Genomic DNA, 69,011 nt, shown 5'->3' with positions numbered 1-69,011 from the left:
ATGGAAAATCTTTTTCTTGGTTTCTTCTATCTACAGCATATTTATTGCCACACTATATTTAGTTGGTTATTGGTTTTATAATTAAGTTGGCTAATGTTTTCAACACAGTATTTAAAAAAAACTATTCCACAACTGTGATATTCTGGACATGTTGAATTTTCAAATTGTTTGATCTTGGTGCTTTCAATAACTCTTAATCAGTTTTGCTAAAGCTTGGTTTTTGGACCCTTACTTTCTCTTTTCCCCTTAAATTGTTTTCATGCTTTTTTATTGATTTTGCAGATTCTACATAAGTGCATCAGTGTTTTATTACTGGCCTGGTGATTCTTCTGAAGTTTAAGGAGCTGATGCAATTGGCGTGTTTATAATGAAACTTTACTTAGCACTATGATCAGAATATTTAAATTATCTAACAGTGTTCTGTTTTCGCCACCTACTCTTCACCTTTTATTCCATTTCAAAACGTTGTATTATTTTAACTTTAGTTTGTCTTCTAAAAACTTATTGAACTGTTTTTGTACCTTAAATTATAGTTTTATTGGTACTATGAGGAGTTCGGGATGCTTATCAAATTATATTTTGAAATTTATGTTTATGTGGACCATTTGGGCTTTCAACTTGGTCTAAGAGGTGCTTGATAGTCTTTTATATGGGTATTTTAAATTTTTACCAACTTTTTTTATTATTTTATTTATCGCTTTCGTACTTAACTTTTCCTTCGTTTTTGGACACGGAATGATTGTGTTATGAAATATCCATAATATGCTTAATGCTGTTTGTCATCAACACTCCCCCTTGGAAAAATTGGTTATCAACCAATTTTTGTGTAGTTCTTTCATGGCTTTACTTCTTCTAGAAGTTTGTGAACCTAATTTTGTGCAGTTATTTTGCAGGTTTGATAGCCATACTTATATAAACATTTGCCAATAATAAAATCAGTTTAATTAAAATAAACAAAACTAGTGCTTTTGTCCTGCTTGTAAAATTCACATTTTGGGAAATATTTGTGAGGTAGTGTTCCTCAATGAGGACTGTGATGCAGTTATTATTTACTCCGTCCTTACAACAAGAAAGTCCAGAAGAGGGCACTCTTTTTCTTGGTGTGCCATTTCCGTTTTAGCACGAATTTTAAACCTTCTTTCACCATATTATTGCCTATTTCAAAATGACATTGAAGTATTGAAACTTGGGAGAACTTTTCTTGGCCAGTGTGATATTATTTTTTCTGCTTTGAATCATATCTGTCTACTGCACCTTCTCTGTTTGTGTATTAAGCTGAACGTTTTATTTTTGTTCCTTTACCATCTCTTACCTCAATGGATAGATTATCCACATTTAAAACAAAATATCTTGCAATAGGGTGTATGAGTCTATTATTATCACTTTCAACTTTGTTTGTTCATTTCTATTATTGCTGAAGCTGTTTTAAACCAGTTTAGTTTCAAAATATTTGCGAAGACACCATGGGTCTCTTGAAGTCCTTTTAGATGGTTTAGATTTTTTCCAAATTCGCACACAGCTTCACATTTGTCCTTCACGAGACGAAATTTTGCCATTATAGTTGTGTTTATTGGGTGTTTAATTTTCAATACAAAGTCTGCTTCTCTGAGGTATACGATGAAGTTAGCTCGGCCATAGTAAATATGGACTTGTTTGTAGCTGATTACTATCCTCACGTAAATAAGTGGTGTTCATGGTTTGGGAGGTAAGTTACAGTATATTCTGTCTGATTTTTGTCTTAATTTTGTAGTGTTAGTTGAAAAATAGTGTTTGATGGGCTTTTTAGGTTTTTCGGGGGTTGAACAATTTTCATTTAGGACAACATTTTTCATTTAGGATTTAAAAGGTGTTGTTCCTTATTATTTCTCAATCTTAGCTTCTTTGGGAGATAGTCATCACTTTCTTGCATCTCCCCTTGTTCTGACCTATTGATGAAATAATAGCTAATGAATTAGAGTAGCTTGTTTTATCGATGTAGTTACCCTCATTTAATAGAAAATGATTTGGATGTTATTTGTGTTGTGCTTGTTAATATATATGTATTAAAATCCTAAAGCACCATGGAACATGATAGATTGAGGTGGAAATCTCTTGTATTGATACAGAGGTTTCTTATGACAACTCTTGCTATTTATCTCCTGTGTCTTGAAATTCAAATTCAGTGCAGCATGGGAATATTGAGAAATGTGAAGTGATTGGATAAGAGGTAGAAAGTGATTTAGACGAATATAACTTTTGCTTTATGGCGTTACATCTCATACTGTTCGAATCCAATGCCCTTTTGCATTTTCGTGCTGATGTCTATTTCATGCTTATAACCAACATATTGGGCACCTATGAGCCACCATGAGTGTGTTGTATTTGGTAATGATTTACATTGTATGACGGTGGAGTAGAATCCCTGGCCTTTCTATAATCCAACTGACTCGGTGGCTAAATTTGGATATGTCAGTGCAGTGCCAAGATGCCATATCGCTAATCGGTCAGACTAGTAATATTGTATTTTTACTTTAATTAAATTAAACTTTTATTTTGACCCTAATGCCCTTTTCTCTTCCTTCTCCAATCACCTTTCTCCTACTCCACTGACACCTCGTTCCTCAAGTTGGTGAGACTAGAAGCAAAATCTCCATTGCTTGATAGGAGGAACTTGTCCCTTTCAATCCTATTTGTTAGAGAGCCTTCAAAGCTAGGTGAGGCCTTGCCAACGTTTTGAGCACCATAGGAATAGGGTTAAGTTTGCCCAGACTAGGGGTGTTCATGGTTTGGTTCTTAACCAAACCAAGCCATATCCACTTTAAAACCATTTATATGGTTTGGTTTGGTTTATTATCAAAACTGGTTTTAAAAATATGGATATGGTTAAAAACCGGTTTTAAAATATGGATATAATTAAAAACTGTTTTAAAACCGTTTTTTTTAAATCATTTTAAAACAAGATTTGGTTTAAATAAAAGTGGACTTCGTTCTATAAAATTTAAGTTGAATCAAATCAATATTTTATTTTCAACTACAATCCAAAATTGAAAACAAGATAAGTAAAAAATTGAATTGAAACTAAACAGTATAAACTCAAAACAGAAACGTGATAAATCCAATGAAACAGAGTGAGAAATGGAAGGTGAGAGAGAGGCGTAGGAGAGAGAGACCAAGAGAGTGAGAAACTTTGAGGGAGAGAAAAACGCAGAAGAGAGAGAAACGTTGGAGGGAGAGTGAAACGTAGAGAGAGAAACGCAGATAGGGAAGGAGAGAGAGGAATGCATGGGGGAGAGAGAAAGAAAATGAGAAAGAAAAGCAAAGAGACAGAGGAGAGGGATAAACAAGAAAGGGGATTCAATATAACTAAACAAGTTTTAAAATATGGGTATGGATATCCAGAATTTATATTCGGTTTCTAACTTTGGATAACCAAACTGATTTTTAAATATAAAAGTGGATCAATTCATAATCGGTTTTAGGAAATTTGGATTTTTTAAATTTGGATTCGGATTGGTTATGGACTGGACCAATACAATCGGATATTTTGAACAGGCCTAGCCCAGACAGAGGATGCACGATCTGACCTGAAAGAAAGACCAATGTTTTCCTATGCCCCTACACCCTGAAGAGTGAACTTGAGGTTGCCCAAGGTTCTGCCCCTGACTTGTTTAGAAACATTGTCATTTTCTTTAATGGAAACCACATCATATCAAAAGGCATGGATATTGTCAACCTAAGATTTTGATTTAGACAATAATAGAAGCCGCTATGGCACGCAAGGGAAGAGAGGGCTCGGGTTCTTTGATTCTGAGGCATATTGCTCGCACATGCCTGCCACCCCGTGATTGTATTCCCCTCATCTTAACCCTCGAGCATAATCATCCTTGAAGATGCAGTTGCTGATCGGTGAAATTTGGGAGGATTTCAAACAACAAGGGATTTTGAGTTTAAAGTGTAGAAACCCAGTGCGAAGTTTCTATAGAAACAGGAAAAAAGGTTTATTTTGTGTGTTGGTTTTGAGCTAGCCATAGAAGAGTGATTACTACAATGGGGTGAGAGCAAATGAGAGATTACAAGGCTAGAGAGGAGGTTAATGTTGTAATATTACCATTCTGATTTCTTTTTCAGCAGGTAAACATGACCTGTTATAACAAGTACTTTTTTATTATGTATGGTGCAAGACTTAATCTGCAGAAACATCCTATAGGCCACTATTATTGTAGTGACATCCCTTTTATTTTATAAAATGCGTTTACTTGTCTTATTTTTGTCCTTCAAACATTAATTAGAGTAATAAGTAGGTGTGTGTATTTTTTAGAAAGCAGAAAAAAGTATTAATTAGCATGAGAGGATGCCTCTCAGAGAAAAGCTAAAAGCGGGTGATCTGCTACAAGAAAACAATTCGAACATCCCAGGCAACCCACCTTGTATAACAATAGAGCTCAAGATGAAAGCAAAAACTACCAAAAGCAAGATTTAACCAAGAACTAATGACCCAAGACAAAGAACCTATCACACTAAGATAACCTCGGATGGTTTGCTATCAGTTGATTAGCGTAGCTTTGAATGACTTTTTCATCTTTCCCATCAAAAGCAATATAATGATAATTTTGGGGGAGTTCAGTACCTTAATAATAAACATCATACCCTAATAATAAACATCATGCAGGTTAGTACAATATCCTCCATATGAAAAAGAGTTGTTTATCTTTGATTAAATACATAGGGTAGGTCGATCCAATAAGGATTACCCTAGATGTGAATGTAATTTTTCCTGCTAACAATTTTTATTTGAACCAAATTCATAATTTGATCATATATTTTGTTATTTAATTTTGTTCGACTCTAACTAAAAAACTTAGACGATTCTTAAATAATTCATATCTTCACATAACTCATACTAATAATAAATTTTACATAGAATTAATGACTAGAAAATGTATAATCCTAGAGGCCAAAGTCAACGTGATTTGGAAGAAAACAAATAGAAATAGGCATATTTAAAAATAGGACAAATCCTTAAGGGTTAAATGTGTTCACCGTCCCTGAACTTTGAGCGAGATCTGGTTTCCGTCCCTCGCCGGAAAATCTTCCTAACCCCATCCTCAGACTCAAGTGTTTGTACGGAAACCGTCCTTGCCGCCGGTATAGCTCCGGCAGCCGTGCACGTGGCCGTGTCACGTCATTTAATGAAATGACATGGCATTTAAATAAAAAAAAATTCTTTTAAAAATTATAATTAAGCCCTCTGATTTAACCCTAACTAAACTAAATAATCCTAAAACTAATTAACCCTAAAACCTAATTAAACTTTACTCCTTCAAAATCCCCAAATCCAAATTAGGGTTCACCATCTTCTTTCCCTTTCCCTCTTCCCTTCTCCATTGAACTGAGGCTGCACCTGCACCATCGATTTCTTCCCTTCTTCATCTTCTCTGTCGATTTCTTCCTATCTTTCCTTCTTGTCCATCGAATCCTCTTCTCCTTTCACACGATTTCCTGTCTTCTCCGTCGAATCCTCTTCTTCTTTCACGCGATTTCCTGGGTTTTCTGGTTCGTGTCCTTCAACCATGAGAAGACCGTGTTCATCTGGTTCTTGTGCATCCTCGAGCACTTACTCCATGCCTCCAAGCGGAATCTGTGCTTGTGGGGAACTAATTGTGTACCTGACATCTCACACTCCTGAAAATCCAGGAAGACATTTCTGGAGATGCAGGAATTTCAAGGTAAATTATCGCCTCTTTTTCCTTTAATCTGTCAATTTGAACTGCTATGTTAATCTGTCTCATTTTCATTGTAATTAAAGACCCCCAGGGACTGTGGTTTCTTCCTGTGGGATGAGGATGCAGGAGTCCAAAGTTCAGGAACACAACGTGTTGTTGATATGTTGAGGACAGAGTTGGAAGATTCAAAGGACAAATTGGATGAATTGAAGAAGAAATTGGAGGATACAAAGATGAAATTTGAGGACACAAAGATGAAATTGGAGGAAAGCAAGAACAAAATTAGCAAGCTTCAAAGGAAGCTTGACTGTGAGCTGCTGAATAAGAAAATGGCCTTTGCAGCCATACTGATTGTTGTGTTAGCTTGGGTTGTTAGCTTTTGCTTCCTTTATGGAAGAAAAATGTAATCTGAGAAGGGAATGGAGGTTATGTTGATGTTTTGAAAGTTATTTGGGTAGGTTGGTTGAGTTTAAGTAGAATCATGTAATGGAGTTTTTATTGTAACAAGTTCCTGAATTCAGAAGAAATGGCAATGGAATTGTTTCTTTTTTCAACATTGTTTTGATGTATATAATGTCTCATTTGTAATTGAAAGGTAAAAAGAACTAGAAGACACATAAAGTAAAGTGAAAGAGAGAATCTTTGACTAATGTAATGCCAACAACATCAAGCTTCATAATTCAATGTCAAGTGGTCCACACATCCACACATTCAGAATACAAAATGGTTCTAAACAAAGCTTAAGTGGTCCAAATTACATAAAAAACAACAGCAAACACTTCAACCCATGTGCTTCCTAAACGATATCAAAATGTGCACCCATGTGGTGTCAAAAGTAATGCCAACAAACCACAAAATATTCCCACTTGGTCTGTTCACATTAAATATCTTTCAGCCCTCCATTATTGCTCCACAACCGAGCCCTTACTAACCACAACAACCTTCAACCCTCTCATTTAGTAACTTGAGATTGGAGTGCCTGCACAACTTGAGATGGCTCCTCTTGAACAGCAGCAGATCCACCAGCAGATCCACTTCCACCACCAACATTAGATGGCCCTGCTCCATGAACATAGTGCAATCTTGCCATGTCTTGATCCCATTGTTCCCTTAGCATGGCAGGTATTTCATCAAACTGGATCTGATGTTGAACAATATGAATATTAATCATTATTTTTTATGAGAAACTTGTAGATCTGTTTAAAATAAGACCACATGTTATAAGTTTACTTACATTTGCATCTTGTGTGGCATTGATGACCTGAGATGCATCCTCTTGTGTTTCAACTGGCTGAGATCCTTGTCCTGCTGCAACTGGATCTTGTCCTGGTTCAGACCCTTGTCCTGCTTCTGGTTCTTGACTCTCCACTGGATTTGGGCATCTCCTTGAATTATGGCCATGCTGACCACACCTACTGCATTTGTGTTTAGCAACAGTCCTGCTGAGTCTTGTGCTACCTAAATCTTCAAAGGGGTCCCTTCTTCTCAGCTTCTTAGGCCTTCCAGGCCCTCTCTTCTTTATGGGAGGAAGTATCTCAGGGTCATTTGTAGGCTGCCATAACTCTTGGCCATTGATAGGAGTGATCTCATGCCCATATGTAGCTTCATATGCAGCTCTCTTATAGTATGGATGCACAAAATCTTCTGGTTTCATCCTTTTACATGCTATGGCAGCCACTGCATGCCTGCATGGTATGCCAACCAAATCAAACAGATTGCATGTGCATGAACTTTTGCTCAAGTCCACCACAAATCCCTCACCTGTTTGCAACATATTGCAGGATTAGGACAACCATTATCCATGAAAGTAAACAATGTGTATAAATTCTTATTGGAAACCATACCTGATACAATGTGCTTCACTTCAAACCTCCATTCTGAGGACATTGTTGGAAACCAATGAGAAGCCTTATCAGTCTCCCATGCTAACCTCCTCAAAGGCTTAGGCATTACCTCCCCTCTATACTTGTGAAACTTCTCCCTCAAGGTTGCAAACCTTCCCATCAAGTATGTTCTGATCCAGTCCATCATGGTCAGAATTGGCTTGTCCCTTGCCAATAGAATTGTGGAGTTGAATGACTCTGACAAGTTGTTCATGAGCACATCACACTTGGGGTAGAAGGTGAAGTCATGCTTGCACCAAGTCCTGGTAGGTATTCCCATCATCCACTCCCATGCTGCATTATTTTGTTCCCTCAGCTCCAACATTTTTGCTTCCCACTGCTGGCGATAAGTAGCCTTTGCTGCTGCCATCATAATGTTTCTAATTACAACCCCACCTCCAAACCTCTTTTTGAAGTTTGCATAAAGATGCCTCAAACAAAACCTGTGTTCAAATCCCTCCAAACAGCTCAGTAGCCCCTATTAGCATGTACGCAAGCAGAAATTCATAATCATGTAGTATAATGAAATAAGGATGAACATGATAACAAAGAAAGATAAATTACTTTACCTTCTGTTGGTCAGATATGAAGATCCACCTTCTATCTGGACCAATATCAAGCAGTAGCAGATCAAGGAACCACTGCCAGCTTTCCTTGCACTCTGACTCCACTACAGCAAAAGCCAAGGGAAAGTTTTGGTCATTAGGATCCCTTGCTACAGCACATAAGAGAATACCTCCATACATTGTCTTTAGATGACAACCATCTAATCCAATAAAGGGTCTACAACCCTGAAGAAATCCCCTCTTACAACCTTCTAGACACATATAGAATCTGCCAAACCTAGGTTGTATGCTTCCAGCAGGATTCTCCAACTGCATTTTGCATGTATTTCCTGCACAAACCCTCCTCAGTTCAGCACTGAATTTATATAGCAATGTGTATTGTTTGCTTGCATCTCCCTCAACTATCTGCAAAGCAAGCTGTCTTCCCTTCCAAGCTCTATACCTTGTGATGCCAGTGGAAAAACCCAACCTCATCTCATCAACAACATCATTGAGCCTCATTGTCCTTGAACCCCTCAGTTTCTCCACCAATTTCTTAGCAACAAATTTGGAAGTAGCATTCTTATTGTTGAATACTCTGGCACAAGTATGAGGGCCACTCAATGTCTTAATTGCAAAAGTTTGTCTCCCACCCACTTTGCTACACAACATAACCCATTTACAATCCTTCTTGCAAGCAGCCCTAACCCTGGTTGTGTCATTTTTGGGGAAATAAATCTCCCTTCCCGTGAGGACAGCATGGTCCTTAGCAGCAACCTTAAACTCTTCCAATGAAATAAATTCCATACCTACTCTAAAGTTAAATTCTGCCCTCATATCCTCATCATGAAACCTCATACTCCTGTTCCTCACAATAACATCATCATCATCACCTTCAGACATACTATGTAACTCTTCATCTTCCCAAGTAGCCTCCATTTCATGGTCACCATCAAAAGCATCATCATATTGAGGAAGCACATTTTATGCCCCACCACCATGTACTTCATAGGTACCTTCTTCCATTTGCCTTATCTGCTCATTTAACAAAGCTTCAGCAACACCAACTGGTATGCCTTCAAATCCGTCATCATTAACCTTTGCAGCTCTTTCCTCTTCACTATCACTGAAATGTACAGAAGCTGTGGAATCCTCAGTGTCACTTGATGGATTGAAAGAATCATCATCTTCATATACATCATCAAATGTAGGATGTTTTCCATTCTTCTTTCCAGTAACAACCACATGCACATTGCCAACAGTTGGATCATTGGCAGCAACTCCATCAGCAATGGGATCATTGGCAGCAACTTCATTTACATCTCCATTTGCAATGGCATCATTGTCACCACTAGCATCTACATTTGCAGCAGCATCTACATTACCATTATCAACAACGGTCTCCCTTTCATCATCACTATCTAGAAGCAACAATACAGGTAACCTCTTATTGGACTTTGACTTGACAACATTGCTTCTTATCCTATCAGACTTCCTCACTGGCAACTTGAATTTGGCAGGCCTCTTTGTTGGAGAAAATTTTTCAACACAAAAATTATCAAGACCAGGTAACTTCAGTGGTGCATCCACTTGCTTCTTGGATGGAGGTTTAAATGGCTGGTTTTTCTTCTTTGGAGGCTCCACAGCCACTTGCTTCCCCTTGTTCTTTGGTTCTTTTGCTTCTCCTTTCTTCTTTGTAGCCTCCACAGCCACTTGCTTCCCTCTCTTCTTTGAACCATCCAACTGCTTGTCCTTATTCTTTGGATCACCTGATTGAACTTTCTTGGCTTTCTTCTTTGAACCATCAAGTACCCTGAGGAGATCAATTGGAGTAGTTGGCAGTTCATCAGGAGCATGCTTAACAAAGAGATGTACTTCCCCCCTCTTTACAGCATATTTACCCAACTCTATTGCCTCTTTATCAGTGGACAAAGGCCTGAAATTGTGAATTGCAAAATCCTCGTCTTTCATCCAAAACACCTGGAACTTTCCTTTTGTATACCCCAGCTCAGCAACTACATCAAGACTCTCAAAATAACTCCACCTATCACTATCAGCATCCACAGTGTTTTCTTTGACATCTACGTAGTGCAACCTTGGCTCCTCAACAAATTGTCCAGAGTGATGAATAATGGCTTTGAAAGCCATCCTGATAGAAATGCAGATTAATTACATGCAACATCATGATAGAAATAGAAATGACAAAGGAACATAATGCTAACATTGGAGTCTACAAATTGATGAACAACAACCCAATGCAAGAATGCATGACCCGACACAACCAAAGCCATACACCCTACCAAAATCGTAAGAACAGAGAGATAGGCAGAAATAGAAACCAAGGTAGAAATAGAAACCATGTTGAGCTACAAAAGAGATAGGCAGAGCAGAGGACACACTAACCTTCGTCTTCGTCAATTCCAGTCGCCTTCCTCGCCGTCGCCGCTGTCAAAGTTCGTCGTCGCCGCCGTCAAAGTTCTTCGCTCTTCGCCTGGGATAGAAAGCTAGGTTTCAACTGAGAGAGATTGAAGGGTGGGTCGAGAGATGGGTGAATAGTAAGGGGTAAATGTCAAGTTTAGATTAGGTTTTAGGGTTAATTAGTTTTAGGATTATTTAGTTTAGCTAGGGTTAAATCAGAGGGCTTAATTATAATTTTTAAAAGAATTTTTTATTTATTTAAATGCCATGTCATTTCATTAAATGACGTGGCACGACCACGTGCACGGCTGCCGGAGCTATACCGGCGGCAAGGACGGTTTCCGTACAAACACTTGAGTCTGAGGATGGGGTTAGGAAGATTTTCCGGCGAGGGACGGAAACCAGATCTCGCTCAAAGTTCAGGGACGGTGAACACATTTAACCCCAAAATTATCAATGAAAAGGAATATTTTTTATTTTTGGTAATTAAAAGGAAAAACTATTTTTCCTATAATGACAGTATAATTACCAAAAAGGAAAAATAGTTTTTCTTTTTAATTACCAAAAAGAAAAAATATTCATTTTCATTGATAATTTTGTCCGATTCTAAAAACTTACACGATTCTTAAATAATTCATATCTTCACATAAGTACATAACTCATACTAATATTTCTCGTTAACCCTCAATTTGAAATGTTGTGAAGTGTGTTCAAAATTTCGTGAAGATCTCGGATGGATGCATCTGTATGGTGTAGCAGGACAAGTTCGACTGAAAGATGAAATCTGAATGATTTCTTTGGATGAAATAAAAAATGAACGTATGAATTGCATGAGTTATAAGAAATTGCAAGACAAAAAGCTATTATCGGTATTCAACCAGTCTTTTACGTTAAAAAGGTATTTTTACTAATGCATTTTAAAAGTGATTGCTCTTGGCACGCAAAAAAAGTGATTGTTCTTTCTATAATTAATTTTCTGATGTGTTAAAGAAGCAAGTGTTTGTCTTGCTCTAATTTGGTTTAATTATTTCTGGTGACCGGAATCATGCTGCAGTGTTTCATAGTTAATAGCTAGAAATTCTTTTCATTATAAAATACAATTTTCATTATTCAGATGAATCAAACTTAAATGTTGAAATATACGGAAGAATTCTTTGATTGAAGTGATGAGAGGGTTAATTAGTAATTACAAATGTAGTTCTATTTTCTAAGGAGTGTTGCACTTTATACCTTTCTCAGCCTAATGAAGTTGAAAGTGCTACAATTTCTTAAGACCGTGCAGAATATTGGTTAAGAAATCAATAAATATAGAAATCATTTACTAAAAAGTAAAATATTGAATATATGGGAATTATTGATTTGACTTCACTTTGCTCAAGATTAAAGATAAGGTTTGGGCGGGTAGAAAAATAGTATTTCTATTTTAAGATTAGGCTTGTGTAGAAAGATTATGTTTGGCCTTCATTCGTATGCGTTCAGTTGGAATCCTTGTGTAGCTGTAGTAAATATTTTAAGGGCCCGTTTGGTGGTCAGGATAGGATATGATATGTGAACAGGATAGCAACAAGATATGATAAGAGCAGAATAGACTCTTATCATATCCTGTGTTTGAGGTGCACATGATAAAGACATGATATGATAAGGAAAAATGTATCAGATTTATATTTGAATAAAAAATACATTTAAAATTGATATTTCTATTAAATTTAATTTATTTATTTTTTCATGAATGAGTCTATATTTTAAAATAACTAAAATTAATTTAAATTATATTAATTAGCCTATTTTATTGTTTTGAAGATAGCTTATATTTTAAATAAAATTATGCAGTTAACCAATTGATTTTCACTTATTTGTGACACGTGATAATTAACAATAAAGTTAACTAAATTAAAAATATTATTATTTCAAAAATATTTTATAATTAAATTATTATATAAGTAGATAAATAATTTTTGAAATATTTTAGTCTATTATTAATAATAAATCAATATTTGTAAGTGAGTAGTCTGTTTTACTATTTATGAATAATAATTTTATTTATTTTTTATTTTATTTAAATTAATATTTTATATTTATTAATTAATATGATTATAAATTATATAATATTAAAATCAATTGATTTGGAGTTAGAATGCTGAAAGAAAATATATAACTGATATCCTATCCTGTTCTATCCTAACTCCCCCCTCAGGATAACTTTTACACATGATTGACAGGATAGGATAGGAGACAGGATAGTGTTATCCTATCCTGCCGGTGCAACAAACAACAGATAACAACAGGATATGATTATTATCCTGTCCTATCCTATCATGTCCTGTCCACCAAACGGGCCCTAAATTACATGAAGTATTGAGAGAATCGAGGGATTTCTTAAACTAATAAGGGGATGTATGTGAACGATTAATCTTCTAGCTGGTTAAGTAATTCCCACTTTGGGCTTAATGTATTGATTGGGTCATTCGCCCTGGATATGTCACTCTTCCGGCACAGGCCGAGTTTGGTTTGGATCCCTTCCAGCCTGCTCGAAGTTCACACTAGTAAATCTATGCATTGGGATTTTTAGGTAGTGTGGAAATTTACTCCCAAATCAGGCGATGTAGATAGATTTCTGATCTCTCTACCTAACTTTAAGTTTTAGATGTTTGATTTGTTTGGTGAGAATCCTGCACTCATTAAGAACATTGATATATGCAAAGATTTTTGAAGTTGTTGGGTGGGTCAATTAATTCAAATAAGCACATGATTAAGCAAGATTGGAACCAGATGGAGTGTGTCCCTGAAGTTTGTCCTTTGTCATAATCACAGGTACGAGGTAATCAATCAATTGGAACTTGATTCACAAGCACATTAACTACTTTTAATTAACTTCCTAGTATCTCTTTCCACGCCATAGCCAGATATGATTTGCAGCTTTAAAATCAAATGTCAATCTTATGATATCATTCTAGTATAAAGGTTGCTTTATGCTCTATATATATATGATCTTATGATGTATTGAAGCAAATATAGTTTCACTTTACTGTTTGCATTTAATTTCATGTTGAACAGCTAGTCTTTCAATTAAAATATACATGAGCACCAATACGTCATAAGATTAGTGGCCGGAAAATAAAAAATACTGAGCATCCTATGAGTCATTACAGTGAAACCCATTCCCTTTTCTTTTCTCTACTTCCTCAAAAAATGATTCAGGTGGGCTTCAAAAGTTGCACGGTGATAACAGGGAGTTCTTGCAATTGATACAGTATAAACATCTCTGAAAATGTATATTTATAAATATGAATATGTTTGGATGAACTTATTTTTCATGAGTGTGTATTCTAACTTTAAGAAATTACTCTCAAAAACTTTGTTGGTGAAACACAGGGAGCCTAAAGTATGAGCCCATGCACCAATGAGCTAACACTACCACTAAGAGATTTGAATACTATATTTTTATCCAAAACCTTAAGACATTGAGTTTATGAGTCACATCTCTTATAAAGTCTTCAACTCACTCATATTTAACCAATATTGGACTCCAACTCACACTTGAATTCTCAACATTCCCCCCTCAAGTGCGAGTCACATCCATTTTATCATGCTTCCCCTCAGCAGTATCCACACCCTTCAACGCGTTAACGGGACACGTCGTTTGGCCACACAGCTAGAAGGCTTTTGACACAAGGAGCCGTCACCATGACTACACCAACCATCGGCTCTAATACCACTTGTTGGGGAGATATGGAAGCCAAAAGTATGAGATCATGCACTAATGGGTCAACACAAAAGACCACTAACATATTTTGAACAACACATCTTTAACCAAAATCTTAAGGTATTGAGTTTATGAGTCACATCTCTTATAAAGTTTTCAATTCATTCATACTTAACTAATGCGAAACAACAATTCACACTTGAATTATAAATAAGCTTATCTCTATAATTGAAATTGGTTTTACAATTAATTGTAATTATTTTTCAAACATGCACTTACAATTTCTTTTTAACTATTAGATATATTAATAAAAAAAATTTAACGGCTTAGATTACATAACATTTTAAAATATTAAACAAATAAAAAAATTAATAACAGAGACAACTTATTATTTCCCTTAATTTTCCTCCCTCTTTCACCTTCAACCACACTCTCTTTCACTGCATCACCTTCAACCCCACAATTTTCCGGCAACCATGACCACCCCAACTGCCACCTCCTCCCCATCATACCTCAGAATGAATCGTAAACCCAACCCACATAGAGCCAACTATATCTAGTAGTCAAAACTACCACCACCATGTCTCTTTGCTATACATATCTAACTCCATATGCCTGCCTCATTGAAACCCAGGTTAAGATTCCATTGCACCATCTGTTAGAGTCTCATGTTGACTAGAGATGTGGCCAATCAAGTGCTTATATATGATTGTGCAAACCTCAACTCTTGAACTAGCTTTTGGGTTGAGTTAGGCCTCCTAATATGGTATCAGAGTCTATCCTAGATCTATTTGTTGTGGAGACCTCCCATATTTGGGCCACCCGTTTCATCCCACGCTCCAGAAGACCCACTCTGGGCGTGAGGGGGTGTGTTAGAGTCCCACATTGACTAGAGATGTGGTCAATCAAGTGCTTATATATGGTTGTGCAAACCTCAACTCTTGAGCTAGCTTTTGGGTTGAGTTAGGCCTCCTAATACCATCCATTGCCAAAATCTTCTGTCGTAAAAATAAACCCAACCAGCATTGCATCGCTTAGGTCCAAAGCAAGGTGTAGGTCCAGTGAGTTTGTCAATGATCCTCAATCACGAAATCTACCATTTAAGTCAGCGAGAGAGTGAAACAAAAGAAAAAAATATGAAATTTTTTGTGAAAAAATGGAAAGCAACGACAACATTGAGGTTGAAGCAAAATCCTTCGACCTTATAGAAATGTGAATGGAGGTGGTGGTACTTAGGGTTGGAGAACTCGTCGTGGAAGGTGGTTGCAATGTGGTTTCAAAGGAAGCAATAATGACCTTGAGGTTGAAGGCTGAGACGTGGCGGATGTACAACGGCATGACGAGCGGTTGAAAGGTTTTGGTTGAAGGGGACAATAGAGAAGTTAGAAATCCACTTTGCTTTGAGAGTGAGGTGGCTCTGTTACAATTTTTCATATGAAGAAGGGTGGTGGTTATTTATGTCAGCAGTGGGTCTAACGGCGGATGACATAAATTTAGGACTTGGAAAATCAGGAATTAAAGACAGAGACGTCATTTTAGTAAATTAAGAGTTATTTAATTTTAATTTTAATTTTTTTACTTAACAACACACCATGGATCATTATTTAAGGGGAATTGATTTTAATACCACTTTCATTAATATTTATGTTGTCATCATACCACTTATTACCGCACTTTTAATATGCAGTATGCATTATTTATGTACCACACTTATTAATGCGGAAATTATGAGTCCAATTCCACATTTATTAGTGCGGTAAAATTGGGTAGTGAAAGAATGAATAAAGATGATATTAAAATTAATTTTTTTAGCCTGTCTATGCTAAGTCACACTCTTTTCTCCTTATAAAAACTAAGCAACTTTATAGAAATAGAAATCCTAGTATCTGCCGCCAGCCGTCAACTCACACTCAGACATCTGCTTCTGAGTTCTGACAGAGGAGTGGCTTCCAACTTCCTCGAGAAAGTGATTCATTACTTTGTTAAAATGGAATGAACTAGACAAACAGACAATCTCTTATCAAGTCACATTATATTCTTTAGTCTTTACATGACCATTGATAAATATTTAATTCAAGAAACAATTTGATTAATATTCTATGGAGCAACGGCTATATATGCCTTTGAATATAAGATACTGTACATTGTTTGCCACTTCATTTCACACATCAGAAAAAACCACATGATTAATGCTTTGTTTTGTTTAGGAGAAAAAGAAAAGAAGAGAGAAAGAGAAAAGAGAGAAATAGAACAATTTTTATAGGTTGTTTAGGGTGATTAAAAAAGAAAAAGAAAAGAGAAAAATGATTTTAACTTTCTCTCTCCTCGTTGGTTGGAATGTTGGATAGAGAATATAAAACAACTTTTCCATAAAAATACATTTTAATCCTAAATAAAATATTAGAAAGGGATAGATAAGTTAATGGATGATATTAGTATAAATTAGGCTAAGAGAGCTCTGCAGGAGAAGATGTGCTCCCTACTCCCAACTCTCTCTCTCTACTCCTCTCATAATTAACTCTTTCTATTCGAAACTCTCTCACAATAAATACAATGTAAATGTAGAATGTTAGTTACATGTCAAAGATAACTAATGAGTTTTTTCAGAAGAGTTGTCTAAATCACTTAAAGTATATATCGTAAAATTATCATAATCTCAAAATATTTATGGGAATGTGAGGTTGGGAAGGTAACATTCTGTTAGGTAGAAGCTTTAAATTTTTTATTCTCGGGTATGAAAGATTCTCAAGCAAGTAAATTACACATATTTTTCTAATTTTTTTTCTCATCTTAAAGAAGAGAAATCTTACGTTCCCATGGGAATGAAAGTTAATTTTCACTAACTCTCTCACTACTTATTTTATATTTTTATATTTTTTCTATTAAATGATTTCGAAAAACATTCCTGGGAATAACGTATACTAACCAAACACATTTTCATTTTACCCGGGAATGACTTTGCTGGTAATGAGATTCCTGAGAAATAACATTACTGTGAATATTTTTGTAAAACTTGTAACAAACGCCGACTCTACTATTTTAACACATGTTATGAGATAGAATTAATTTTCTAAGACACATGCCAAATATTGCAGGGTCAACAAAGTTAGGATGATTTTTTACCCCATATTTACTTTAGAAGAACATTGGCTAAAGAATTAAAACCGCAAAAAACATCTATTAGAAAATATAAATTTTATGCTATTAATGTGTTGAATATTATATTGTTCTTGTCAGTAATTATTTTTTTCCTTAACTCTTCATTTAGTGTGAACTCATTCATAAATGTGACATTTTTTTATACTCAAAATGAGTAATGAAAAACTGGAAAAAAAAGTCTTGGTTTCGCATTTAAATATGAAAAAGGATGGGACATGTGTAGGTTTCGATCTTTGGGCGTTGTGTATGAAAAAGATTTATTGGGAGAGGCATACCAACCTGATGGTTGTCAAGGTTTGTGTTCGTTGCGAACGCATTTGAGACCATTTTGATAGTCTTTTACCTATTGCCATACATTTAGGTCATTTCAGTAATATTTTCAATTTATGAGTTTGACATTATGTGATACAATTTTTCAATTTTATTTTCAAAATTTTCCTACTTAACGTCGGCCATGACCGACGCTTAACGTCAAGGTTAGATTCGACCTATATGTCCAATGCTAACAGAAGGACAAAAGCATCGACCTTCGTGGTAAATGTATAGCATTGGCTTAAAGTCAGCTAAACCGACACTAACTTTTAGTTTCGGCCACATTGACAACGCTATACCTTAGCTTCAAGCCTTTTAAGTTAGCTACGACCCCGACGCTAAATCAACTGTAGCGTTAGTTTTTGCCTTGTTAGCGTCAGCAAGCTGATGCTAATGAACACTTTTCTTGAAGTGCTCTCATCATCGTTCAACCACCGTTGTTGGAAGTCCCACAATTGATTGAATGACAAGTGAATGATGTACCTACTTTGCTTTTCCCTCGAGTGTGATGCTTGGTTCTAGGGAAAAGAGTCGTCCTCGAGGGATTTGAGTGAGAAAGAAGTTGAAGAGTGGTTTGATTATTTCCGGTTCAAGTTAGTCATCTTGTGTAGGTTGGTGAATGACTTGAAATCAGCCAAAGGTACGTACTAATCCTCGACTTATTGAGGTGTTCATGTACCGATGCATTGTATTGATCGTAAATGAGCCAAAACACACTTCAAAACAATAGTCTCTTAGTTATGACCTTCATGAAGAGTGATCAACAAGATATATGTCGAAGTCGACCTCAAAGAATTGGAAAAACCATTCACGAGAACACACACTCATTTATTCTCTTATATATCTATTTCTTTATAAACATGTGTGAATTTGGGTGTGGGCATGATATTTTCCAAAAAGAAAAAAAGCACTTTCACGTGCATTTCTTCCTCGACCGGTGGAATGCTCAAATGGATGCTCGTGCATACATTACATGTGCCTTTGAATGAGTTTGTCTGCTTGCCAAGCCTCAAGCTCACATTCTGCCTGTTGATATTCCTATATATACTTCCCACGTTCTAGCCAGTATTATAATTTTTCTAACATAGTACTTTGTCACACATCAATTTAAGCTAAGAGTGAAGATAGATATTGACCATGTCAAAATGTTATCATGAGAGCTAAATATTCTTCCCAATTAGAAGTTTCCAAAGTCATAGGTGACTAAAATTGTTTAGGTATTGGTTCCATCAATTCAGCCCTCAGGGAATCAAGTGTTTGTAGAGAGTCCTATACTTGTGATGAAGCCTTTGCTGACTTGTTTTTGAAGGGCTTGTTTGGTTCGTGTGAAGCCTTTATAGGGAAAAGAATAAAAAACAAAAACTCGTCTACAAAAGTTCCTGGAATATAATACGATTTTAATAGTGCTAAATCAATGATAAAAAGGAAGAGTTCCGAAAAATCATGAAATATTTTAATCACTACAATGCTTGAATATAACATTACAACTTATAGCATCCTCATACTGAGATATACTAAAAGCCCGTGGAAAAACCCACACCACCATAAAATCAACTACGATGATCACCTTTCATTTACCCATAACTTAAATTTTTATAATTAATTCATTAGTTTAGTATCAGTGTCTTTCAGATTAAGTAGTCTATAGTTTGATCCTTAGGTCCCATTATGCGTAGTCTTTTTTTTATACTTCTTTTAACCATGGCTTACTCGTCCTTTATGCCAATAAATGGTCAAGCAGCATAGCCACATTGTCATCCCTCAACATGTTCAGATATGTGTTGGGTACAATTTCAAAGAAGCTATGTATGGTAGTTATGCCTTAGTGTGATTTAGAGGTCTAAATGTAAATTCCAAATGTGCAACCAAACATGCACATATTGTCTTTTATCAGAACCTAATTAACCCAACAATTTCACCGGTACCATAACAATATTAATATATATGCAACCTAGGGATGCATGGAGCTAGAAAATCATAGGCGAGATGTTATATTTAGTGAAGTTTTTAAAAAAGAAACAAATTTAATTTAATCTCTATGAATTTATTTTCGTGAGTGGGAGCTTGCATGTAGAGGGGGAACGATAAGGGTTGGGCGTGAGTTCATTAGTTTGTGTTTGTGTGGTTTCCTCCTTATCTTGATAGGTGCGTGGTTTTGGGGAAAAGATGGTGATGTGTACAATGTTTGTTTGGGGTCTCTTTCAGATGGTTTCTTAATTTTTTTTATCTTTGTTTGGATCCTTGGGTTCTCAGTGTCCGGTCATCGTCGAGATTCCCCTAGTCGTTGTGATTGAGTGGTTGTTGGATGTGGGTTCCTCCCCTCTTGCTTTGAGGGCCAGTCATGCCGATGGAGTTGTGGATGGGTTTGCTAGTTCGCCTCTAGAGTTTGTCTCTTGTGACAGTGGCTGCACCTTTTTTATGAGAGGGGATACTCTGCATATCCCTCGTGATGCATCTTTTCCATCTGCTTCTCAACCTTGGGGTCGTGGCCTGAAGCATAAGGGAAGACCTAGAAAATAGAGAGGCTAAAAAAAGAATGTTCAAGTGGAGGCAAGCAATGTTTCTTTGTTAGCGGAGAACACACATACATTGAAGCAAACGTAGGGAACTAGTTGATGCACTTACCAACATATTTTTCGGAACTACTAGGTGTTATGACTAGGGCAAGGAGACTATTGATGAGAAAATAGTCAAAATACTCTGTTGATGATGGTCCAATGAGTTTGTCAGGACGGAGCCCGAATTGTCTGTAGTGCCTCTTTCCTTAGAGGGTCTATCTCTCCTCCCTCAGAGGTGGGTTATTCTGACAAGTTTTTTACCAGAGTGAAGAATGTGTGACTCCTTGGAAAAGTCTCGGGTTTCGTTCACCCCGTCAATGACTAAGAAGCTATTCGCGGGTTGGAGAAAGATCTAAGTGCATTCCTTCCTCCTTAGCGTCTTGGTGGAGTTCTTAAGTGCCTATTTGTAGGGTTTTTTTTGGCATTTTCTTTTTGTGCAGCTTTGTAAGCTCTTGTTTGGGTGCTTTAACTCTATAGGATTTTTTTAAGCTTTTAGTGTTGTTCTTTGGTTCCTAATTGGCCATGTGTAGGTCTTTGTTTGGGAACCTTGTTGGGGTTTTTTTCTCTTCTTTTTAGGGGTTTTCTTTGTGCTTCTAGTTGATTAACCTCGTTTTATTTGTGTAATCTTCGCTCTCACTCCTTTTCCGGGGTTCTATCATTCGATTCTTTTTGGAGATAATATAAATCCTTTAATTTATAAAAAGTAAATATAAATGAAGTGTTTTTGCCTCATGCAATTGCACTCAACACTCATAATCAGTGATAGATTCTTTTTGGAGATAATATCTCGAAAAACATATACTTATAAATTGTAACAAAAAAAACATGTTACTATTAAAAGTTTGAAAGCACATGGTAATTATTCTCTACAAGTTTTCATATTGTGACAAATCTACTCAATTTTTCCATTCTCAACACCATCAAATACAAGTAATAGTAAATACTAAATAATCATTTAACTATTTATCTCACATACAACTTGGCTTCCGATTCTTGGGGTTATATTATGAATTATGTTGCATGTAAGCCTGTAACTGTTGGACAAAAAATTAAGGAAATTAATGATAAAACGACCTGAAGTGATCGACAATACACATTGAAAAACAAAATTTTAGTGCAAGGTTTAACAACTTTACAGATAATTGGTGTGTGGGGGCAATTTTTTCTTGATGGGGTCAAATAAAACCAAGAAGTAGAGTGAGAGTACCTACTGAGGTATATTTTGGTTTAATTTTTGGAAAATCTAGTGGGGTGTACCCGGACCATGTACTATATTTCTATCAATAGTGAGAGAATAGAGAAAACTAAATATACCATCTCCCTTTTAGAACAAGGTTGGAATCCTTTTGTAATATACTAATATTCCATGCGCTCTGAACCAGTGTTATCAGACTCGGCTCGAACCGGCCGGTTCAACCGGTTGAGCCGGGAACCGGACCCTAAGCCGGTTCGAGCCGAGCTTCGGATCGGTCATGCAATACACCCGCTGCGAACCGGAAAAAACCGGCCGGTTTAGTAAAAAACCAGCGACTCGGCCCTTACGGTTGGACCGGTTCGTTATGTAAAAAAAAAACTGAAATACAGAAACAGAACTGTCGTCGTTTCCTTCCGTATAGCTGTGTAGGGTTCCTTAAACTGAAAACCCATTCTTCCTTGCAATCCAACATCTCGTACGCTTCTTCACTCTTCAGCCTTCGCCGCCACCAGGGGCGGATTTACCGCCCGGCTAGCTAGGGCCTTTGCCCAAGCTCTGAAAAAAAAAACAATTTTTTCTTTGGAACAGGTCAGTTTTTGGGAAAAAAAGAAGAAGAGAAAATGGGCAAAATTGAAAGGTTAAGGTGATATTAGAAAAGAGAGGGCGCCAGCAAGAAGGGTCATGGGGAGATTAAATGTGGTGTGGGGGATTATTTAGAAATTGTTAGAAATCTGCAGAAGAGATGAAACAGTTGTGCCTGGAAGAAGAAGGAAACGGCTGGAAACAGATGGAGAAAGAGAAAGAATAAGATTGACATTTAGGGTTTTGCAATTTTTTAAAGAAAACAAAATAAAGGCCCTGCTGTGTGTCCACGGGCCTGGCTTATTGTTGGATCTTTGGCCCTACTGTGTGGACGTGTGTGTTGGGCTTGGCACATGCTTATTGTTTTGTTTGTTTGTTTGCTTCTCTTAATGAATGAACAAAACCACTCCTCCCAAACGTGCCTGCTGTTATTTTTTTTTTCCATTCTTATTTTTTTATGAATATATTTTGATATGGTACTATTGACTTATCGTGATGGTTGTTTGTTTCCATTTAAATTAGGCACCTTCAAATTCATATATTAATACAAAGTTTTAAAATTTATGGTGGTTGTATGAGATTAAATTTATATATCTTTAATATATTGTCATTAATTTAGTGAGATAAAATTAATAACTTTTCTAACAGAATACATTTATATATTATTTTTTGAAACAACTTATATATATATATATATTATTCTTAATTTAATATATGGTATTTGTGTGTGTGGTATTTGTGATATTTTATGGTATTATGAATTTTTTAAATTTTTTTTAGTGTCGACCGAGTCAAACGGTTCAACCAGTGACCCAATGGTTGAACCATTGACTCATTGACCCAGTGCCTCGACCGAGTCGATCACCGGTCCGAGTCTGATAACACTGCTCTGAACTCTTGCTCTGGGGCATATTTCTTTTAACAGGTTTGGCTTATTTAAAGGGTAAAACTTAGATGCAGTACCATAACTCCAGTTGGTACTGTTTTCCAATGAAAATATGACACATGGATTAGTTTATTCTAACTCACTAACTCTGTTATCTCTCCGTTTAGCTATCGTTTTGCCCATTATTTCTCTGCATCTCTCTCGTTTTGTTTATTTCAATTTTCATGGAAACTTAGAAACTACTCACTCCCTCTCTCCCCGTTTCTCTCTTCCCATTTTAGCATGGTTTTTCTAACATTTTTGCAAGGATAAAAAGTTCCGTAAATTTCCCATAATTAACACTTAGCCATAGCCTTGAGATCAAGTTGTTTAAGGTTAGATCCAATTATTCACTGAAAATCACCAACTCCCAAATACCCACCAGATCTCCCATCACCGCAAACTTCTATATCTTCTTTCACAGATCTGTCCCCTTTTGTTTGATCCAACTCCCAAAAGTCATTCTTGGTCATCATTCTTGAATCTTCTGAAAGGCCACTACTACCCCTTTTGTCTGAATGTCTGATTCAACCTCCAACACTTCATTTCTTTCACGCAATGACCGAATAGAGAGAGAAAGGGTACTGGTAGACAGAATGGAGAAAGCACGAGGGGCGGTGGATCCGGCGACGATGAATTGAGGAGTGGGTGATGAGCGGGAGTTGGGTTTGGCACCCCACCTATGGGGCTTGGCACCCCACTTTATCAAATACGGAATTTAAAATTCCGTATTCTCCCTATTGAATACGGAACTTAAAATTCCGTACTGTATTTAAGCATGCGTGTCACATTTTCAACCACTCATTATATACTAAAACAGATACGGAATTTTATTTTCCGTATTGATACGGAACTTTAAATTCCGTATTTAATAAAGTGGGGTGCAAAGCCTAAGGGGTGGGGCACCAAACTCAATTCCCGTGATGAGCGAAGTGAGTCCGAGAGGGGAGAATGGAGAGTCAGGATTTTTTTGTTTTTGAGGTAAAAAGATATGAGAGATTAATGAACGTTAACGGAGTTAGGCCCCGTTTGGATAAACAGCTTAATTAAGCGCTTATGGTCATAAGCGCTTATTCATAAGCTATTTTTAAAAATTTATTGAAATAAATTAAAAATAAGCTGTGTATAAGCATAAGCTGTTTTTCATAAGCTATCCTGAGTAGCTTATGAAAATAAGCTGAAAATAGCTTATGGCAGACCATAAGCTGTTTGCATAAGCTCTCCCAAACACGGGCATAAGAGCTTATGCTGTCAGATAAGCTCAAATAAGCTCTTCCAAACTGGGCCTTAGTGAAGGAATTAGTGAGTGGGAAAGAATGACTTACGTGTCATATATTCATTGGCCAACAGTACCAACAGGACTTATGGTACTGCACCTAAGTTTTTCCCTTATTTAAATTAAGAGAGCTTCCACCTTGGAGAAGTAAAGTAAAAAGTTACTTGTAATAGTTGATCAAAATTAATAAATAACATCCTGATCATATATATAATAAAAATATGTTAATGTATTAAAAAAAAATAACATAGTATATCCTCTATAAAAACAAGGCTTAAAAGCATTTCATGCCCTTGATGTATCAAGTTTGTGCAAAAGTCGCCCCTATTCTTTTTTCGTCTACGTTTGTACCCTCCATGTTTCTAAAAAGTGCAATGAATGCCCCTCGTCTACTCTTGTGTTTCTTTTGTGTGTGGCTAAATACACTTATGAAGTGGTTAATGCTTAAAACAATAGAAGGGATGGAGAAGGAGATAAAGTGCACTAGTTTAATTTGGGGATGAGATGAAGGAGATGAAGGTTTCAGGGAATTAGTGATTCTGATTTTACTTTTTTCTGGATGTGATGTTTGGATGAAGATAGTGAGAATTATCTGGGTTTATGTTTATTGCATTTTGATAAATAAGAATGATATAAATAGAACTATGGGGCAACATCAATAACGGTCATGTCGTCCATTTTTTAACGTCAAAGTGACGGAGGGGCATTCATTGCACTTTTTAGAAACATGGAGGGTACAAACGTAGACGAAAAAAGAGTAGGGGCAACTTTTGCACAAACTTAATACATCATGGGCATGAAATGCTTTTAAGCCTAAAAACAATCATCTTGGTTTAGGTGTGGTAAAAGTAACTTAAAAAAAGGGGTGGTAAAAGTAAAAAATAAAGATTTTAAGCATTGCGTCTTTAAAGAATTGAATTTTTTATTTCAGAACTTTAAATAGTCACTTTTAATCGTTGTGACCGACACTCATTGAATAACTTATTAACTTATCAATTTGTGATTTTTTTAAATGGAGAGGATGAGTGAAATATTAAATAGTGGAGACATCTATCAAAAATCACTTGTATAAAGGTTTTTAACTATCAAAAAAGGAAATATAAAATGATTTTTACTTTGTGGCAGTACAGAAGATAGTGTAACTGGATGCTCCACTAATTAGTGTTTCATGTATCAGTTTTTTAAAGGTAAGTATATTTACTACTTTATCCATTAATTTTTTTTAAAATTATCCTATTTTACAACTAGTTAGTTTGAGTTTAAACTAGGTAAAAAATTATCCTTTTTATTCTCTGAGTGGTTAAATGCAATGTAATTTTTATTTATTTATTTAGAAGTGCGTTTGAACTTTTGTTTGCACTTATGCAAATGAATAACCAAAACCCTAAAATATGTGATACTTAACTCTCCTCATTTCTTTTAAAACCATTTAAGGTCATTACTTATTACTACTACTCATTAAAAAGGAGTAGTTTTTTTTCTTGAAAGTATTAAAAAGGAGTAGTTAATGTCATCATTTACATTAAGATTGTTGTTTATTATGTAAACATACCATGTATTTTTTGAGAGGACATACCATGTATTTAATATTTACTTTTTCATAACAATTAAGTGAGAAGTGAACATAATGATATAATTAATAAACTGATACCCTTTTTTGGTACATAAAAAAACTGATACACTTTTAAAGATAAACAAATAGCAACAAAATTTTCTTTTAAAACAGTAAGGGAATGAGCAAGAGTGGACAAACCCTGGTAATCTACCCAAGATATATAAACAGAAAACAACACAATCTTGAGTTAAAAAATGCCTTATAACTTGCATATCTCACCTGAGTCCTCTGTGATCCAATATCAAATCTCTATTAATTAATTATTAAACTGATAACTTTTACCAATTAAAAGGGGAAAAGGAGAGAGAGAATGCAGGTTCTTTCTCCCATTTCCTAGTACACAATAAACCAACACCTTCTAATATGTGGTTGAGGAATGTGATGTTGTGAGGGATATACTCACTTAATGTGATATTATAGAGTTTTGAGAAGATTATTGTGATGACCGCGAGATATTTAGTAATATAAAATAAAATGGATTGATTTTTTTAAAATAAAATATTTAGTTCCTCGCTAGGCGTGGTTAATGTCCCCACTCCCAAAGAGGAAAAATTGGAAAGCCTTAAACATTTCTTTTTAAGATTCAGATTTGGATCCTCTGCAACACAAGTAGGTGAAGGAAAAGGAATTATGAAACTGTAGTAGAAGTAGTACCCTTCTGATTATGTTCTTGTTTTTTTTGTTTGTTTCAAGTTAAGGAAGTCAGAAGAACAGTCTCTTCAGTTTTAGGCTTTTGTTCTTCTTGGTCACAACACACTGGTGTTGATGGTGATTGTAGAAATTTGTAACATGCATATTCAGTTTCTTGTGATTATTCCCTTGGAAATCTGATCTGGGTCATCTTTTTTTTCTCCATTTTCACACTGCTCGCTTTGTGTTTGTTAGTTTGTCTCAACGAATCTCAGAATCAAAGGGAAATTGGTTGTGGTTTTTTATTTGTCTGGTTTCAAATTTGGTACCAAGTTTGTTCATTTCACTGGTTTTTTTTAGGTTACTTTGTTGCTATTGAGTTCTTGGTATTGGGGTATTTTTGTTTTTTGTTTTGTTTTGGGTGAGATGAAACATATAGGGTAGGCTGGTTCTGGTTTTGGGGTTTAGAATAGATAATGGGATCTCAAGGTGGAACAATCCAAGAGGCAAAGAATGGGCCATTGGCTAGGCAAGGGTCTTTGTACAATCTTACTCTTGATGAGGTGCAAAACCAGCTTGGGAATTTGGGGAAACCCCTGGGAAGCATGAATCTGGATGAGCTTCTCAAGAGTGTGTGGTCTGTAGAAGCTGGTCAGGCCTCTGGGTTGGATTCTGGCACTGATGCTTACATGCAACATGGTCAGGTAGCTTCTGGTTCATCTATGATTCCACAGGGGGGCCTAACAATGTCTGGGGAACTTAGTAAGAAAACTATTGATGAGGTTTGGAAGGATATGCAACAGAAGAAGGGTGCTAATCATGATAGGAAAACTCAAGATAGACAAGTTACACTGGGTGAGATGACCCTGGAGGATTTCCTAGTGAAGGCTGGGGTGGCTGGTGAATCTTTTCCTACTGAGGATAATGCAACATCAGTGGTTGATTCACAGCAGAATGCGTCTCAGCAGGCTCATTGGATGCAATACCAGCTCCCTTCAGTGCAGCAGCAGCAGCCCCCACAACAACAGCATCAAAATCCGCAGAACAATATGATGACGGGGTTTGCAGGATATATGGCTGGTCATGTGGTTCAGCAGCCTCTCGCGGTTGCGGTGAACCCAGTTTTAGATGCAGGATACTCTGAAGCAATGGTGACTGTGTCACCATCTTCTTTAATGGGTACCTTATCAGAGTCACAAACTCCGAGTAGGAAAAGGGTTGCCTCTGGTATTGTGGTTGAGAAAACTGTGGAGAGGAGGCAGAAGAGGATGATTAAAAATAGGGAATCTGCAGCTCGCTCACGGGCTAGAAAACAGGTTATACATTTTTTTTTTGCTTGGTGTTGATTCAGTAAAGTCTTTTCTTTTATTTGATGCAAGGCTTTATATATCTCAATGGACAGGCTTACACACAAGAACTGGAAATTAAAGTTTCACGTTTAGAAGAAGAGAATGAGAGGCTTAGAAGACAACATGTACGTTTCAATTTCACATCTTTACTTTTTATTCTTGTCTGGTGATATTTTGTTGGGTAGATTTCTTCCTGGCATCTTAGCAGGGCAATGAATATGAATGGTTGAAATGTTAATTTTTTACTTGACATCAACTGGCTTGTGTTTGCGTATGAAATGGAATGTTTAAACCAAAATACAATTCAATGATTGGTTGGTAGAAACAATATTTCTGAGCGAAACAATGTTTCATCATTTGCTATTTGTAGCTGCTTGTTCGATTGAATGTGGAAAACTCCATAGTTTGCTAATGCGCGTATTTGTGATACTTTGCGGTTGCCTACTTGCCTGTTTGGCCTTTGTAACCATAGCTAATCATTGAAGTTATTCAGGAAAGAACTGAATAGGATGTGTTATAAATATAAAATATGTTCATATTGCTACCTCCACTAGAGGCTGTCTGGGCCACCCTCAGCTCATTTCTCCATTTGAACCATAAGTTTTTGTTTTAATATGTCCAAGTTTTCTCTAGGTGACTTGCAGATTTTTGAAGGTTCCTCCATTTGAATGGTTCTATAATTTCATTGATAGAAATGGGCTTTGGGTTAATGATGATTTCTGGTTGTTTTTCCAAACTTGTTGATTGTATGTTGGCATGCTATAAATATTTTTGTCTTTTCTTGAGAGGATATATTCTTAACACTCTGTCCTCCATGGCTCCAAATATTACTTTAGTGTTTCAAATCTAGAATTTTGGGGTAAAACTTAGGGAAGCACTGATAATATGAACGGGTGAAGTTGAAAATATTGTAAATGTTAGGATTTTGGCATTATATAAGATGAAGAAAAGAGTGTTATGAAAGATCACAAGGAGGAAATTCAGCAGGCTTCTTTAATGCTCGTTGTGCAAAGAAAAAAAAAAGGACTTCTAACTTGGAGTTAAGACTTTTGATTTTTCTTTTTAAACCCTTGATTAATTCCATAACAAACAGCTCATATGAAGTTTGGTGTTAAATTCTAACCCCTAACAGTTAAATTGTTTCAAAACTTCAAAATAGGGGTTTGGCCTCCCTTCCTTATCTGGAAGTATATTCTGAATGATGATATGATGATTTCACTTGTAAAAGTAGATACATTTAACCTAGTTTGGACTTTGGAGTAGCCTGTGGCTTCAAGATTTTCCAATCATTTTGTGTGCAGTTTTGACTTGGTGACAGAATTCAAGTTAGTTCTGTAAGAATCAATAGTGATGCAAAAAGTATAAAGTTGATAATATTGTTGGAATTGAATAAAATAAATTGTGAGTACCTTGATCATACATTTTTGCTTTCTTTGGCATTTGGAGCAGTACTGTTTTAAAATAATTTTAATTTTGAAATTATTTGTGTAAAAACTGTGTCTGCAACCTTAAGTAATTCGTTTTTTTGTGCTGATGTGAAATAAGTGATCCTGGGTTAGCTTTCATATATTGTCCATAGTTGTAAGATGCTCATATGTCTTTCAGCCTAAATTGTTTTCTGTTCTGCTTAAATGTAACATTTAGTGTTCCATCCATTTCTTCATTGTGGCTTCACTACTGACAAAACCAAAGGGAACCTTAACAGTTATGCAAATCTTATAATGAAAGTTCAGTCATAACTGATTAGCAGGACAATCACAACCACTTAGATCCTTAAAATGGTTGTAGTGAATATAAAAGAAAAAATATCTCACTGCTATGTTCAGGCTGAAGCAGATGGTCTAATTCTGTTTCTGTAATCAACATGAAATACCTGCAGTTAGATGATATGCGTAAGTTATCCAAATACTTTTAACAGCAGGAAACATAAGTTGTTTCCCAGAGTATAACTAGGAATTTAAATGAAAGATAAATAACTTCAATCGTAATCTGCTGGAGGTGAAGTGTGTGTCAGCATTTTGTTTTCTGAAAGTCCAAATCAATCTGCTGTTTGAACAAACACTGCAGATATAGAGATTTCATCTATTAAGAGGACTAAGGATTGAAATTTAGTCTAATCCCAGAAAAATATCTACACCAGCGATAAGCTAGACCTTTCTTAAACATGCTTCAGGATCCTAGAACTTGAAGAAAGACATAGCTGTGTGTCAGTGATATGGCTTTAACCTACAAATATGATCTCTGAACGAACAAAATGGTGTAGCTGGTTCTTTGAGTTTGCAACTACTAACCATTGTCATTGAGCTTATTGTTGAAACATAAAGAACAACTGAATATTGTTTTAGATAAAAGTATTTATTGATGGTTTTAGATGATTTATCTCTGCCGGTAGTAACTCCGTTTCTTGTGAATCTTTCTTACAGGAGATAGAACAAGTATTGCCAAGTGTGCCACCACCTGACCCTAAGCACCAGCTTCGAAGAACGAGTTCATCTCCGCTTTGACAGGTTCATTGGAAATGGATTTCGTGCAAGGTTTCATGCACTTCCATAGTCATCATTTGCAACATATATTTGTAACAAGTTTCCAACACTTGGAAGGCTATTTTCCTATGGGGCAGTGCTAGTATTTATTCTCTTCAGCTTATCCTCTTGTAAGAGTGTTTTCCTGTATGTACATTTCCTAAGCTCGACTTCTAATTTACCTAGCACTATAAATATGTTTTGCTCTAATTGTGGACACATTGTGACTTTACTACCGAGTTTTTTACCTTAGTCTGGTGCGTCTTATTACCATTACCCCGTTGCTTAAACCAGTTATACTTTCTGGTTTTAAACTGTTTTCATGAAGTATATATTTGCCTGCTTAGGAAGTGTTGAATCACATGTCCTATGGTAGGTGTCATGACACTGCATAAAATTGGTTTCTGGTTTGGGGTTACTGGTTACTACCTAGTTACCCTGTGGTGAAGAGCAACTAATTTTTATGTGGAGAGTTTTTTTTGTTTAAAAGTTTTTAGACCTTTTTTCTTCTTTTGAAATAAGTATACAAAATTTTTGTTTGCCCAATTATTGCTGAATATAGGTGTATGTCCCTGTCTATATGAAATAGGTAGTAGAAAGAAAGACAACAAAAATGAAGATGCCGTTCGAGGATTGGCTGAAGTAATTAAAGAAAATTTTCCTCCCAGGTGCTAGGGTAGTGGATCTTTTCTCTTTTGGGTGGTTGTTCGGGTTTTTCTTGGGTGGTTTGGTTTTTTTTTTTTGGTTTCCCCACCTCGTTGGGTTGTATCCTTCTTTTTATCATTGAATAAATCTCTTTGCTCTCGAAAAAAAAAAAAAAGACAACAAAAATACCTGTCCATGTAGCCTTATGAAACCATTTAAACATGGGATCATCCACTTGTAGGTGGATGAGGTCCCAGAAAATATCTTAAACTCAATTTCTAAAACTCGGCTCGAGACCCTCAAATATGGTACAAGTAATTCTATTTCTACCACTAACCTTTAAACACATTATCTATCCCCTTGACCTTGAGGGTGGTACAATTCCCTTGAAAGGGATAAATGATGAGTTTAAGGTTAGTGGCTGAAATATTTTACTAGTACCAAATTACCAAATTTGAGGGTCTCTAATATTTTAGCAAATTTGAGTAAGTAATCTAGTTTTACATTCATACTTGACTAATATTTCAAAAAAAAAAATACTTGACTAATACAAATATTTAGTGATGAAAATTATTTTTGATTTGTTTATGAATTCTCACATCCTTTATTCTTGAATATTTTGATATTGTTAAAAACTTTTTTATTATGACATAGTTTGCACATCTAAGATTGTGATTTTGATGATTATATGAAAAATCAACATGTAATTTCCAAGTGAGGCGAGAGTAATGATGAACATGGCATTTGATATTATGGGATGAGACCACTAGGTACATCAATATGAACAATTCTCAATTGGAAACCCAGGTGAATATGGATAATTGGTTAAGCTAGTATTAATTTTGGAATAAACTAATGAATGAATTTCAAAAACATAAAAAAAAACCTAAGTTTTGTAAGCTTCTTCGGGACACCAGCCTTATAGTTTTCTCCTTATACCTCATACTTAAATTATGTTGATCATAATATTTTGTTTTGAGGAGCCTTTTGTTCTATCTTAAAATTGTAACAAACACGGAATAAAATGTCGATGTTTGTTCCATCCACTCAAATGTGTTTACCAAATGCGATAGCGTCTAACATGTGTCACTTAGAAAAGAGACGCGCCGTATGCAAGTGAATAGTTGAGGGGAATATAGGATTTTACTAATATTTAAAAGTATTCAAAATTTTAAATAGGTCCATCAGTTATGAAGTATTTCCGAATGTGCACTGTACCACCCAAACCACTTCTAGCCACCACATTTTCACCACCACCACCAGAACTGCTTTCTCACTGTTGCCGCTGCAGCAACTACCACAGCCTCTCCCCAACAATTATCATAGCCTTCACAGACCGAGCCTTACCCATAGACCCCAACAATTTGCTTTGGAACAAGCAACGAGATTGTCAGCTTTTGAAAAGGCATTAGACTCTGGTGATGATCCTTTCATTGCTTTTATTCTCTTCTCAAGCTGCATTAGCCGGAGCTGAGTCAACCAAGCACATGATAGCAAGTTTGGTGAGATAAAAAGAAATTATGAAAAAATGTGGAGGGATTCCACTGGAAATTAAAATATTAGGAAGTAACCTATTCTTAAAATATGATTTGGATAAGTGAGAATTTGTTGTAAGAGATCATGAGATGTCGAACTTAAAGAACAACGCTGATGGCATTTTTCATGGACTAAAGTTTAGCTATGATCAAATGCCTTTCAAATTGAGGTGTTGTTTTGCTTTCTTTTCTATTTCCCCCAAACATTCAGAGTGATTGTTTCATTACGGATCTTTGGGTGGCAATTGGGTTACTTCAATCCCTGAACGGAAGTCAAAAGTCAAGTAGGGCTGTAGCCTGTAGGGGTTAGGAGCACCCCTCTCACACCCTTCCTCCCTTTCTTTCCGAATGTACATAGTAAGAATATAACCTACTCAGCTTGTCTAATCTCCCAGACTGTATCAATCCACCACGAGATAGTTCACCCCATCCATATTAATAAACTCTTCAATTACTATTCTTTTACTTGGTAGAAGGAGTGGAAATTGCTATTTTTGAACGAGTGTATGAGCGTAATGAGGAAAACATGCCAAACAACATCAACCTCTTTTAAGTAAAAAACAAGATTAAAGTAATGGGAAGCTTTTCATTGCTATCTTCAACAAACAAGGCCTTATCTCACTGGATGACATTGGCTAAGGATTAACAATGTCATCACTAGCTAATTGATATCTTTGATATTGACTTAACAATAACAAGCTGAACATTCATGAGTATCCAGCTTCCGACATCCATCTTTCAAGACCACATGTAAAAAGCATGTCATGCATTTCTGTTGGGTGTGAAAACGCAGTGTTTATAACTCATACAACAGGGAGAATAATGCATCTATATCTACCTTACCATGTACAAATGGAATGCATGAAGTATAATTTACAAAAGCATGACTTGTATTTCTACCAGAAAAGTAAATACCCTAGACATTACAATGAGACAAGTGTTTACCTACAATCCGAACCTAGTTCTTATTGCTCACTCTCCTCATCTTCATCATTTTCTCTCTCCAAATCATATCCAAACCCTGCATCATCTTCATACAAGTTTGGATCTAATTGACCGACATTGCAGTCATTCTTCTGTGCAGTCTCTCTTGGATCTTGGGAAGCAGCTAAGTCATCATTTGAACCATCATCAATTCTCCGTCGTTTATGTGGAGACAAAGTGCCGGCAAGGGCATCACTGGATCCAGAAGGCTCTGACTGAGGATGATTTTGCTTATCATGTGACAGTGGAAGCATTTCTGAGACTGTCAAGGTACTACCTAATTTTTGCTGTTCCTCTATGATCTTCTGCAAGTATTTGCCCTGAGCTTCAATTCTCATTTGTAACTGCTTTTGAACCTGGAATTTCATAGCAGGAAATTCAAGGCTTTATCATTAGGAGAAATGCTTACTCATCAAATTTAACAAGCAGCATTCATCTTGTTATTGCACAAGTCCTCAGACTGATTAGGAGGTAGGAGCTAATTATGATTCATCAGAGGGCTAACTTAGTAGATTCATGTGATGGGTTTTACCCAGCCAGCAAAAGATGCATGGCTCAGATCAAACAAACAGAGTTGGCATATTTCAAAGAGTTTCATAAATTTTAGAGAGCAGAAAAATAAGCAGTGCCTTCTGTACACGCAGTGTACAATATACAAAGTATTGTTTAATAAAGAAATTGAATTTGAAATCGACCTGTCTTTAAATTATTATAGTAACATTTGAAGTTTTATTGTTAGTTAAACAAATCATATCAGTCATATGGATACTTGTTCAGTTATTCCTTTTAAAATACACGTCACATGTTCTAATTTCTTCCAATCAAAAGGGCAGCCCAGTGCACGAAAGCACTGGCTATATGTATGGGGTCAGGAAGGGTCCGACCACTTGGTCTTTTGTACGCAGCCTTACCCTGTTTTTACACAAACCCCAGTCACATGGCCAGAACTTGCCTATCAAAAGAGAAAACAAAAAAAAAAAATGGCCACAACTTTTTACTGTTGCGCCAAGGCTCCCCTTCTATTTCAATCAACAAAAAAAGTAAAAAAAAATATCAAATGGCATAACTATGACCAAATTTACGTCAAGTGTCAATCACTGAAATGATAAATAAATGGATGGTTAAGTTAGAGTATCCAAGATTCCAAGTTTAATCATGCAACAAGATGAACTTAAATGCAATGTGAACAACAGAAACTTGTAAAAGTTTTTGTATGTGATATGAACTCTTAAAGGATGAGAAATAAATGATTTGTGTGCTAGCATTTATTGGAAGTATGCCATTGGTTATTTTCCCATCTTTTGTTTTTGCCCTGTCTCCAGTCAGTATGTGTTATGGTCATTTTTTTCAAACATTTTTTTTGGTCTTCAATTCTTACTAAACCTGTTTTCCTATGCACAAGAAGGAAGAGTATTTGTGGGCTAAAATTCAGCAATCAGAAAAATAGCGAGGCCAGGTACCAAACCTCAAGCTGTTCATGGAGACGTTTCTGAACCTCCATTTGCATTCTTAGAGCATCATTGATTTGCAATCCCCTGAAGACAGTAAAGGTTTCATTAAAATGTTAGAAGTAGACAGCATAGTTAAGGGGTTAAAAATTATCATTGGAAAACAACTAAGACACTCACGGGGAAGAATCAACACCGGAAGTGCTGTCTCCAGAAGTCCTTTTCTCCTCTTTAGAGTCTGAAAGTCCAAAGCACAATTCCCACTGACTCAATTGAAAAAGTGAATAAAGAAAATCATGGTATTTCTAATTACTTTGTTTGAAGGAAAAAAAATCAAGGCAAATTTACCATCAACTAGTGAATCAGGTAAGTACTTTGCCAGGCGATACTTCTACATATGATGATCAGACAGAAATTAGAATCAAAGTCAAATTAGTAAACAAGCTGACGTTTTATGCACATAATACCCAAATTATAAGACCAGAGAGTAATACCTGTAAATGGCTTTTGACATGATAAATGGTCAGTCCAGGTACACCCATCACTCTCAGAACACCTTTTGGTGTCGCTCCTGTCGTGAGTAAATTAAAAAAACAGGAAATTAGCTATTTTTTTGCAGATTATCCGCCTAAAGAAGTTAAAGCAAAATCCAACGTGCAAAAAATAATAACAAGAGTGACACTTTCCATCAATGAGTCTACATCAAGTAAAAATAATCAGCCACTGAAATGTTAAAAGTTCAAGTGACTTCCTAACTTGAAAGTGCTGTGCCTGCCTGCCTCACATGCCCACAAAACTGAAGCCAGTAGTTTCAAATAACAGGGGATGCTAAACTCACTAAAAAGAAGAAACAACAGGGACTATTCCAGCATTCTTAAACATTGCTAGTTTTGGTTTCACTATAGAATGTGCATTTGATCTGACTATTTTTTTTTCTGAAATAATTTTGGCATTGGAGAATTCTAGAAAACATTGTAGTGATTGCAAAAGGTGGAATTGAATTTGATACAAAATAAAACTCCGACTTCCGAGACATATGATTCAAAGTGTAGCATTAACTTTCCTATTTAATGGCTACACGAAATTGAATTGAATCCATGCAATTCAACATGGTATTGTCAATTAGTGTGCAACACAATGCAATCATTGGGACGCAACTCGCATTAAAAAAATGTGCAATCTCAAAGAATACTACTACTAAGCTTCCTTAATATGTTGAACTAAGTGATGCTTATACACTGCATTATAGAGCATTCTCTTTTCCACATGGTTTAGCAAGACCATGATATAAATTACCAAAAAGAAAGTTTGTGTTCCTTCTTATCCTAGTGTTAATCTCAATACTGAAAAGAAATACCCACTATCTGGTCCACCAAGCTGAGTAATAGCATCCACAAAGCGGTCATGAAGATCCGAAGTCCAGCGTAAACGTTGTTTCCCATTCCCCCCAGCAGGTGTGGGGCTTCTAACAGCAGCAGATCCACCCAAGGCCAAAACCCCAACATTAGCAAGCTGCTCAGCACCACCACCACCACCTTGAGATTTCTGTGGCACCATGGTTGTTGGAGAAAACTTCTTTTCCTGATACATAGTCACACTGAAAACAATTTACAATGAACAATAATAACAATCATTTTCAATTTTTGCTAAATCTCACAAATAAAATCCACAAATTCAACACTAGCAGTACCTAGTACCTAGCATCCATGAACTTCACAGTTCACATTAATACAAATCCAAGTCAAACACCATTCAAAAAACAACTAAAATCATCAAATTCATCGAAAATTGAACAGGAAAGATTAATAGAACAGGAAATTGACCTAAAATTGGACAAGTTAATCCGATTGATGAGGGTTTGAAGAGAGATCTAATGCAATCGATGAATTCGGAATCAGAGCAGTCATTCTTCAACCGAAAATTGAAGCATTCGGAATCCACCACCTGGTTCGAGATTGAATTGAATTGAATTGGCAGAGGAAGCAGGAGATTCTTCCTCACCGGAGTGCGAATTGCTGCGTTTTTCGGAATTTCCGGGAATCTGAGAAAGAAAATTGGGTGATTTTCTCGGGAAAAGTGATGAGATTGGGGATTGGTGGTTGTTTTTTGTCTTTGAGGAAATGATTGGGATTTAGAGAGGGAGGGACCGCCACGAAATGCAGCGTTGAAATGAGCAGACGGCGGCGTTTTGATTGGGAGTTGTGGTTAACGAGGTGGGTGGTGGGTCCCGTACACGTGTCGTTCTGTTTGGTGTGTTTGTGTTTGTCGTCGTTTCTATGAGGTATCGATGCCGTTTTGGTTTGTTGGAGAGTTGGAAAGATTCCTAGAGTGAAGGTGTGGCCGACCGGTGAGATTCTCTTATTGTGTTATTGGAATGGAGTATATGTTCACGTTTGGGAGATAATTGATTTTGTAAAAAATATATAATGAGTACTAATTTTCATGGGAAAAAAAAATGTAATTTTGAGAGATTTGAAAGTATATTTAAACATGTTGCTTATATACTCTTTTACTCAATTACATTCTTTTTAGCACTTTTATCGGACGAATTCAGTCAAATCACCCAGAAGAGTGTTGATTGAAGAGGAACAGTAAACTTCCGGTGAAGAGAAGGTGTTTTATCGTGTCTCTATTGTCTGGTGTGCTCGGGAGGGGTTCGTACAATGACATTCTGACACCCAAGTTAGAACATGAGATGGAGATGAAGTATATGAGATAGGTTAATGACCTTGTGAAATCTCGAACTATGTCTCTTATATGAGGGTTGACCCTTCATGGATTTCAAGGGTGTAATGAGTGTATGGAGCGGTGTTTCATTCCTAGCCAAGGGGTTTCACTGGCAAATATCTCAAAGCAGCTAGGTCCAGCTATAAGTCTATAACGCTCTCACATGGCCTCAAGTTGGATCGAGAGCTGATAAATGTGTTTTCATGCTCATGTAACTCTCATGCTTGAGAGCTTGTTTTCATGCTTGGGTAGCTCTAGCACTCGGGAGTGTGGTGCGGTGGGCTTGGTGTGACCGTCGAAAATCTTTGTTGGAACAATTTTTATCAATTAAAATTTATATGAATTTTAGTGAAAAAATGAGAGGGAACCATCCAATCGGAGTGGAACCATGTAACTTAATCTCACATGCATTATTCAAACAAATAAGAAGGATTTGTCCAAAAAAAAAAACAAATAAGAAAGAAAGTGCAAAATGTTTTGTTAACATTTCTAAATAGCATTAGTATGGATTTACGTACACTAAAATGAACGATGAATTTTAGAAAATAAAGTGTACTATTAAGTGTAAATGGCGTAGGAGTTTATCCAAAAAAATGGTGATACAATGAACTATTAAGTGTAAAAAGGTTAGTGAGAGTTTATCCAAAAAAACTAGTAGTCCTTTCAGAGCAGTTAAATTTCATTTGATATAGTAATTTTATCTTTTTGTTGATAGCCATTTTGTTTAATATATTTTACTTTATTCTTGTCTTCATACATACGCACATTGAAATTAAACTTAGAATATTTAAGAATTAAGATCGACAATTATGCAGATATATTTTTGTCTCTTCCTGCATCTATGTGCTCGGTTAAAAATGTTGTTGTCAAAACTAAAATAAAAGGGTTGTGGAAACTACAAGCATGCAAATCAACAATATAATTTCAATATTATAAAAGAGGCAATAATATTATTATTATCGAAAAAAATAATTAGATTTTCTTTAAAAAGGAATATATTGAAGATTAAATTGCTAAAAAATAAATTATAGGGTACTTTATAGAATAAGTGTGTGATTGCTTTTAATATATAATTAATTTAATATTTAACATTACTTAGAGCATCTCCAATGCTAGTTCTTATTTCTTAGTTCTCAGAACTATTTATGTGGGCCCATATTGCCACATGTGTTTAAGCAACTCTCAAACAATTTTGCTCCAACCATGAGTTCTTAGTTTTTCCCACTATTCATTTGGTCTCACCAACTACATTATTTATACTTTTTATTTTCATAAAGTAACAAAACAAAACTCATAAAGTAATAAAGTAATTTGGATGAGAGAGAAATAATTAATATTTTAAGCTAAGAACTCAAAAAGCAAAACTCCTTATATAATAACTAAGTTCTTATTTTTAAGAACTAAGGAGTCCATGTCACCACCTCCAATGGTAAAGTTCTTAGTTCTTAACTCCAAAATAAGAACTAAGAACCTTGCATTGGAGATGCTCTTACATGTTAATATTTATATGATGTTGTTGGATCTTATGCATTAAACTCGTTTGTGATCTCCAACAGGGTTTTATATCATAATTCTAATGATAAACTTTACTGAGCATCCACAGCATGCAAAACCATAACCCTGGATGAGACAACATAGTCTTGTAACCATGAAATGCCCAAACCATATCAACTCTTACTTTTGAAGAAGCTAAATATCCCCCCTAGTACCAGTAATCCCTGTGGTGCTGTGCAATAGTTTGGAATATTTCATGATAACAATGAATCAAAAACTTCAGACCAGTGTTATAGAATATGATAGCAGCCACATATAGTGCTATGTCTGAGAAATGGAATACTACCAAACTGGGTTATGCAAAAGCAAACTACAACACAATCCTCTTAAAAGCACAAATAAATTCCTACGCCGCAGACTACTAGGAATTGCAGTACATGGAAACACAATCTAAATTCACCCGGAACCCAGATGACAATGGACAGGATGGAATTTCATGAGGACAAAGATGCCAGCTAATAGAGATCCCTTTGATCTCTTTTGCGTAAACCTGCATCTCGCATCTCCCATGAAGGCCTACTCTCACTTGAAATGTCCTGCTGGATCAGTCCTTCTATCGGCTTTATCACAAAGAAATACTGTAGGCAAGAAGAATAAAATGAAAAGAAAAAGATATTTTAACTCCTATGTCAGCATTAAGAGAAAACAAGATTAAGCTTCAAAGTTCAAAAGCTTACTTGTAATGCATACAGGAGAGGAATCCATAATTTTCCAGTCTGATTTGGATTTGGCCCTTCAATCAAATTCTTATCAACATGAATAGACTCACTTTTGTTCAATGCAACTTCTGTGATTTTTTGGACTAGATTAGAAATCCATGCAATCCCATTTGGAAGAACCTATCACCATGACACATCCTCTCAATCAGATTACGCAAGATAAATGAGCTAAAAGAGGATATAAGGAAAAGCTATGAAGCAAATCTCTGACCTTTTCATCACTATCATTTTTGTTGCATCTCCCACTGTTCTCGATCAAAACAACGGGAATCGCAGAAGCCTAGGATTAAGAGAAAAACAAAATACAAGCATGAATGAAATGCAAACATTTAAAGCTGTTTGTGAAAAGCAATAAATTATAGTTCATGATGGAAAAATTAAAATAGAAAGGTAACAGAAAGAACACAACCCGGGGAGAACTCTGGTTAAGAAAAAAATGTAACATATAATAACTTTACAGCTAACAAATAAAGTAATTGGCACAATTTAACAATGCTCTCCAAACTCACGGAAGATCTATCAAATTAATCCTTTGAAGTTTGAATGGAAGCATGTGTTTAGAGTTTAGACAGGTTCAGAGTGAAGGAAAAGCCAACAAGGCAATCCTTTCCCATAAATTATAGATTATAGATATGATATCCTGAAATACCATACACTTCACTCTAGCCAAATACAGACCGTACAACAATAAAAAGCATACCTCCAACCACTTTGCACTCTTCACCTCCTACCAAAACCTTAAAACTTGTACTCACCCAACATTCAAGAAAATCCAAAAGGGATGCTAAACTATACTGTATACAGAACTCAATAGGTAAAACGTAATAGAGTAGGCTAGTAGTGGAAACAAAAACAGTTATGAATTAACACAATAGGAAATTTACTCATCAAAAATTTAGTCTATGCCTCTGTACCAGTATTTTAAAACTTGACTAATCTGTGAGCCAGTAAAGAAAGAGGTTAAAGATTTGAGTGCAGTTTGAATTGAGGTTGAACTGGAATTTATACATACATATATATTCAATAAAATAAATGATACAATAATGAAACTTACAAATCTTATGAATATATATGTTAAATTAAAACTAAAATATTAAATTATATTTCTAACATGATTGAATTGATTCATAAAACATACAATTAAGTCAATATTAAATATATATTATGCTAAACATAGTAACCAGGCTTGTTAATACTGCCCTACAGTGGCGCAATAGCGCTATTGCGTAGCGCCCTGGGGGTTCACCGCTACTCCACTATTCACCGCTATTTGCGGTTATTGTCCGCTATTTGCCGCTATAGCGCCGCAATAGCGCTCGAAATAGCGTTTTTTGGGCTTGCCGCTACGCTACGCTATCCACCATTAACAACCCTGATACTAACTAAATAATATGGAATGCACACAATATAAGAAGTATATATACTTAGAGACAAAGATGCAAAAATAACATACTTGGTAGGCAGTCCTTCACCTTATAAGAATGTCCTGGGTGAATTCTTATAATTGCCACTTTTTTTCTTTCTAAATAAATTCTCAAAAGGGCACAGAACATGTAGGAATGGTTGACCTGACACAACTACAAAGTGTCTAGTTTGGGTTTAAACACTACTCTGTGTACAAATAAAGCTGTATATATAACTTGCCAAGTGTCCTAAATGGAGTACTTGAGAAGTTGAAATAACCATACAAGTCATGGGCATGGCAAACCCAGGAAAACAGATTCCTATATGAGGAACTGTCTTTGGAAAACATGGAAACAACTAAATAGCCAGCCAATCTCTTCGCATTCAAGGATCATAGCTCCATGAATTAACATCTAAATACTTTAACTTCTTATGCCTTTACAGTTTTGACTTGTTAGCCATTGACATTGAGATATATTTGAAGAATAAGACTGAAGCTATAGAGAAGAATACCTGGGAGGCATCTTTCTTAATCCGGGCACCTGATCTAACAACTTTCAAGAGAGCCTCAGATCTTTTTGAGAAGAATTCCTCATAAGGCAATCCATCAGGTGGAGAGAACTGGGCATGTGTGAGTGCAACTATAGCCCTGTTCCATATTGCTTTCCCAAAACTATCAGTTATAGCCTTAGCAACTAACTTGTCCAAGTTGTCCACTCTATATGCATCCAAGCGGTCCACATAAAGCAAAACATCTATGGTCTTGTTCAGAAGGAAACTGAACAAACCAGATTCCACCCAAACAAACAAAAAAAGTAACAAGAAAGAACAATAAGCCACTGAAAATACCAAAAACATGCTTTAAAGGAAGAATGTTACAAGGTAAATCTAAGCAAACCGTTTTATCAAATTAAGTGCCATATCATTGATATATCCCCCTTCAATGAGACCAGGAGTGTCAATGATGTTCAATGTAAAACCTGCCCTTGATCGCGATACCATCACAGGCCTAGGCCCTTCCGACTATTCAAGATAATAAAAGTATTAAACTTACACATCCAAACATGACAATTGACAAACGGATAACATCGAAATGAGCACCCAATAACCATCAGGGTTAAGCATCATATCATAACCTACCTGAAAAGGACTGATTGAAACAACTCTTTCCCCAATGATAGAGTTGACAGTTGAAGACTTGCCAACACCACCTTTCCCCATAACAAGTATAGTCAAGGAGTTCACATTCTACACCAAAACAGACCCATAAATTCTCAGACCAAAAAGAAACATCCTTTCACATGAAAATCATTTCTAAATAGAAAAATAATTAAAGGGAAACAATTAAACAAACCTCTTGTTTAAGTTGCCCCAAAAGCTCAAACAACTTGTTCTGGGTAGCAGGTGCAAATGTGTTGATTCCTGACCACTCACGGACAACTTGGGACGCCATTGACGGATACTCCACTACCACAACATTCAGAAAAGTGAACAAAAATTGAAAAATTAACAGAAGATACAGTAAAAATGAGAAACCTAGCAATTGCAATTAGAGCTATTGTGAAGCGAAATTCAGCAGAAAAATGAAAGGGAAGATGAAAATCCCTAACGATTGGTGAAGGGTTTGGCGGATGGAATGGGATTTACCTGAAGGGAGAAGGGAATTGGAGGAAGTAGGGTGTGGGAGGGTCGGAGCGGTCGAAGCACAGCACCGCCTGCGCCTCCTTATCCGTCTGTTGGTAGAGAGAGAGCAGAGTCTATGTATGACTATTGGCTTTGCTCTTTATATATATATTAACATCTTGTTTGCTTATCCCAACAACAAAAAGCTTCAATTTTACATGTTTTTTTTTTTTTTTAGTTTTTGGAAATAAAATATGTTTGAATTTTGTAAAATATTTTCTAATTTTTAAAAATAAAAAACTTGTTATTTTTTTTACATCGGAAAGAAAAATAAAAATAAAATGACTTATTGTTTGGCATTAACAAATTTTTAAAAAAGCTTGTTTGGTAAAAAAATTAAAAACTAAAATAAAATGACTTAATAAATAAAATTTAATTATGATTTTATCACTTCATTTCTAGTAGAAATAGAAGATAGAATATTATGATGAGATAATAAAAAATTGAATTAAGGGCAATATGTTCAAAGAAGACCCTGAGGCCTATGACTATGAGGAACCAATTTGGTTAATAGATTCAAATTTTTTGAATGAGGCATCATCACTAGTGAACTAAGAAAAAAATGAGTAACCAAGAACTACTCGAAGGTAGTAAAACCATAGACAACGAATGGATGGTGATGAGTCTCATATGTACTATGAGTTGGTGCATCCTATCTGTTACAAGTGTGGAGATCATAAGGCAATGAGATTTCAGCATGTCCCTAGGGATGCAAATGCTCCTACGGATTATATGGCGTATGTTGGCGAAATTCCTCTTTTGGTACCCATATGTTTAATTGTCCGACGAGATAGTGCCTTAGGTTGATGTTTCAGGGCTTCATCTTCTCTTTCTTTAGTTCTTAGTTGTTTGTTTTTTCAGGGGTAGCCTTCCTTTTAACAAAACAATAAAAAACCATGTTTTTTTTCTTAAATGTGGATGATATGTAACTAAGGAGAGTATCGTGTAATTATGGAGTTGAAAGTTAGAACTTATTTCATTTCATCCATTATTTAAACAATAAATACATACTTGTTATGTTTGATTTTTAAGTAGTACGTATGAAAAATGATTTATTAAAAAAAGCTCAGAATTTCCATAACATTTGTCTCATAATTATTTAGTTGTGGGGATATTCATTAGGTTGCTTTTCATGATTTCCTATCGGGTAAATAGTCAAGTTGGTCCCTGAAAGTGTCAGACACCTTCAAGTTGATCCCTAAACTTCTAAAATGCCTCCCGCGGTCCCTGAATGTAGCAAAAGTCATTCACATTAGTCCCTGACGTTAAAAACTGAGACGGTCGTTAACGAAAACAATGACTTGGATTATTTTATTTTATTTTATTTGCCTAGGGGGATTGACAGTGGAACTGGAATGTTAGGAAAATATTCATCTGTCAAATTAGTCCCTGAATGTGGCAAATTAATTCTTAACATAAAAAAGAGAGAATTTCTATCATTGAAAACCTCTGTTATGTTCTTCCATCTTCAAATTTAAACTTGAAAACCCAAAAAAATTTCCAATTCCAGAAAAAAAATAGAAAATTTAAAACCCCTAATTTTTTCTAATGTTAAATTCATCTTTTTTCATCTTCTTCTATTGAACATCAAACCCACAATTTTTTCAATTCTTCTCCTCCATTCTACAACAACTCTCTTCTCATCACAACTCAAAAGAAGGAGAAGCAAAACCCAGAAACACATTTAATGAAATCTACCCAAATGCAAGCAACTCCAAGCCAACTCCCTTCTAGACCCATGACGCGAACAAAAACTTTGTCCACCTCACTTCTAGAGGATCTAACAGAGCGCTGAGAGGGAGAGTGAGGGAAATCCCTATAGAAGGAGCTTGAAATCAGATTTACATCCTGGATAGAGACGAAGGAGAGAAAAAAAATGAAGCCAGAACCCAGAATCTCGCCCTTCTCCTTCCTCTCCCTCCCTCTTGGATCAATTTGGGTTCGCATGATTTGGGTTTCTCAAGATCTGTGTTCGCGACCCATCTTCCTCCTCATCTCTTTTTTACGGAACCACCTCAGCCGCGTGTCGGTGCGTGCCTAGGAGGCCGACACCACCAAGCTGTTGTTTCCTTTCTCTACTCGACATAAGAGTCTGGGTTTGGCGTTTGCTGGGTTTAAGTTTGAAATCTGAATTTTTTGGTTTTGAGGAACCAAGGGAGGAGAAGGTGATGTGGTGCAATGGGGATAGAGGGGTATTTGGTGGTGGTGGTGGTGGTATTGGGTGAGAGAGGGGATTTGGCGGCGGCGGTGGTGGTGGTGGTGCTTGGTGGGGCTTTAATGGAGTTGGGTTTCTGATTTTGAAGGTTGGGTTGGGAGGAGAAGGAAGAAGATGAAGGTTAGGTTGTTTTTTTTTTGATAAGCATGAAGGTTGGGTTGTTTGATTTTGTTTTAAGTTAATTAAGGTGGCAGGGACCAATTTGACCACCATTTTTGCCTATCAGTTGTTGAACATTTTTGTCTTGAGAGTTTCATTTTTTTGGGGGAAAATAAAGAATTTCCACATCAGCTCTCTTAGATGGAAAAAAAATTTCCAAGTCATTGTTTCCGTTAACGGCCGTCTTAGTTTTTAACGTCAGGGACTAATGTGAATGACTTTTGCCACATCTAGGGACCGCGAGAGACATTTTAGAAGTTTAGGGACCAACTTGAAAGCGACTGACACTTTCAGGGACCAACTTGGCTATTTACCCATTTCCTATCCATTCAAAGATAGCTCTAACCAAACAAAGAGTTTGTCATCAAAAGCTCTCAAATTCTTTTCTCATCCACCAAGAGAAAAAGGTAGTAAGAAAAAAAGAAGAAAGATAAACAAACAAGAAGCAGGTGGGAGCGAGTGTCTTCAACCTCGGAAACCAACCACAGTGAGACATGAGAGGACAAACAGATAGAAGCACCAACCCAATGATAGGGACATCAACAACAACAACCACCACAGCACCGCCGCGACGACCCATTTTCACCCGAACAACCACCTTGTTCCACCGGATCCGCTCCTCTTTCCTCGCTTCCTTCCTCAACAGACCCCACTCCCTCCCTTTCCTCCTCTCCATCTTCCTCTTCCTCGCTTGGATCTCCCTCCGCGCCCACCGCCCCTCCTCCCACCCTCTCCCTCGCCCCTCCCTCAACCACGACGTCATGGCCAACCTCCGAAGATTCTCCTCAACCACCGTCCCTTCCCGTGTCGCCAAGGACAATCGGGGTTGGTTGCTCGACCCTATCTCCCTCGCCCTCGCTTCTGGCCTCTCCGGTAACCAACTAACTCAAATTTCCATTCCCATTTTACTCTATTCGTTTCGTTTGAATTCGATGTTGAATTGTGATTGTTTTTCTCTATGCAGGTGGAGCTGTTACGTGTGCCTCGCTTCATGTTGGTGAAATTCGCCCTGGAAAGTTGAGAGGGAATCACAGGCACCATGATTGTAATGAGACTTTTGTCATTTGGGGTGCTGCAACCAGGTTTAGGGTAAGCTCCTCTGTCCTTCTTGCAGTGTTTGACTCCTGTAATGTAATCTAACAATCAATTTTAGAGAATCAAACTTGTGAGATTATGATAGTTAGTCTGAAAATTAACCATTCAGATTATAGCTAGTTCACAGTTGTTAGCAATGTTGTTGTGTCTCAGGGTTTGGATTTTAGTTGAACTCGACGCGGCTAAATACTGCTTCTCGGAGTCATGTTAAGCTCAACGTGGCACGTTCTAGCTTCTCCGTTGGTACCTTGAGATACATGTGAAATCACGTTTGCAAGCATACACTTACACTAATGACATATATAAATCAGCTTAACTCAAAGTTAATGGCATTCATGATTAAAAATAAAAAAATCGTTTCTGTCTTAATTCTTAAACAAAACATACAATTAAATACTGTTAGAAGTCTCACATTGGCTAGAGATAGAGCATAGATAGCCTTTATAAAGGTTGTGCAAACCTCAACTCTTGAGCTAGCTTTTGTGGTTGAGTTTAGGCCTCCCAATTTCTAATAAATACCAAAAGAAGTGAAGGTAGCCAAGAAGTTTAAGCCTCTAAGGCTTTAAACCAAACTGTCTACAAACATTCAAATAAAAGTTTTCTAAGTAGGAATCATTGATCATCCTCTTCTAGATTTAAGTCTTCCTCTTTATAATTTCCATGTCATTTTCAATAGATATGTTTTCAAAGCAAAGACCCTAAATCCCCTGTAAAAATGCCCTAACATTAACTTCCCAAGAGCAATTATCGGTTTTCATTAGTCCTGCATAATAGCGGCCAAATAGTGCTGTGACAGCCTCTATTTCTGCTGCTTTAGAAGTAGCAATGGCCGTTATAATAAATAGCAATGCTACGCAACATCCAGGAGCGGCCATGCGCTGCTACGACTCTATAGCATGCTTTTGATAACCTTGGTTGTCAGTTGTGTCACGCATTTGAATGTATTTTATTGTATTTTAACCGTACATTTATTATTTAACGGGGTCAAATATATTCCAGAATCATATCACATTAGTCATATTAGTCTCTGTGAGTTTTGTTGATTAAATTAGCCCTCGCATCACCAGTAAAGTACTTGTCTCTAGACTGATTGCAGGGACAATATTATTCAGAGGCTATTGATCATTCAGGAATAAATAGCCAACTTAGTGTAAAAATGTAGGATTCTCAAGATAATAAGCTCTTGTTTTCTGACTGTAGATAAAATTAGGGTTGTCAAAAGTATAAAGCATAAAGCATAAAGCTCTAAACTTACAATTTACAAGTGTACATTAAGTTGTTTAATTTATCAATGCAATGAAGGAAGAATTATTTTTTGATATAAACGGCACTGTCAAACAAAATCTGTTTAGTTCACATATCCCTGAGTTAATGACATTGATATTTTGCATTGATTTTTAAGTCATGACTTGTGCTCTGTTTGCAGTTGGAGAACAGTGAGGTAACCGATAGTGGTTATGCTGAAGTGACCATTGGCCCCGATGAGATTGCTGTTGCTGCCAGCCCTGGTCATACAGCGCATGCTTTGGTCAACATTGATCCTGTTAGGAGTACCTTCTTTATAGGATGCCAAGACAGTATTATAAACTACAATGCCTCAAGTAGTGACTTTAAAGTTTGGAATGATCTTTAAGCTGTTGCTCTTTATGGATTTTTCCATCAAAATGTACCTGAGCCTTAATCTCAGCGCGATGTTGCTGCACATACAGCAAGTGAGTTTTTTAGTTGTCTATATGTGTACAGAACTTAGTTTCACATTCAGTTAGTGAGTGTGAGCATTTTATTTTGTGTGTACAAAAAAGAAAGACAGATTGAAAGGAGGTTTATGGTCTTTGTCTATTCTTTAGCAGAAGGGAAAAATGCATTTGGGGAGTTCCTTTGTACTGTTTGGAAAGAGGTTCCTTGATGATGAATTCTTGATTTTTAACCATTAGGTCAGGTCAGCTGATCCTTCCCTTAATTTTTTGTTAAGAGGTTAACTGAAATGTTGTGACTAAATCTGAATTATATATATAATAAACATGAATATTTGATTTATTTACTATTTTCAATATTCTACTTTTAAAAAATAAAACAATTGAAAGACTAACAACCACAAATTGAAGTTTAAAAATTATAGCTCCTGCCAAATTTTGTCAACTTAAGAAATTATTGGCTTAATTGTACTTTTTGTCCCTGATCTATCACGATTGTGCGAGTCAAATTAATTTCATACTTTAATGATTTGAAACACGTATGAGACATGAGGTTGAAACTTGTGGTTTGCCTATTACTTGCAAGAAAAGAACTTATCGTGTTTCAAGCTGGTGCCCATATTTCCTTCCATTGTTTTTTCCTTTTTTAATAGTTGTATTTGATATTTGCTTGATAAACCAAAACATTTAAGGAGAACAGCCAGTGGGAGTAATGTGCAAACTCCATCATGTTTGCTTGCACGTTAGGGCTGTTTTCATGTGCTTGAACTAAAAAAAAGCTCAATTAATTGATCTTTCTTTTAAACAAAATTGGCAAAACTTAGCTTTGCATCAAATTAGTTTTGAAGGAAAAATATTTGTATACACCCTAAATGAGACAAGAAAATTAATAATACAATATAGAAAAATAAAAGAAATAATAAATAATGTGATGAAATAAAGGTAATATTGGAAATACACTGGCCCTCTTTGCAAAAGCTTATTTGAGCTTATTTTATCCATAAGTGTTTTTGAAAGTGTTTCAAAAAGCTTATGTAAATAGCATATGACCTACCTACAAGTTGTTATGAATAAAGAGTTTGTGCTTATCCATAACCTATTTTCATCTTATTTACAAGAAGTTTCTCAAATTAGCTTATGGACAAGCGTTTATTGTCATAAGCGCTTAATTAAGTTGTTTACCCAAGCACACCCAAGTGCAACCTTTTTCAACAACATACACCCATACAACCTTAATGATATTGCTTAGGCACTCTCCAACACTTTGGAGAACATGAAAAAACTCCAAGTTTATTACGTCTTTCTTCCTTGCTTCCAATGCAACTCACCTAAACGAGTGATGTAATATAATTAATCAATATCACAAAGCAAAGCAAGCAAAATAAAAATACAGTTGTTTAACATCTCAGTTAGGCAATGAGATTAGAACCTTGATTCACCAGATAGAATCTTTAATGAAACTCAGGTGATTAATGATTCTTGCAACAACAAAATCCTATAATTTCAACTTCACAAGTAACAATGTGAAGTTCTTCTAATTATTGGTTGCTGAACTAAGTCCTTGACTTGAACACACTTTAATATTCAAAAACAGAAGTTCCCTCGCTTGTAAGTCAATTCAAATGACACAGGATGTTGCTTGTGGCAAATGCAAATGTTCCCTCCAAAGAACTATATAAAGCTGAACCAATCACCTGAAACCACATCAAGAAAACTTGTGATTTAACTAGCTTAATTTCTGAGTTCAAATCAAAGTAATTGCAATGGAGGCGAAAAACAGGAGGGTGGCTGTTTTGGTGGGGTGCAACTACCCAAACACATCTCATGAATTGCATGGCTGCATAAACGATGTGTTGGCCATGAGGGACATGCTGGTGAAGCGTTTCAGGTTCAATCCGAAAAACATTGAGCTCCTCACTGATGAGCCTGGCTCTTCATCAGCTATGCTTCCCACTGGTGCCAACATTAAGCAGAAATTGGCTAGCATGATTGATCAAGCTGAGGCAGGGGATGTGCTATATTTTCACTATAGTGGACATGGAACAAGGATCCCTTCCAAGAAACATGGCCACCCTTACCACCATGAGGAAGCTATTGTGCCTTGTGACTTCAATCTCATCACTGGTTTGTATATCTTGACCTCCCTCTTAAATCATGTACTGCATATCACACATTTAAATATCTCACTTGAGTGCTTTTGGTTTTAGGCCAACAAAGATGCAATAGAGACAGAACTACCCATAGTAAAAATGGGACAGTCAATCGCCCAAGAGAAAAAAAATTCTTAATAAATAGAATAGTACTCGAATTTTGTATTTTTACATGCAACAAAAGCCTTATCCTACATACTAAGTAAGGTTAACTATATGAATCACTTGACTCATTAGAGATATGGTCAGTTTTACATTGGTCCCGCAAGTCTAACACAATTTTCCTTCTTTATCCCCTTAAAAAATTTATTCCGCTTCCTCTAATTAGTTATTATTGATTTTGCTTATTGCCTCCTAATCCATTTTTTCTAGGTCTAAGTCTAACTCCCCTACTCTACTTTATCCATGTAATTCTGGCACTACACAGGTTGACAAGTGTTTATTCTAAATTTGGCTTGGCATCTTCTTAATGGGTTTCTTGACCACTAGTAATAGTTTTAACATACAATAAGATTCACCTGTCAAGTTTTGTTTAGTGCATGTCAATTGTCAACTGAAGTTATAATGATCTTACTCTGAAGCTCAAGATTGTAAGAACAAACTCGTAGTTAAAGATACTGTGTATTCAATAACTCGCATTAAAATCTTCGGTCCCCAAATTGTGTCTATTTTCTGTTTTATCAATCAAATTTTAATATGTCAATTAAAAATCGTCATGTAAGTTTGTAACTGCCTCCACTCATCTTTTTTAACCAACATGACAAGATTTTATAGTAGGATAGGCAATTGAGACAAAATTTAGGTACAACCCTCTCTTACCAAGACTTATAGAACTAATGCTTTTACTTCTATTGTCATACTATATAGATTTGGACTTCAGGCAACTGGTGAACAAGCTGCCAAAGGGAGCAAGCCTCACAATTCTCTCAGACTCATGCCACAGCGGTGGCCTAATTGACAAAGAGAAGGAACAGATTGGACCATCTTCACTGGTTCATGAAAATGACTCATCATTGAAACTCACCAACACCCCCAAGACAATCCCTTTTGAGTCCATACTTCAACACTTCTCATCACAAACAAACATAAACACCACAGACATTGGAACCCATCTGCTAGAATTATTTGGCTCTGAAGCCAGTTCGAGGTTTCAGCTCGCTTCGCGTGATCTTGATTTGCTGAACCAACCATTGAGGCCTGATGAGGGCATTCTACTTAGTGGTTGCCAAGCTGATGAGACCTCTGCAGACATGAACCCGAACGCAAGTGGCGGAAAGGCGTATGGAGCATTCAGCAATGCGGTTCAGATGGTTTTGAAGGAGAACCCGGGTCAGCTGAGCAATAGAGAGGTTGTGGTGAAGGCCAGGAATATGCTGCAAACACAGGGAATTATGCAGCATCCTTGCCTCTATTGCAGTGATGAGAATGCTAATGCTACCTTCTTGTGGCAACATCAGAACTCTGATTTATGAAATGTGTGATTGTGTGAAGAATTTGATGGGTGAAACATTGGAGAAGTGATTGCTGAAATCAAGACTATCAAGTATCACTATTTGATTCATTATTGTACTATTGTGTGAATTTTATGTTCAATAAGTGGAAAGTATTATTAATTCTCTAGCCAAACATGTTCAAATGAGTTTTAAATTCATTTTGTTCGATTTTAACACAGCCACGTTTTGACCCGTGCACTCGGGGCAGAGCGCAATAGAAACTTCACAAGTCAATTGCCCAGAAAGAATACAAGGAGAGGAGTCATGGAAATATATGAAACGAAGCTGAAGAGAAAGGTGTGACTTCAGAAATGATCTGCTATCATCAGTATAAAATATAAATAAGCCTAAAACCATATGGTGATAATTGCCATCAATTCTCAATTAAATGGACACTCCCACGTTAAAACATTGATGAATAACATTGAATTATGAATAGAGGAAATACAGCATGATCAGGGGAGAATGATTGTTATTTTCATATGTTATAAAAGAAACGTGAAAATGCTAGTAAATGACAGTTAATTCACATGCTTGGATCCATAGAAAGATCAATGGTAAACCATCAATTAATTGCCCTTATTTCACACAAATGACACAGGATGTTGCTCAAAATGCAAATGTTCCCTCCAAAGAGCTATATAAAGCTGAACCAATCACCTGAAACCACATCAAGAAAACTTGTGATTCATTAGCTTAATTTCTGAGTTCACATCAAAGTAATCTCAAATTTTTAATGGAGGGGAAGAACAAGAGGCTAGCTGTTTTGGTGGGGTGCAATTATCCAAACACACCCAATGAATTGCATGGCTGCATAAACGATGTGTTAGCCATGAGGGACACGCTGGTGAAGCGTTTCGGGTTCGATCCGAAAAGCATTGAGCTCCTCACTGATGAGCCTGGCTCTTCATCACCTATGCCTACTGGTTCCAACATTAAGCAGGCATTAGCTAGCATGATTGATCAAGCTGAAACAGGGGATGTGCTCTATTTTCATTATAGTGGACATGGAACAAGGTTCCCTTCCAAGAAACTTGGCCACCCCTACCGCTATGAGGAAGCAATTGTGCCTTGTGACTTCAATCTCATCACTGGTTTGTCTAACTTTCCTCTTAAATATCCTGCAAACCACACAGGAAAAGTATGCACTTGAGAGTTTTTGTTTTTAGGCCTATTCAGAGAAGCAATAGAGACAGAACCACCTATAATAAAAATAGGGCAGTCGTCCCCTCATGAGAAGAATTTTCTTAATAGAATAATATTTGAATGTTGTATTTATACACATAACAAAAGTCTGAGGTCGGCTATATGGATCACCTGATCCATATTAACGATACGGTTAATTTTACATTGGTTATCGCAAGCCTAACACCGTCTTCCTCCTTTGTCCCCTTAAAAAATTTACTTTACTTCCTCTAATTACTTTTCGCCTCCTTATCCCTTTTTTCTGGTTCTGTCCGATTAGCTCCTCTGCTCTACTTTATCCATGTAACTTTGGCACTACACTGGTTGACAAGTGTTTATTCTAAATTAGGCTTGACATCTTCTTTCTGGTTTCTTGACCACTCATAATAGTTTTGACTTTTGACATACAATAAGACTCACCTGTCAAGTTCCTACTAAACAAGTTGTTTAGTGCATGTCACTTGTCAATTAAAGTGTTTATGATCTTACTCATAAGCTCAAGATTAAAATTATAGTTAAAAATATTGTGTGATAAGTGATACTCTCACGCATTAAAATCTTTTGTCCTTAAATTATGTCTCATAAATAAAATTTTGAAATGTTAATTAAAAATCATCATACATGTTTATAAGTGCCTCCACTCATCTTTTTTAACCGACATGACAAGATTTTATTAGTAGGATAGGTAATTAAGACATACCTAAGACTAGATATAGAACTAATGCTTTTACTTCTATTGTCATACTACATAGATTTGGACTTCAGGCAACTGGTGAACAAGCTGCCAAAGGGAACAAGCCTCACATTTCTCTCAGACTCATGCTATAGTGGTGGCCTCATTGACAAAGAGAAGGAACAAATTGGACCATCTTCACTGGTTCATGAAAATGACTCATCATTGAAACTCACTAGCACCCCCAAGACAATCCCTATTAAGTCCATACTTCAACACCTCTCATCACTAACAAACATAAGCACCACAGACATTGGAACCCACCTGCTAGAATTCTTCGGCTCCGAAGCCAGTTCGAGATTTCAGCTCCCTTCACATCATCTTGATTTGTTGAACTTGAACCAATCACTGAGGCCTGATGAGGGGATTCTGTTGAGTGGTTGCCAATCTGATGAGACCTCTGCAGACATTAACCCGAACGTGAGTGGTGGAAAGGCGTATGGAGCATTTAGCAATGCGGTTCAGATGGTGTTGAAGGAGAACCCGGGTCAGCTGAGCAATAGAGAGGTTGTGATGAAGGCCAGGAATGTGCTGCAAACGCAGGGAATTGTGCAGCATCCTTGCCTCTATTGCAGTGATGAGAATGCTAATGCTGCCTTCTTGCGACAACATCAGAACTCAGATTTATGAAATGTGTGTCTGAAGAATTTGATGTGTGAAACATTGGAGAAGTGATTGCTGAAATCAAGACTCTCAAGTACTCGTAGCACTATGTTATTTATTATTGTACTATTGTGGGAATTTTATGATTTTTTTAAAGAGATTTTTATGTTCAATAAGTGGAAAAGTATTATTAATTCTTGAGCCAAACATGTCCTGATGAGATTTAAATTCATTTTTTAGTTAGGTTTGACAATACCTCATGCATTTATTAATTCAATACAATCATGGTATGCGAATATGATATGGTTTGGACCATTTATATATATATATTCTAATTTTTCCAACGGATATATTTGGTTTCTAAATGGTGTGTGAAAAACTTAATCAACTCTTAAAGAAGAAGAAGAAAGAAAAAAATAATTATATAAAATAGTAACCATGTGGTACTTCTCGCTTAATGGGTATTGACAGATTCTTGAGATAAGAACTATCGTGTTGATAACGTGTTATAAATAAGGAGTAAGCAAGTAAATAAGAGAGAAGAAGAAATGAACAAGAGATAGAGAAATAGTGTGATGGGGATGCTCTGCTTGGTGGAACCCCCCTTGTATTTATAATATTATGGCAGAAATGTTGAATAAGTATACATATAGGCTTGACCCATAATCTTCTAACTCCTAACCCAATGGGCTTCTAAATATTCATAACAATAACATTCATTTTTTTTGAAAAAAAAAAGTAAAACGGTGACGTGTCAACATTTTGAAATGGTATCAAAAGCATTTAAATAACATTATATTTTAAAAACAATTGTGAAAATTACGCATGATTTCATTTGTAAAAATATAATTTGTTTACAAATAACAAAACCCTAAATTCATTTGTGAAAGAATCCATCAAGTCATTTCTTTCTCTCTTACGGCTCCACTTCCCTTTTCTTTCTCACGCCTCCCTTCTCTCTGCTTCACCTTCTTCTTCTCATAAAAAATCTGAAAGAAAACCCTTCTTCCTCCTAACCTTCTCTCCCCCCATCACATGCGTTTCCCCACCACATTCCTCTCCTCCATCTCAACAAAAAGCCTCAACCTTTCTCAAGCAAAAAAGTTTAACCTTTCTCCCTCTCTGGTCCTTCTCCTCTCAATTTCCACCTTGGAGTGAATCGGAGCATGCAGCCACCAGATCGGAGCTTTCATCCACCAGATCTGAGCTTTCATCCATTGGATCGGAGTTTCCAACCTCTTCCATCTCAACAAAAAGCCTCAACCTTTCTCAAACAAAAAAGTTTAACCTTTCTCCCTCACTAGTCCTTATCCACTCAATTGCCTACCTTGGAGTGAATCGAAGCATGCATCCACCAGATCTGAGCTTTCATCCACCAGATCTGAGCTTTCATCCATTGGATCAGAGTTTCCAACCTCCTCCATCTCAACAAAAAGCCTCAACCTTTCTCAAACAAAAAAGTTCAACCTTTCTCCCTCACTGGTCCTTATCCTCTCAATTTCCTACCTTGGAGTGAATCGGAGCATGCGGCCACCAGATCGGAGCTTTCATCCACCAGATCTGAGCTTTCATCAATCGGATCGGAGTTTCCAACCACCAGCAAGGAGTTTCCAGCCTTCGATCGCTGCAACGTGTGACATACAAAAAGATATCACTACTATCATCAACATCTGCGTCGCCGAGGTTGCAAGATTCGTGGGGGATCAGGAGTGGAGCCACAAGATATAGACGAAGTGCATCTAAATTGTTGTGAAGAATGGAAATTGCCCATTCCATGGTAAGATGAAGATTCTAGGCTAGTTTTTCATTTATTTATGTACTTTCTTGATGAATCCTTATTCATAAATCTTTTTTTTCTGAATATTTGGTGTCTTTTCGAGTAATATTGGTGTATGTTCTTCAAATTTTTAATTCATGTTCATCATTTGTCCCTCTTGTTTTAACCATAAATCAATTATTGCATGAGAGAGAAAATCACAATTTTAAATTTACGAACCAGCTTAAAAATCGTTGCTTCAAGCAATAACACCTCATTTTGCTCCAACAGGAACTATAAAATGAGCAATGGTTCTTAACACAAGCAGCTAGGGAAAGGAACTGTGTTGGATATACCCATCATTGGTAAGTGGATAATATTTTTGTTGAGATTTCTTTATTGTTTATGTTAGTTATATGGTTAGTTATGAAGATTTTGTGTTGACATAAGGTGTTCGATAAGACATAATGTTGGTTGAAACGGCATAGTATTTGTCTATGCAGACACGATGAGGTTGTTGACATCCATGACCATTTCTAATGAGAGAACATATCTGTGTGACCACTCCGGTGGTGTTAGAGGTTAGTAATGAGAAATATTTCGATTTCTTTTCATACATTTGACATATATTAATTTTTGTGTGATTGGTCCTTTATGCATATGATCTCAGTGATTTTTTTTTGTCTATCATTTTATTTAAACAAAGAAAATTTTGAGTGTATTGTATTTGGAGTTTATGTTCAAATTGTTACCCATTATCGTACTGCCGATTCTATAGAAATTCTATCGTTTTTCTAGCTTGCAAAACTGAAGACTTTCAGAGTGTTAAATCATATATTACAATTTGATAATTTTTCCAAAATCCTTCCATGTTTGCATGACTAATTACTAATATTAATGCTCTAGTACTTTTTAGGTAAAGAAGAATATGATGAAGGCATTCGCGTGATATCTTTTCATCGAGGCTATATCATTCAAGGAACAATATGAGACTTTAAAGCTTGAATGAAATATTTTTTGGAATTAGATGTCATTTATCGTTTTCAAAACTATTTCCATGTAATAACTTCTTACAATATCTAAATTTAATGGGTAGTCTATCACTGCATGATTTTCAAATCGATGAACTTGTTGGAAATATTGTTAGTGGAAACTCACTTGTTCCTATGTTTGATGACTTTATTAAGATGCATCCTAAAAAATACATTTCAACTGTGAACCAAGAAATTGAGGCATAACGACTTCAATTGTTTTTCTTTTATGTAAGGATTGAAGGTAAAAAAATGCAGACTAGAGCTCATTTGTGTAACTATTTTTCAGAATGGAATTTTCATTTTTCTTGCAAAGGTTGTTGGGCTGTAGCAAGACAATAACCGATGGTACTTCGCTTGCAAGTGCCACAAAATGGTCACATTTGTGATGATCTATCTTATTGTGATTGATGCTTTAAACATGTCGTGGATGTTTCTCCAAGGTTATTTTTATTTTGAAATTATATATCTTTGTGTTATTATTTATGAAATACAATGAACTCTATCCATCAATAATCAGTATAGTTTAAAAATATAATAATGTGTAACTAAATTCATTTTTTGTTAATTTAGGTACAAGATGAAGCTCCAAGTTTTTAATGGATCTAACTTTGCTAATTTGATTATGTTTGACTCGGATGCACAACAACTTGTCAAGAAATAGTGCAAGGACATGTTGGCTGAGGTGAAGGTAAGTTATTTTCAAGTCTACCTATTTTCACATGATTTCTAAGTCTTGTTTGTAACATATTTAAAATTTACTTGTGAGTAAAGGTCATGAATGGAAGACTGTGTTTAGTTTTAATCATTTTTTAAGATAGATAGAATTAAAATTAAAAATAATTATTTCTTATATAATACAACCTCAGTCAATGATGCAACTGTGGAGGTTCACACATGGAATGCTGGTTATTTTGTGTTCAAATTTCTCAGGTTTGTCGCAAATGTGGAAAAACTATCACTTATTGACTTGGCTATGGAGGTTTGATCTCATCTTCTGATATTTAATCAAATAGAATTTCTTATATGTAATTTCAAAATTCTTTTGATGGTGCATGTCACAGGTTCTATCTCATACCTATTATTTAGTGGAGTACTTACCTTTGTTTCACAAGTTGGTTGAGCTTCATATGAGCGCATCGAAACTCCCTATTAACTTGGCTAGTGAAGCCTGCATGACCATATTATGAAAATCTCTATTCTTAAAGTTGTTAACTTTGGTAAGGTAATATCTTTTTAGTTGAATTTTTTATTTCTATTTCCATACGCATGTAGGGGGTCTCTCTTTTTTAATAGTTAGCAAATACTTTTTTGGCAATAACCATGTAGGGGGTCTCTCTTTCTCTAAATGGTGAAAACAACATTGGTCCACTATCAGTGTGTTTTAGTACACACCTAAAGACCATCAAGATATATAATTTTTCTGGGAAGGAAAAAGAGTTAAATGTCATTCAATTTCTATTTCGAAAAACACAAGTCTGGGATGAAATACATATTTATAAAAATGAAAATGATTTGACTTCACTTGGAGACCAGAGAGACTTGACATGTTAATGAAGCAGATCGTAGAGTTTTCTAGAGCTGCGGATTGTGACATCATTTTCGAGGAAGAGTATAGAGTGATCAATGGTTGACTAATGAATGTTGATCATTCACATGCTTAGTTTCCTGCTCATGGCCCTTCACCAACTTATCTATATGTTCCTCTTCCACAACATTCGTTAGTCAACCATTGCCCACTCTATACTCTCCCTCGAAATTGATGTCATCATCTGCTGCTCTATAAAACTCTACGATCTGCTCCATTAACATGTCAAGTCTCTCTGGTCCCCAGGGAAGTCAAACTCATTTTCATTTCTATAAATATGTATTTCATCCTAGACCTGTGCTTTTTGAAATAAAAATTGAATGACATTTAACTCTTCTTCCTTCCCAGAAAAATTATATATGTTGATGGTCTTGAGGTGTGTCCTAAGACACACTGGTAGTGGACCAATGTTGTTTTCACCATATTTAGAGGAAGAGAGACCCCTACATCGTTATTTGACAAAAAAAAATAGCTAACTATTAAAAAACTTGTGAGCATGCGTATGAAAATAGAAATAAAAAATTCAATAAAAAATATGTTACCTTAACAAAGTTAGCAACTTTAAGAATATGTGATTTTCGTAATATGGTCATGCAAGCTTCATAAGCCAAGTTAATTGAGAGTTTATATGCGCCCATATGAGGCTCAACCAACTTGTGAAACAAAGGTAAGTACTCCACTAAATAAAAGGTATGAGATAGAGCCTGTGACATACACCATCAAAAGAATTTTAAAGTTACATGTAAGAGAATCTATTTTAAAAAATATTAGAAGATAAGATCAAATCTCTATAGTAAAGTCAATAAGTGATAGCGCTTTTTCACATTGTGAAGAATCTGAGAAATTTGAACATAAAATAACTAGGATTCCATGTATGAACCTCCACAGTTGCATCATTGATTGAAGTTGCATTATATAAGAAGTTGTTCTAGGAATGAACATTGAAGAGAGGCATAGTACCTAGAGGTAGAGGGATTGTGCCAAGAGAGAGTGAGAATGAGAGAGAGTGCTGAATTTCAAGTGTTATTTCATCAAATGAGCCAAAAGTCCCTTCCAATTGATAACTACCTCCTATTTGTAGAGCTTGGGTACTACCTATTGGGCCAATTGGGCCTCCGAGATCAAGGCCCATCTGAAGGCCAGGGCCCCGCCTCAGGGCGGGATACATGCTGGGCGTTGCCCCTCTAGGGGCTCGCCCAGTCCAGAAGTAATTAATTTTAATTTTAATTCTATCTATCTTAAAAAATTATGCCAATCATTTTCAAAGTTACATTCTATTTCTTTCCTACTGTAACAAAAAAAAAAGTTACATTCTATTCTAACACAATTTTCTGCCGGTTTAAGGAGCCAATTGCTTTTTAGTTAGAAGCCGATTAAAAATCTCACCCATTCATTTCCTGGTAGGTTTATTTAAAAAATTATAATGCAATCAACACTTCCAAATTATAATAAAAAATTTCAATCTTTCTGTTTTTCTACCTCTATTCAGTTCTCAACATAATCGACAATCAAACCAGGAACCAGTAAAATAAGAATTAAAACTTCCAAAATAGTTGATTTCACCGTATCACAAGGATGGCAGCTAATATAGTTGTAGAGCAAATTCCAAGGCCGTGTACAAAAATTTTATGGCCTAAAGCGAAAATGCTGAAGTGAGTTTTTTTTATGAGAATTTTAAAGAGACTTAATATACTATATATCAATTTTTATATTAATTTATAGTTTTTTAGTTGCAAAATCATTTATCAAGAGTTTTATAATCAAACAATTTTAATTTAGGTGGTTGTATCACGTTTTCACAATTATCTATATTATCTATAGGTAATTGTTCCATCACGTTTTCACAATTATCAGTATTATTTATAGGTAATTATACTATCACGTTTTCACACATTTTTTATATTTTAGTTGGCTAAAGTTTGTTAATAATTAGTAACTATTTTTTTTTAAGCCTAAGTAAATTTTTTTGGGGGCTAAATAAGTATTTTTTGGGGTGGAGGAATTAAGCCATTGCCTATTTGGCCTAAGGCCATGGCCCTGGCAAATTCCATCATTAATTGAAGCTTGATAAGGAAGTATGATTAACTAAAGATGAGATGAGAGAGAATAGGTCGAACAAGGGAGAGAAGAAACAAGGATTTATATGTGAAATGCTAGGTTTTGGTCTTAGTAATGTAAGTCATTTTGGCATTTAAAAAGGCTCTCAAACAGTATTAAATAAATCATGTACTTCCCCATTTTAGTCTTATAATGACTACCTGTATACTTAAAATTCTTTGTATTTCTCATTATTTCTTTAATTAATTAAATTATATTAATATTTTAAAATATTAATATAATTTAATAAATTAAAGAAACAACTAAAAATACAGAGGATATTTGAAGTACATGAGTAGTCATGTAACCATTTTCTATGTTTGAGAGTCTTTTTGAATGCACAAAATAACTTATGCTATTAAGCCCAAAACACAAGACTTCACGTGCAAATATGTGTATCTTTACTCTTTTCACGAATTTTTCCAACACTTTCTATTAGCTCATTTCTTCTCTGTTCTTCAATGTTCGTCTTCTTCTCTTTAATCTCATCTTTAATTAACCACACTTCCTCTGCTCTGCCCGCTTCTTTAAATTTCTCTTTTCCTTATATTTTCTCAAGCTTCAATTAATGGTGGAAGTTTCTCTCCAACTTTATGACTGCCATATTAATTTTTTTTCCTATGTATCTCTCAAAAAATATTTTTTTTCTAGGTTTCTTTTCATGTTTCTTTCAATGGTTCCCTGGATTTTTTTTTTTGAAAAGAGAAAGTCTAGTTTATTGCAAAGAATGAGAAACGATTACATCACAAAGATTACAGTTTACAAACAAACTACTGTAACCTGGTTCCCTGGATTTTAGCTTGTTTCAAGTGTTTTTTATACCACATTTAAATCAATTGTTTTCTTTATCCATCATTTTTTAATGTTTTAATTCTTTTTTTTGCCTTGTTTGATTGTTGCCCATATTTAGTACTAGACAGAGGTAGAGAAAAAGAAAGATTGAGAATCCTTGATTTTAACATCAACTAAGAAGTTTCAAAGTTTGTATCGCATTACAGTTTTTTCTAGAAAATTTTATCAGGGAATGAATGGGTGGAATTTTCAATCGGCTCTTAGTTACTAAAAACCTATCTAATCCTTAGACTAGTAGAAAATGGTGTCAGAATGTAACTTTGCGCAAATAGCCAAATACAATTGTACTAGTTTTTAACCCGTGCCTTGCACGGGAAATTTAATTTTGGAATTATTTTTTTTCATTTTTGTTAATCAATTAATATCTTTTTTTTATTTATTCTATATAGGTATTTGGTTTATTTTTTGTTTTTTACAATTTGTGGTGTAAGTTATTTTTTTTGAAAGTAATGTGTTTAAGGGTCGAAAGCACATTTAAATTGACGTATGCACGAAGATTTGCAAACATAAAACGATTTATTGAATATTTTAGTAACATGGTCAATATACGAAAAACAAATGTCAAAATGTTTGAAAGTTACCACCGAGGTCAATTTACCAAAAAAAAACACGTTGTCAACGTGGGTAAAGACATAAAAGTGAAAGTTTAGCACATATATAGGCTCTTTATTTGTAGACACTCTTGAGGAAATGCTACTGATTATTTGAAAACAAGATCTTTTTGAACATTTTTGCATCGTTACTTTCAACAACTTCTGTTATGGATTCATCGTCTGAACGACGTTTAATAAGTGTGTTGGAGTCTTCAATTATAGGTGGAGGTGTCTTTCGTTTAACACTTTTAGTGATTGTCTGCAAAACAAACATATTTTGAAATAGTGATGACCAATGTCTAAAACAAACCTATTTGACAATAGTGATGACCAATACCTCAATCAGAGATTTTACATTTGGATCGGAAATATCAAAATTCATTATATAGATATAAATAATCATTATTTAGCAATAAGAGTTTAAAATTTTACCTTTGTTTTGAATTCTAAAATTATTTGTGGGTCCTTGCAAATTTTCAAGATGTTAAATGCCGATTTAAACCACCTTCTGCATCTATCTTTCCCTTCAACCTTAAAAAGAAATTCCTTGTGCACTAAAATCTTCCATGTTCCAGGTCTACATTGAATTTAAATTAAAATGAAAAAATTAATATATTATGAATTAAGTGAGCAATGAAAATGTATCCTTTTTTTATATGACTATGTTTATCTTTTCCATTTTATCCAATATCTCGTTGCCTTTTTTGTTCATCAGATAACAACCTTCGCGATAAAAAACGGTAAACGTTGCAGATCCAGTATCATCAGCAACATTAAGCAACAATTTGTACCTGATGTAAACATTAATAATTAAATAAACTGAATATTTTACAAATTAATTTATTTATCGAATTTGTAGATTATCGTATGGTAGGAGTGACATGCTTGTTACATTTTTCACAATAATATTGTGCTCCGTCAGAGTATGCTGCTGAGTGACATTCACAGTTATGGTAATACTAATCATTTGTGCTCTAAATTTTCTTAATCGTGGCATATATAATGCATATTGTACGCTGTAAAAATGAATAAAATGCAAAAAAAAAAAAATCGTAGTTACAACTGATTGTTAGATTAACAGTGATGATAACATATGTAAATGTAAATACTCAGTAACATGTTTTTTTAAATGAGAAATGATTGTACTTGATTTTGTTGTTATTTTTTAGATAGTAATTTATTTATAGAAAAAGTAATTAAATTTGTATAGTGTAAACTTTATTTTTCTATCTTTCAAAAAAAAAAACTTTATTTTTCTAAAAGGAGGGATTATAGTGTCTACTGTTTTTATAACTCAATATAAAACACACTATTTAAGATCCATTAAATACGTTTATATAGTAACAAAAAAAAAATTTATATAAGAGTTTTTATATTTATTAAATGATAATTAAAATACTCGTTAAAAGACCTTTAAGTAGCTTTTTTTTATTTTAAATACGGTATTTACTTTTAAAGAATTTTTTTTAAATTGATTAAAAATTAATTTTAAAAAAAAATTAAATAAGTGTTCCATCATTTTTTTTACAAAAAAAATTAAAACGTTTTTTTTTTAAGAATTGAATATAGTAGCTGTTGTTTTAACTGTTGACTATGAATTAATCTTTTTCAAAAATGTTCAAACGTGTATCAAAATCTTTTTTTCCTATTATAACGTTATGAATTTAAAGCAATTAAATTCAATGAAAGAGTATAAGAATTTATGGTCTAATTAATTGATATTTTATCTCATTATTCATGTGTTGTTAATTTCCCATAATACGTGATTATTAAATTAGTTTAATAAGTATTTAAGTTTGTAGTTAGTGTTTAAAAAACTCTAACCCCATGAATTTTGTATTTAAAATGCATTTTTGTTTAGTATACTAACATTAAATGTTTATTTACTAATTTAATAATTTATTCATTAATAGTAAGTTAATAATATCATAAGTAATTGTTTTATTTAATTAAAACATTGAATGAAAATCAATGTCTGTTTTTTTTTAATAAAAAAAATGTCTAATAAATTAAATTAAAAGTGATGAGAACATACCGATCTGCAAGTAACCAATTTTTTAATACTTGTGCTTGGGAAAAGCGTCAGGAAGTTTCAAAGTTTGCATTGCATTACAGTTTTCTTAGAAAATTTTATCAGGGAATGAATGGGTGGAATTTTCAATCGGCTCTTAGTTACTAAAAACCTATCTAATCCTTAGACTAGTAGAAAATGGTGCCAGAATGTAACTTTGCGCAAATAGCCAAATACAATTGTATGTGACTTTCTGATTGAGCACGTTTGTATATATGTGAACTATTGGTTAGTTGAGAATGTAAAAAATCTTTACACTATTATTGCATGTTAATTCTATTTTTTTTTTATAAGTCAATAATTGTATTTAAATGTAGCACAAGGGGTGTTAAACCCAAATACAAGAAAAAATGATAGCTAGATAGGTAACATAGGAATGCACCATGTAAATTCTTCTCATATTTTAGTCATGTAACTTACCAAAAGACAGAAAAACAGGAACAGCAAAATAGAAACAGTGGGAACGCCCTTGCAGAACAGAAGAAATGCAGGGCTCGCCAGACACACTCAGCCAAGAGTCCAAAGAACCAATCCCTTAGTGTTTCGTTTTCTGCTCTAATCTCTTTATTCTTGCTGTAGTCTTTTTAATTTGTTGTAGCCTTTTTGTAATACCCTTGCTGGTGTGTTTTCCAGCTTTTCTAATATGCTAGGATGTGTTGCACGGCTGCATAAACGGTGTGTTGGCCATGAGGGACATGCTTGTGAAGCGTTTCGGGTTCAATCCGAAAAACATTGAGCTCCTCACAGGTGAGCCTGGCTCTTCATCACCTATGCCTACTGGTTCCAACAATAAGCAGGCATTAGCTAGCATGATTGATCAAGCTGAAACAGGGGATGTGCTCTATTTTCATTATAGTGGACATGGAACAAGGTTCCCTTCCAAGAAACTTGGCCACCCCTACCGCTATGAGGAAGCAATTGTGCCTTGTGACTTGAATCTTGCTCATCACTGGTTTGTCTAACTTTCCTCTTAAACATCCTGCAAACCACACAGGAAAAGTATGCACTTGAGAGTTTTTGTTTTTAGGCCTATTCAGAGAAGAAATAGAGACCGAACTACCTATAATAAAAATAGGGCAGTCGTCGGGATTTAGAACTTGCGCCCCAACCACAGGATCTGGCACCCCAACCATTTTAAAAAAATGTCATAAGTGCCATTAGTTCGAGATTTTGAGTTTCGAATCAGTTCGAGAGTTTAAGTATCGAATCAGTGCAAGAGTTTAATATGAGAGTTTCAAATGAGAGTTTGGCCAGAGATAATGATTCCCTTAGTTCGAGATTTTAAGTTTCGAATCAGTTCAAGAGTTTAAGTATCGAATCAGTTCGAGAGTTTAATGTGAGAGTTTCGAAATGAAAGTGACAGGGGTAAACCCCGTGTTCTGTTCTAATAATGAAACGATCCGGGAAATTAACTTTCGAAACGGTCCGACATTGTATATCGCGGAGAAAAACACAGATGGACATTTAAGTATTTCCCCCCCCCCTATTAAGTGGGGTGGCATATCTAGTGCTTGGGGTGCAAATTCTAAGTCCCGCAGTCGTCCCCTCATGAGAAGAATTTTCTTAATAGAATAATATTTGAGTGTTGTATTTATACATATAACAAAAGTCTGAGGTCGGCTATATGGATAACTTGATTCATATTAAAGATACGGTCAATTTTACATTGGTTATCGCTAGGCTAACACCATCTTCCTCCTTTGTCCCCTTAAAAAATGTACTTTGCTTCCTCTAATTAGTTATTATTGATTCTGCTTAATATATTACTAAATTTTCGCCTCCTTATCCCTTTTTTCTGGTTCTGTCCGATTAGCTCCTCTGCTCTACTTTATCCATGCAATTTTGGCACTACACTGGTTGACAAGTGTTTATTCTAAATTAGGCTTGACATCTTCTTTATGGGTTTCTTGACCATTAGTAGTAGTTTTAACTTTTAACATACAATAAGATTCACCTGTCAAGTTCCTACTAAACAAGCTGTTTAGTGCATGTCACTTGTCAATTAAAGTGTTCATAATTTTACTCCAAAGCTCAAGATTAAAATTAAAAATATTGTGTGATAAGTGATAGTCTCACGCATTAAAATCTTTTGTCCTTAGATTATGTCTCATTTTTGTCTCATAAACAAAATTGACATGTTAATTAAAAATCATCATACAAGTTTGTATGTGCCTCCACTCATCTTTTTTAACCGACATGACAATATTTTATTAGAAGGATAGGCAATTAAGACACAATTTAGGTACAACCCTTTCTTACCAAGATTTGATATAGAACTAATGCTTTAACTTCTATATATTGTCATACTACATAGATTTGGACTTCAGGCAACTGGTGAACAAGCTGCCAAAGGGAACAAGCCTCACAATTCTCTCAGACTCATGCTATAGTGGTGGCCTCATTGACAAAGAGAAGGAACAAACTGGACCATCTTCACTGGTTCATGAAAATAACTCATCAGTGAAACTCACTAACACCCCCAAGACAATCCCTTTTGAGTCCATACTTCAACACCTCTCATCACTAACAAACATAGACACCACAAATATTGGAACCCATCTGCTAGAATTCTTCGGCTTCGAAGCCAGTACGAGGTTTCAGCTCCCTTCGCGTGATCTTGATTTGTTGAACTTGAACCAACCACTGAGGCCTGATGAGAGGATTCTGTTGAGTGGTTGCCAAGCTGATGAGACCTCTGCAGACATTAAGCTGAATGCGAGTGGCGGAAAGGCGTATGGAGCATTTAGCAATGCGGTTCAGATGGTGTTGAAGGAGAACCCGGGTCAGCTGAGCAATAGAGAGGTTGTGATGAAGGCCATGAATGTGCTGCAAACACAGGGAATTGTGCAGCATCCTTGCCTCTATTGCAGTGATGAGAATGCTAATGTTGCCTTCTTGCGACAACATCAGAACTCAGATATATGAAATGTGTGTCTGTGAAGAATTTGATGTGTGAAACATTGGAGAAGTGATTGATGAAATCAAGACTCTCAAGTACTCCTAGCACTATGTTATTTATTATTGTACTATTGTGTGAATTTTATGTTCAATAAGTGGGAAAGTATTTAAATTCATTTTTTGGATAGGTTTCACAGTGACTCATGCGTTTATATTATTTTATTTCCTCGTAATTTAAATTTAAATTTAATTATTAATTCAACACAATCATGGTATGCGAATATGATATGGTTTTCCTGTAAAAAAAATTGATATGGTTTGGACCATTTATATATATATATATATATTCTAATTTTTTCCAAAGGATATATTTGGTTTCTAAATAGTGTGTGAAAAACTTAATCAACTCTTGAAGTGTCCACTACGATACTTTTGGACTCGTAAGCTATAAATCTTCCGGATTCCTATTTTAAAAATTCCACTACGGTAATTATGAACTCATAAACTATGAATATTCTGAATTCATATATTTTTTCCAAAAAAAATCCATTACGGTGCTTCTTCTGAACTCGTAGTTCATGAATTTTTAGGAATCATCTTAAAAATTGCAATACGGTACTTTTGGACTCATAGACCATTAATCAATATAAAAGTAAAGGATTTGAAGAAGAAGAAGAAGAAAGAAAAAAAGAAAGAAAAAATTATATAAAATAAAAACCTCCACGTGGATGTGGTACTTCTCGCTTAATGGCTATTGACAGATTCTTGAGATGAGAACTATCGTGCTGATAACGTGTTATGAATAAGGAGTAAGCAAGTAAATAAGAGAGGATAAGAAAGGAACAAGAGATAGAGAAATAGTGCGATATGAATGCTTTGCTTGGTGGAACCCCCCGTGTATTTATAATATTATGTCAGAAGTGTTGAACAAGTATACATATGAGCTTGACCCATGGACTCCTAACTCCTAACCTGATGGGCTTCCAAATATTCATAACAATAACATCCATTTTTTTTGAAAAAAATGTAAAACGACGACGTGTCTAACATTTTGAAATGGTAACAAAAGCTTTTAAATAACATTATATTTTAGAAACAATTGTGAAAATCACGCATGATTTCATTTGTAAAAATATAAATTGTTTACAAATGAACAAAACCCTAAATTCATCTGTGAAAGAAACCATCAAGTCATTTCTTTCTCTCTCACGCCTCAACTTCCATTTTCTTTCTCACACCTCCCTTCTCTCTACTTCACCTTCTTCCTTCTCATAAACAATCTGAAAGAAAACCCTTCTTCCTCCTAACCTTCTCTCCCTCCATCACATGCGTTTCCTCACCGCATTCCTCTCCTCCATCTCAACACAAAGCCTCAACTTTTCTCAAACAAAAAAGTTCAACCTTTTTCCCTCTCTAGTCCTTCTCCTCTTAATTTTCTACCTTGGAGTGAATTGGAGCATGCAACCACCAGATCAGAGCTTTCATCCACCAAATCTGAGCTTTCATCCAACAGATCGGAGTTTCCAACCTCCTCCATCTCAACACAAAGCCTCAACCTTTCTCAAACAAAATTTCAACCTTTCTCCCTCTCTGGTCCTTCTCCTCTCAATTTCCTACCTTGGAGGGAATCAAAGCATGCAACCACCAGATAAGAGCTTTCATCTACCAGATCTGAGCTTTCATCCATCGGATCGGAATTCCAACCTCCTCCATCTCAACACAAAG

The 69,011-nt window shown here is 35.6% G+C and overlaps 11 protein-coding genes and 1 long non-coding RNA gene across 17 annotated transcripts in view; 9 read left to right on the top strand and 3 right to left on the bottom strand.

Moving 5' to 3' along the window:
- Positions 1-572, top strand: part of LOC130729993 (UBP1-associated protein 2A) — a 2,740-nt gene extending 2,168 nt beyond the window's left edge. For both annotated transcript variants that reach the window (XM_057581860.1, XM_057581859.1), the window contains exon 2: positions 283-572. The gene's annotated coding sequence lies outside the window, so the exon portion shown is untranslated. The remainder of the gene's footprint in view (positions 1-282) is intronic.
- Positions 573-5,377: 4,805 nt separating this feature from the next.
- LOC130729995 (uncharacterized protein At4g04775-like) lies at positions 5,378-6,258 on the top strand. Its single transcript, XM_057581863.1, has 2 exons — positions 5,378-5,705; positions 5,786-6,258. Exons 1-2 carry the CDS (start codon positions 5,550-5,552, stop codon positions 6,107-6,109), a joined length of 480 nt encoding a protein of 159 aa, XP_057437846.1. The 5' UTR covers positions 5,378-5,549; the 3' UTR covers positions 6,110-6,258.
- Positions 6,259-6,654: 396 nt separating this feature from the next.
- On the bottom strand, positions 6,655-9,069 carry LOC130722743 (uncharacterized). The gene is made up of 4 exons (XM_057573572.1): positions 8,155-9,069; positions 7,547-8,063; positions 6,937-7,463; positions 6,655-6,843 (listed from the first exon to the last, which is right to left on the bottom strand). The coding sequence occupies exons 1-4, from the start codon at positions 9,067-9,069 to the stop codon at positions 6,655-6,657; spliced, it is 2,148 nt and encodes a 715-aa protein (XP_057429555.1).
- LOC130729994 (uncharacterized) lies at positions 8,032-11,003 on the top strand. The gene is made up of 2 exons (XM_057581862.1): positions 8,032-9,569; positions 9,651-11,003. Exons 1-2 carry the CDS (start codon positions 9,203-9,205, stop codon positions 9,905-9,907), a joined length of 624 nt encoding a protein of 207 aa, XP_057437845.1. The 5' UTR covers positions 8,032-9,202; the 3' UTR covers positions 9,908-11,003.
- A 15,396-nt stretch (positions 11,004-26,399) lies between these two features.
- LOC130729992 (ABSCISIC ACID-INSENSITIVE 5-like protein 2) lies at positions 26,400-30,626 on the top strand. Its single transcript, XM_057581858.1, has 3 exons — positions 26,400-27,819; positions 27,906-27,977; positions 30,276-30,626. Exons 1-3 carry the CDS (start codon positions 26,980-26,982, stop codon positions 30,354-30,356), a joined length of 993 nt encoding a protein of 330 aa, XP_057437841.1. The 5' UTR covers positions 26,400-26,979; the 3' UTR covers positions 30,357-30,626.
- A 2,679-nt stretch (positions 30,627-33,305) lies between these two features.
- LOC130729989 (myb family transcription factor PHL7-like) lies at positions 33,306-37,311 on the bottom strand. 3 transcript variants are annotated; one of them, XM_057581855.1, is made up of 7 exons: positions 36,810-37,311; positions 36,348-36,583; positions 35,481-35,557; positions 35,335-35,377; positions 35,167-35,224; positions 35,004-35,073; positions 33,306-33,894 (listed from the first exon to the last, which is right to left on the bottom strand). In XM_057581855.1, the coding sequence occupies exons 2-7, from the start codon at positions 36,574-36,576 to the stop codon at positions 33,520-33,522; spliced, it is 852 nt and encodes a 283-aa protein (XP_057437838.1). In that variant the 5' UTR covers positions 36,577-36,583; positions 36,810-37,311; the 3' UTR covers positions 33,306-33,519. The 3 variants fall into 3 exon arrangements, with proteins under 3 accessions (XP_057437838.1, XP_057437840.1, XP_057437839.1); XM_057581857.1 differs by having other exon boundaries at positions 36,344-36,583; positions 36,810-37,216; XM_057581856.1 differs by having other exon boundaries at positions 36,348-36,567; positions 36,810-37,215.
- Positions 37,312-39,473: 2,162 nt separating this feature from the next.
- On the bottom strand, positions 39,474-43,195 carry LOC130729988 (translocase of chloroplast 34). Its single transcript, XM_057581854.1, has 8 exons — positions 43,038-43,195; positions 42,745-42,857; positions 42,531-42,638; positions 42,289-42,413; positions 41,904-42,168; positions 40,198-40,266; positions 39,945-40,106; positions 39,474-39,845 (listed from the first exon to the last, which is right to left on the bottom strand). Exons 2-8 carry the CDS (start codon positions 42,841-42,843, stop codon positions 39,723-39,725), a joined length of 951 nt encoding a protein of 316 aa, XP_057437837.1. The 5' UTR covers positions 42,844-42,857; positions 43,038-43,195; the 3' UTR covers positions 39,474-39,722.
- A 2,613-nt stretch (positions 43,196-45,808) lies between these two features.
- LOC130729987 (uncharacterized) lies at positions 45,809-48,579 on the top strand. Of its 3 annotated transcripts, none has more exons than XR_009016192.1 (4): positions 45,809-46,320; positions 46,412-46,536; positions 47,969-48,254; positions 48,393-48,579. XR_009016192.1 is itself a non-coding variant. In XM_057581853.1 (3 exons), the coding sequence occupies exons 1-3, from the start codon at positions 45,942-45,944 to the stop codon at positions 48,173-48,175; spliced, it is 711 nt and encodes a 236-aa protein (XP_057437836.1). In that variant the 5' UTR covers positions 45,809-45,941; the 3' UTR covers positions 48,176-48,579. The 3 variants fall into 3 exon arrangements, 1 of the variants encoding a protein (XP_057437836.1); XR_009016191.1 differs by having other exon boundaries at positions 48,390-48,579; XM_057581853.1 differs by having other exon boundaries at positions 47,969-48,579.
- Positions 48,580-49,171: 592 nt separating this feature from the next.
- Positions 49,172-52,014, top strand: LOC130729986 (metacaspase-9-like). Its single transcript, XM_057581852.1, has 2 exons — positions 49,172-50,360; positions 51,254-52,014. Exons 1-2 carry the CDS (start codon positions 50,000-50,002, stop codon positions 51,856-51,858), a joined length of 966 nt encoding a protein of 321 aa, XP_057437835.1. The 5' UTR covers positions 49,172-49,999; the 3' UTR covers positions 51,859-52,014.
- Positions 52,015-52,598: 584 nt separating this feature from the next.
- Positions 52,599-54,594, top strand: LOC130729985 (metacaspase-9). Its single transcript, XM_057581851.1, has 2 exons — positions 52,599-52,973; positions 53,817-54,594. Exons 1-2 carry the CDS (start codon positions 52,616-52,618, stop codon positions 54,425-54,427), a joined length of 969 nt encoding a protein of 322 aa, XP_057437834.1. The 5' UTR covers positions 52,599-52,615; the 3' UTR covers positions 54,428-54,594.
- A 1,888-nt stretch (positions 54,595-56,482) lies between these two features.
- On the top strand, positions 56,483-63,142 carry LOC130732566 (uncharacterized). The gene is made up of 5 exons (XR_009017073.1): positions 56,483-56,521; positions 56,607-56,737; positions 57,477-57,630; positions 57,761-57,878; positions 63,033-63,142. It is a non-coding gene; the product is annotated as an uncharacterized LOC130732566 (long non-coding RNA).
- A 3,529-nt stretch (positions 63,143-66,671) lies between these two features.
- Positions 66,672-67,438, top strand: LOC130722733 (metacaspase-9-like; the record flags this gene model as incomplete). The annotated part of the gene is made up of 1 exon (XM_057573563.1): positions 66,672-67,438. A coding segment is annotated over one exon (642 nt), but the record flags the coding sequence as incomplete, so codon positions are not given.
- Positions 67,439-69,011: the final 1,573 nt, after the last annotated feature.

Source organism: Lotus japonicus, chromosome 1 (assembly GCF_012489685.1).
Source record: "Lotus japonicus ecotype B-129 chromosome 1, LjGifu_v1.2".
Lineage (NCBI taxonomy): Eukaryota > Viridiplantae > Streptophyta > Magnoliopsida > Fabales > Fabaceae > Lotus > Lotus japonicus.
The sequence above is the reverse complement of the archived record's forward strand: the minus strand, read 5'-3'. Positions and strand labels throughout refer to the sequence as shown.

Coding starts and splice junctions, on each gene's coding strand:
- LOC130729995 (XM_057581863.1), top strand. CDS start 5,550: ATGAGAAGACCGTGTTCATCTGGTTCTTGTGCATCCTCGAGCACTTAC. Junction 5,706..5,785: donor GGAGATGCAGGAATTTCAAG/GTAAATTATCGC, acceptor TTGTAATTAAAG/ACCCCCAGGGACTGTGGTTT.
- LOC130722743 (XM_057573572.1), bottom strand. CDS start 9,069: ATGGAGGCTACTTGGGAAGATGAAGAGTTACATAGTATGTCTGAAGGT. Junction 8,064..8,154: donor TCATATCTGACCAACAGAAG/GTAAAGTAATTT, acceptor ACATGCTAATAG/GGGCTACTGAGCTGTTTGGA. Junction 6,844..6,936: donor ATGCCACACAAGATGCAAAT/GTAAGTAAACTT, acceptor GTTCAACATCAG/ATCCAGTTTGATGAAATACC.
- LOC130729994 (XM_057581862.1), top strand. CDS start 9,203: ATGCCTTCAAATCCGTCATCATTAACCTTTGCAGCTCTTTCCTCTTCA. Junction 9,570..9,650: donor ATCTAGAAGCAACAATACAG/GTAACCTCTTAT, acceptor TGAATTTGGCAG/GCCTCTTTGTTGGAGAAAAT.
- LOC130729992 (XM_057581858.1), top strand. CDS start 26,980: ATGGGATCTCAAGGTGGAACAATCCAAGAGGCAAAGAATGGGCCATTG. Junction 27,820..27,905: donor GCTCACGGGCTAGAAAACAG/GTTATACATTTT, acceptor CTCAATGGACAG/GCTTACACACAAGAACTGGA. Junction 27,978..30,275: donor AGAGGCTTAGAAGACAACAT/GTACGTTTCAAT, acceptor TCTTTCTTACAG/GAGATAGAACAAGTATTGCC.
- LOC130729989 (XM_057581855.1), bottom strand. CDS start 36,576: ATGTATCAGGAAAAGAAGTTTTCTCCAACAACCATGGTGCCACAGAAA. Junction 35,558..36,347: donor TCAGCTTGGTGGACCAGATA/GTGGGTATTTCT, acceptor TACTCACGACAG/GAGCGACACCAAAAGGTGTT. Junction 35,074..35,166: donor TCCGGTGTTGATTCTTCCCC/GTGAGTGTCTTA, acceptor TACTGTCTTCAG/GGGATTGCAAATCAATGATG.
- LOC130729988 (XM_057581854.1), bottom strand. CDS start 42,843: ATGGCGTCCCAAGTTGTCCGTGAGTGGTCAGGAATCAACACATTTGCA. Junction 40,267..41,903: donor TTAAGAAAGATGCCTCCCAG/GTATTCTTCTCT, acceptor TCTTAATCCTAG/GCTTCTGCGATTCCCGTTGT. Junction 39,846..39,944: donor CTCTCCTGTATGCATTACAA/GTAAGCTTTTGA, acceptor TCTTGCCTACAG/TATTTCTTTGTGATAAAGCC.
- LOC130729987 (XM_057581853.1), top strand. CDS start 45,942: ATGAGAGGACAAACAGATAGAAGCACCAACCCAATGATAGGGACATCA. Junction 46,321..46,411: donor CCTCGCTTCTGGCCTCTCCG/GTAACCAACTAA, acceptor TTCTCTATGCAG/GTGGAGCTGTTACGTGTGCC. Junction 46,537..47,968: donor GTGCTGCAACCAGGTTTAGG/GTAAGCTCCTCT, acceptor CTCTGTTTGCAG/TTGGAGAACAGTGAGGTAAC.
- LOC130729986 (XM_057581852.1), top strand. CDS start 50,000: ATGGAGGCGAAAAACAGGAGGGTGGCTGTTTTGGTGGGGTGCAACTAC. Junction 50,361..51,253: donor TGACTTCAATCTCATCACTG/GTTTGTATATCT, acceptor CATACTATATAG/ATTTGGACTTCAGGCAACTG.
- LOC130729985 (XM_057581851.1), top strand. CDS start 52,616: ATGGAGGGGAAGAACAAGAGGCTAGCTGTTTTGGTGGGGTGCAATTAT. Junction 52,974..53,816: donor TGACTTCAATCTCATCACTG/GTTTGTCTAACT, acceptor CATACTACATAG/ATTTGGACTTCAGGCAACTG.